The sequence below is a fragment of the Gossypium arboreum genome, chromosome 10 (assembly GCF_025698485.1).
Source record: "Gossypium arboreum isolate Shixiya-1 chromosome 10, ASM2569848v2, whole genome shotgun sequence".
NCBI classification, from domain to species: domain Eukaryota; kingdom Viridiplantae; phylum Streptophyta; class Magnoliopsida; order Malvales; family Malvaceae; genus Gossypium; species Gossypium arboreum.
Window position 1 is genome coordinate 101,620,690 of NC_069079.1, and position 72,089 is coordinate 101,692,778.

The 72,089-nt window shown below is 34.5% G+C and overlaps 2 non-coding genes across 2 annotated transcripts; both read right to left on the bottom strand.

Annotated features, from left to right (window-relative positions):
- Nucleotides 1-21,763: 21,763 nt before the first annotated feature.
- On the bottom strand, nucleotides 21,764-21,869 carry LOC128283350 (small nucleolar RNA R71). Its single transcript, XR_008273692.1, has one exon. It is a non-coding gene; the product is annotated as a small nucleolar RNA R71 (small nucleolar RNA).
- A 24,255-nt stretch (nucleotides 21,870-46,124) lies between these two features.
- LOC128283230 (small nucleolar RNA R71) lies at nucleotides 46,125-46,231 on the bottom strand. Its single transcript, XR_008273572.1, has one exon. It is a non-coding gene; the product is annotated as a small nucleolar RNA R71 (small nucleolar RNA).
- Between the last annotated feature and the right edge of the window lie 25,858 nt (nucleotides 46,232-72,089).

Consider the following 72,089-nt stretch of genomic DNA (forward strand, 5'->3'; position numbering starts at 1 on the left):
ATTTGACTTAAGCTATATACAACCGTCATAACTCACATTTGCAATTCACTATAATTTTGTAATTATAATGAGTATTAATTTTATGCGCGCTCAACGTTTATTTCATTAAAATTTACATTTTACCTTATTGGGTCAAGTGGGAGAATGTGTAGTTCACTATAATTTTGTAATTATGATGAGTGTTATTTTTATTCACGCTCAATGTTTATTTCATTAAATTTTACATTTTATCTCATTGGGTCAAGTGGGAGAATGTGAGATTTTAGTTTAATTATGTGGACCCAATTAAGTCTAAAATAATGTGACTAATTTAATGGAGATAAGAGTTTTGCTTTGAAGAGAAGTTAAATTCTATCCATTCATTTGTAATATTTATCATTATAAATTGATCATCCCTCTAGCTATTAAAGGTTACACACACACAAAACATATAAAAGATTATAGCCTCCATCACTTAGAGTTTATGTAATTAAGGGAAAAAGGTCAAGAGGGAGAAATCAATTTATCCAATGTTTTTCTTCGTGTTCTTTGTCAAGTCTAATGGCCAACTCCTATTTCGCATAAGGTATATCTTAAACTTAAGAAAACCATAATATTCTAAATATTTTAAAATAATTGTTTATGCAATTATAGGGATTTGATTACATACTATTTAGATCTAAAAGATTTTACAATATATCCCTAAGCTTGGCCTTCTTGACAACAAGCTAACCTTCATGAATATCATCCTTAACATAAAAAAAGAGAGTTCTTTTCATTCTTATAATACCAACATACATGGATCATTAACGACATTCATTCCGCTATGTGCCAAATGTGAAGATTTGACAAGTGTGAAACCAAATTTATCTTTCTTGCAACCTTTAGTGATATCAACCCAATCATATTTAAATAAAACAACCTTAAATAAACTAGAATAATTCAATTGAATGATATTGATTAAAGCTCCATAATAATTAACTTCTCATTTTATAGGTTGCTTACCTCTAGCAGTTGCATAACTCAATGTTTTGGTTGTTACAACAACTCCACTATTTTGAGTTTTCAAGTATTTCTTCCTCGTTGTAGTGTGAAACCTAAAACCATTTAAAAGATACCCATTGTATCTTTTTGTTTCTTCTATTGGACCACGAGCAAGCCATTTTACTTATTTTCTGATATTTGCATTTCCTTGTCGATCCAAATGTTCAACCTAGATAAATTTTGGAATTTTAAATGAATAACTTGTATAATAGTATAAATATAAGTTCCACATAAAAAATTTATCATACTTACATGATCATGAAACCATTCATGAAATTTTAACTTTGCAACTTTTGTATGTCATACGGCAGAAACCGTTTAGAGCGATCATGTCTCTTAATGACTTACTCGTGTTGCCTAAAAGTAAGAACGTGATTAAAGACTAAATACTTAGTAGAAAATTAAATTCTCATACCTTGAATATAACCTTTCCAAAGAGAATTCAACTTCCTTTATATATAGAGCAACATTTTTCCAAATTGAATAGCACATATCGATGTGCTCAAGCAATTATTTGCTTATCAAGCAAAGTCTGTGAAACATCTCTATTCTTATTCACAGAAAATCCACATTTTTTTCTCCTTCCTAATGGTCTCCCCATAGTAGAGAGACTGAACATTTTTTCTTCAACCAAGAGAATATTGCCTTTGTTATTCGGCTAGTCAGATTGAAACTAGTCTCAATCTTTTCCAAGTATCATGAACAAAAGGTTAAGCATGCATGTGATAAGTAACCTTTTTCAATCAGACCTTTTAGGTGAGCTATATTACGTACAAAATACTTAAGCACAAAAAGATTACTATTTCAAATAAAGTAAAAGAATATGAGATTTTACCTAAACACTACGTCGATTAAAGTGAAAGGAATGCAATAATTAATGACAATTTACCTTTCAACCGGATACATCCACTGATAAGTGATTGGACCGGTAAGTTTAACTTCATTTGCTAGATGAATTAACAAATGCAATATAATTGTGAAAAAAGCTGGAGGAAAGATAGTATCTAACTCGCACAAAATTGATGAGCTCAAGACTCAAGTCTTTCGAGATCACTTTCTTCAAGAACTTTAATGAGAACCAGGCACACCTTTTCGGGTAAAGATCCTCATATAGCAATGGGAAGAAATTCTTGCATCAAGAGATGACAATCATATATTTTAAGCCCTATTAGTTTATGTTGTCTAAGTTGCACACAACGTAAAACGTTGGAAGAATATTCATCAAGAGTTTCATTTCCTTGAGAACTTTCAAAAAATTAGTTTTCTCATCTAACATCATTCGATAAGATGCTTGGGGAAAGTATAAGGTGTTAGTTACAGGGTTAGTTGTTGGATGAAGAACACTTTTTATGCCCTTTTCTACAAGATCAAGACGTGCTTTATAATTATCTTTTGACTTGCCCTCTTGACCGATCAATGTTTTAAGAATATTATCACAAATTTTTTTCTCAATATGCATCACGTCAATATTGTGGTGCAATAGTTGGTTCTCCCAATAAGGTAAAGAGAATAAAATACTTTTTTTCCTTCCAAGGCCAATTTTCTATGCCAGTGGAAGCTTCTAATTGCTTCAATATAACACTACCAGATGGTGAAAAAGGAGCACTTTTATATTCTTGAGTCCCATCAAAAGAATGTGTATCACTACGAAACCTATAATTAGGTTCTAGCCACCTACGGTAACCCATGTAGCAATATTTTCTACCATGCTTTGACCACTTAGAAGTGGTATCATAACCACGACAAGGATATGCAAACTCCCCCCTTGTACTCCATCCAAATAAGTTGGCGTACACTGGGAAGTCATTAATTTTCCATATTATAGCTGAACGCAATTGACATGTTTGATTTCTTTAGGCATCAAAGGTCTCAACCCCAACTTTCCATAATTTTTGGGCAAGTAACAAGCAGAGAAAGTATAAAGTAAGATTCTTTTATACACATCTAAGGAAGAAAATTATACGGTATTAATATAACGGACTAAGTGCTATGAGTCATGTTGGACAAAACATGTTAGCGAACAAAAATCTATAAATGTAAATATAAAATATTTATATATAAAATAAAATAAATTGAGCGGATATGAAAAACCAATAAATAACATAACAAAAGCCAAAAATCAAAAAGAAGAAACGAGTTTTACTAGATGTTGAGACCTATTTTACACAATTTCCTTAAGATAGATTTAGCCACTCCTACAGTACTTGGAGAAACGTTGGTCGAATGTCTCCTAGGATACAACAATACGATGATCGAAGTAGTAGCACCTCTGCAGTAATCAACGAAACAAACAATGCATTTTTCTATCACTGAAATGTTGGAAAATATGGAGAGGAAAAGAGAAGAATTTTGGAGAGAATATAATCTCGGTGTGAGAGAGTGAGATTGAGCAAATAATTCAGAAGAAGTCTTAGCCTTTTATACACATTCAAAGTGGAGGAATTTTTGGAAATATTCATGTATAAGGAGACAAAATCTGTATTAAAGGGACAATTAAATCAATTTGATCAAAATCAAATCAAATTTATTAGAATCAAATAAAATCAGGATATATGTCATTTTATATAAGATTTTGTATATATCTGTTGAGAAAAAAAATTCGTATTATCCACAAACCAATTTTGGGCTTGACCAATCCAAACATCGCCCTAGTTTTACAGGTGAGCCTGCACCCTCCTTACATGCGAGACAAGTTTCAAACTTAATCATTCAATCATTTTTTAAGTGGGTTCTCATATATATATACACATCTTACACTTGATATTTAACCAATATGGTGTTTAAGCTTTTCTTTTCATCAAAAATATTTCCAAGTAGCTTACTTTGAGTGTCAATTTCTCATTCATCACTGAACCATTTTGAACATATGATATACCGTTGTAAAGGCAGGGGCGAAGCCAAATTTTTTTTTTAAGAGGGGCCGGATGAAATTTTAATTTTTTATAATTTATATCTTTATAATTTGTAAAGGATTAAATCGAATTTTTATAATTTTAGGGGGGGTCAAAGTGAAATTTTACCTTTATTAATTTAATTTTTTTTAAATTAAGGGCCTAAAATGCAATTTTACATTTTAGGGGGCCCGGGGCCCATGCTAGTCCCCTTGGCTACGCCCCTGTGTAAAGGTCTCATGAAGTAGAATATAAAACTATAATTTTATGATTTAACTCTCAACCTTTACCAATTGAGAATATGCCTCAAAGTTTTCATAAATTAAAATTTTTCCAACAAGTCACACTCATATTACTGAATGGATTAAACTCATCGGATGCCAATCCCAAGTGAATGTTACGAGCGTCGAAAGAAAAATTAGGATACCGAGAATCAAATTCTTTCCAAGCAAGAGAATCTGTCGGATGCCTTAAAAGTCCATCTTTGCTACATATCTCTTCATGCCATGTCATCAAAGGTTAAATCTTTGAAAACATAAATAACCTTTGTGTTCTTAGAGTAAGAGGAAACCAACATAGAACCTTTGTGGCTAGTATTTTTCTGTTTTTAGTGACTCTCTATATCCATATCTTTCATACTTTAGTTCTTTCTACCTTGGGGTACCACATTCAAAAAAATCTCTTAATTTGGGGTAGTGCATTGACTCTTTACTTAATTCCCAAAAAATTCTGTCACACATGCAATATGTTTGTCTTCTACTGATAGTGTCTCATGGCTTTTGTGTACATGGACATGCAAACTTACCATTCCCTATATTATTTGTCGAATATAAAGAGACTTATAAAGAGTGTCCATGTTCTTTTTCCAAGTAAATTGCTTACCCTAAAGGGGCTTCGAACATAACCCACAATCTAGGAAGGAACGTACTAATTAATTACGTACATGACATCATCCAAGTACAATTAAAATGAAGTTATCTAATTCATATAATGCAATTATATATATTATCTTTGTATATTATCTAAGAACAATTCAACATGATTATAATAGATGGAAACCATGTTCTGTCAAAGCAAAAGTAATTCCATTAATTATTATTTCTCTTTACCTATGAAGTTGTTAATACTTTTGTAGGCAAACCCATAAATCTTTATCCAGCAAGAATAACACCATTAGTTATAAAAAGAAAAAAAACTTCTTTTATTAGCTTTTATACGTATCCTTCTCTTGATACCTATTACGGACGAATATTCAAATACAATTATATAAGACATGCTTATATACAAAACTTATACTCTTTTCTCAAATATTGAAAAATATATTATTATGTTTTTTAAATTATAGAAGCATATAGGCCTCCACATCGATGCAATAAGTATCCCCTTCATCAAAATACATTAACCCAATTAACCATTCACTATATTTTTTCAACAAGTCTTAAAAAGCCATTCAAACAAGAGTTTGGCTTCACACGCACATATATATATTAGAAAAAAAAATGCATTGTGTCTTGGAATCTGTAGTAAGTATTGTTTCGACCAATTTTGTTCTAATACATCAAAAGGCATTGATGTAGTTAAGTAGATGTTTACCCCAAACATTTATATAAAAATGCTTTCTGAGTCGATGATTCTTTGAAACACTAACCTCGTCGGACAACACTGGAGAGATTACCAAGAGATCTTGAAGGTCTTGATGTTGTCTGACATTGTCTCCTGGAAATTAATCACAAAATTAAAAAAGGAAATTTCTGACTGATGATAATACATCCTTTTGAGTTAAGTATTGTCATCGTCTAACAACGTTTATATTCCTAAAATCCAAAATATTTTTTATTAAAATAAAAATTGTCTGTCAAAATTCCCACCATTTTTTTTTTGGGTTGATCCTATAATAACACACCCAATTATCCGTCAATCTAGGGTATTGCTATATTTGCAGGTTTTGATTACTGTCATTACAAGGTACTCCTATTCTGACGGTGGAGTATAGCCTTCTCTACAATTTTCTCCACTTATTATTCAAAAATAACTAATTAACATAATTAAATCTAATATTAATTAAGCAATAATTAAAATATTTAGAATTTTATTTAAATAGTAATTTTATTTCACATTAATAAAATTAGTATAATTTTTAAAAGAAAATTAACACAACTTCCTTTTTATATCAATATTTCATTAATAATCGTAATTATAATTATTACAATTTTTTAACTAAAAAATTGTAAAATTAAATTATAATTATTTTTAAAATGTATAATGAACACAACTTCTATATATAATTATCGTAACTTCTACAATTATTTATTAAACTTTTATATTTTAAAATGTGAATTTAATAATATAATAAAAAATAAAAGTATTTTCTTCAATTCAAATTTTTTTCTTAATATCTATTATAAATTAGACTCTTACCTTTGACTAAAGTCAAATTTCTCTTCATTAAAGTTATTCAACCAATCAAAATTCACCTTTTAAGATTTAGACCAATTAGAATTCTTCCTAGTTTTTCTCTCTTCTTTCATCATCATTTACTCCTCCCCTCCACCCCGGTGTCTGGCCATTACTTCCTTATCTTACTAGCACCAATCTTATCACCATCATCCACCCATGTCTTGTTATTCCATCGACACCACAACCCAACCCCTATCAGCACTCGAAAGCTGGCCAAGCCAAGTCCTTGTACTGCCCAACATTGCTCTCTCAAGCGGCACAGCCCCTCGCCACCATCCTCCAAGGCCATCGTACCAAACCAACTTGCCTCATCCACAACCCTGGCCATCACCACAACCTGCCATCATCTATTGCTCCGGCGACGTTACCGTAAGGGTAGCTTTGTTTATTTAGTAAAAAAATTATACAAAAGATGAAATTGTTAAAAAATTTCCATCGATTGCACAATGAATATAGCACTGTGAATGTTATTTGCCAAAATATGAACCCAGATCGTAATTAGACATCATCTTTATGATGTTTTTATTTATTCTCACTTGATGTATTAGATGTTTAATTTTGTTTATTATGTTTATTTTTTATCACATCACTTTACGATATTCACTTAAATATGTTTTTCTTCTTTATTGCTTTTTATTATTACTTTTATCGCTATTTCACTTCATTATTGTACCAACCTTCATCTGCCTTGACGATTGGTATGGATAGGAGATGCTATAATAAAACTTCCATAAATTGTAAAAAAATTGACTTTTATAAAAGCATTCACTTCACATCATAGTAAAAAAAATCTTTACAACAAGTGAACAACGTATGAAATGTTTAGACATAATTTGGAATCATTTCGAGTCATTAAATACATATAAGGACATCTCCATAGCACAAATCGAGTTTTCATAGCTCCTTGACTCAAAATATGATATTCTAAAACACATATTTACACTTCAAAAAATTATACTATCATTTTTGAGGTCTTAAAACACATTTCTTATTACTTCTAAGGTTATTACACAAAACTGTGACGATTAGGCATCTTTCAGGGTAGTTTGAGGGCATAAAAACACCAAAATTGATGTACAGGGTACTCTACTTGTTACGGTAGTAATTTAGCTATTGAATTTGCTGTACCGATACAACCAAACCATGTCTCAATACTTGAACACCTAGAGTTGAAAATTTGACTCTAAAACACCTTAAATTATCTCCAAACAGTACCATATGATTTCCATCAATTATAAACCATTTAAAAGGTCAATTAAACTCAAATTCAAGTTATACTCAAGTTCACATCAACATAAAAACAAAAGTTAACTTAAAACTTCCATTTAATAACCAATGTCAAATACATACACAATAAATGGAATCACAAATACTTAAACTAATCTAAGCCTTTATGTACATGCCAAACCACTAATAAGTTAATGCAATTCACCACTAACAACCTTCATAACCTCCTTGATGATGCAATCTTCCAAGGCGCAATATCAAACTTCTTGTAAGAGCTTTTCACCTATATGTTTAAATCACTGGTGCGTAAGTTCAAAGAGTTTAGTAAGTACACTCATATTTCCTATCTTAACTTATTCCATTAGTGATGAGTCTTTTATGAGTGTTAGAGTTGTGTGACCCAAACTCTTGTTACAATAAAATACAAGTGGCAAGATAGGGGGATCTGCGAAGGCGAAGGCCGAAAAGGTGAATTTTCTTCTCCTTTGCCCGTGGTTTTTTTCCCAACTGGGTTTCCTTTGTGATTCCTTGTTATTATTGACGTTCAATTTTCACAATGAGCATAAAGTCAAATTTCAATTTAAGCCAAATACTTATTCATTATGACTTAAGCACTTAAGTATGAGCCATTTACTATTTCAAACCATTTATTAAGGGTGATTCTCATTTGTTATCTTATTAGATCGTCGAATGAGCATTCACATTTATCAAATAATTCTTAATTTATTTTTTGGTCTATATAAAATTTCCATAAACACTCATATTTTTTTTCTAATTCTACAAAGTTTACCATTTCGATCTTTAAGTCCCTATGTTTATTAAGCCAATGGCATCCTAGCATTGATTTCTATTTCATTAACTCATATATGTCACTTATGGTCTATATAATAGAGTTCCAGATCAAGTTTGAGGTGTTATAGTGAGTGGTGTTAGTAGGGAGGAGATGGTGAATGAGGTGTTGTATGGTGATCATAGATGATAGTGGATGTTGGTGAATAAGATGATTACTGGTTGATGAAGGAAGACTATCAAAAATGGGTTAGATTATTTTTCTTAGGAATAATTAGATGTAAAAATTAGACAAAAAGAAGGTCGACCAATGAGGAGCGACGATCCTTAACAAGAAGTGACAGTGAGAAGTAGCAATAGCTTGGTATAAAAAGAAAAAGAAGAAGAATTTAAAAAATATTTACCATTATGTGGAATATAGGTGGTGTTTATGTGGCAAATTTAGTGTGCCACGTCACCTCTCTATTAAGGTTGTAACAACTGTTAATAGATGAATGATCAAAATATTATAATTTGAAATTCGATAATGTTAATGACTAAAATGTAACATTCCATAGTTGAGTAAAAAAAAAAAAAGAAAGTTAGGTGACTATTTTTATAATTTAGCTTAAAGTTTTAGAAGTCACATATACAATGTCAAAGGTTATAAGTTTTTGGTTAGTTGGTTACATTAACATTATGTGTCAATTGCTTCATTTTGTTCCACATATATATTATCTTAGTCTCAAATATAATTGAATAAAATTAGTTTGATTATGATGAGATTAGATTTTGTGTATATTGATGCTAAGGTTATTGATAAAATTTTATGGATTCTAGTTTTACTTTTTTCGGAAATTGGTTTGATGGAAATTTGTTGAAGTTGTTACTATAGATCCATATTCAATTTTTGGTGATTTAATGCAAATTTATGTCTTAAAGAATCTAGTTTTAAGTGTGATTTTATAAAATTTTGTTTGAATTTTATTGCAAAAATTTAATGGTTTCTTGTTTAATTATTAAAAAATAATAAGATATTAAGGTTTTGGTTTCGATGGCGACATTAGATAACATTATTTTGGGTTGTTTAGGAAATTATAACATGATAAAAAAATTTAGTTTTGACTTTTGACTGTTATAAGAATTTTAAATTTGAATATTGTATCTTTATATAATTTTAAAATAACTTAATCGAAGTAATAAGTCACCAAAGTGACCTTTTTGTGAAAATTATTTTGTTTTAAAATATAAAAGGTAGTTGTACATTTAACTTAAGCCATGTTAATATTGATCTGCTTGAAAGAAGGTTAATATTTAACAAAATTTCATGTGCAACTATGGTAACAAATATGTGACGATTATTTGGTTTTACATGTTTAAAGAAAGATTTATTGTTTGACATGTTTTTATTGTTAGTGTTTGTAGTCAGTGTTTGATACTACACCTAGATATCACTTACAAATTAATATTTTTTCCAAAGATGAAATATTAACGGAGTGCTCATTATCTTGAGACGGGGTTTGCTTTTATTCGAATTTATTATTATTTTAGTTTGTATTTGGAGTCTTATGTGAGTTTGTTTTGTTTGATTTAGTTATTTTTATACCTCCCAACATCACTGTTAGCATTAACTCTATTCTTATATTTAAGGGCACCAACTTTAAATTATGGAGAAAGAATCTTATAATTGTTCTCAGAGTCGTGGATCTCGACATTGCATTAAGGATTGATTCTCCTCCACCGCTTACAAACAAGAGTACCTTTGATGAAAGGGGAGAGATCAAATTGCATGTTTATAATGATCATAAAAAGTCTATTGCAAAAACATTTAAATGCACTATGTCTGATAGTATTGTAATGGCTAAGAATTTCGTTGCCAATATTGAAAGAGGTTTGTCAAGAACGAAAAGGCTAAAATTGGTATGCTCTTGAGACATCTAACTTCTATGGGGTATAGAGGAAAATGTAATATTAGGAAGTATATTATGGAAAGGTTGCGTCTAACTTCAAAGTTGAAAGTACTTAAACTAGAACTCTCTAACGAGTTGCTAGTGCATCCAGTTTTTACATCTCTTCCACCATAGGTTGTCCAATTTAAGGTGAGTTGTAACATCCTACACTCAACTTGATCACCGGTTCTGAGCTATAATGTCACAAACGTTGTCGAAGCGACTACAAATAATTTGCAACTACATTATACAATTAATGTGACTAAAATCAAATGAATATACATTCCTTAAACATAATTAACTGAAAACGATTTTTGTTTATATATGTAACTAATAACATACAACCGATCAACCATATATTTATATATATTAGTACTAGACTATGAAGATCAAAGTCTAATTGTAATGTTATTTAATATCGTAGAACCTAACTTGTTAGGTACATGTCAACTATAATTAAAGGTAGAACAACCAACATTTCTGAGACCGAGATTGCGAATGGGATGCTGAGGTCGATGCTCAGAAAATCACCAAGTAGACCTATCCTGCGTACTAATAAAACAAATCACACACTAAGAAAAGTACTCAGTGGTATTTCCAAACTTAAGCATGTAATATTAGTTTAACCAATACTATCTTGAGTAAAAAGGGTATATCTATATCTATATATATATATAGAATACTTAATACTCGAAGTTACCATGCTATACATATTCAACTTGAACATTTTAAGTGCCTAAGACTAATAATAAATCTTCCTCACTTCAATGCATTAGTTGACTATGCTAACTCCCAACTTTAGTACTTTAACATCATTTTAATGAAAGATTAATTTGTTATTTTTAATTTAATCTTTTGACAACCACATCCTAAATATCTCAACTCATAACAATAAACCAAATCTGGACAATGTAAAAATGAAAATTTAAAACCATTAAGGCACCAATTTAGACAACAGCCAACCATATAATACGATTAACAATTAAACGCATTAATTCGGTCATTTCCAAGTCATGCACTTCCGAGCAAAAACTTAATATTGATTCTTAGACAATAATTAAAATGAAAATTTCAAATCACGCTTTAATACATTTATTAGAATCATCCCATTATGCACAAAATGGTTAACCTTGTTTATACATATGGGACAACATTATTATGTCCTAAGCAAACACTATTTCAAACAACCTCGTTATTCACTAAATTTTTAGCCTTAAAATTTCCAATTTGATTTTATTACACACATCACATGATCAACAATAAACCTCATATGGACAGCCAAAAATTGCTCGAACAGACCACATCCTTATGCCAATTCGAGCAGCCTCATTACTCCCTCAAATTGGAAAACATTTGACACCATATGGGCAAAATAAAAATTGCATCAAACAACCTCATTATTCGCATAATATGGACAACATATCATAGAAAGAAATATATGACTTTTAACCATAGAAATACATTTATTTTGTCCAAGATTGGGCAACATATATACAACAAATAAACAGTCCTTAAACAACCTACTAGACTAAAATACACTTGGCATTTATGCCACAACTTGCACTTACAGTGGCTGTTTTGATCAGCAATGAAAGGTGAAAACTCAGAATATTTACAAGCAAATTCCACATTCAGATCATCCCCAAACAGACAACACATACAATGCTAAAAATTGGATAAAATAATAGTGGAAGTTTCCATGCTCAGGGGTTGTTTCGAATGGCTATACCAAGACAGTCAAAACTCTTGTAATAATGTTGTGTTTTAATATGTGTAAAGTTGATCGAACAACAAGATTTGGAAAAATTAAAAATGAGCTTCAATCATGCAATTTCCATTAAAATTTGTTCAAATCATGAAGTTTAACATGTAATTTCATTATCAATTTGGACAGTTTAAATGCTTTTCACACCATCGAACATCAGTCATTTTAGCAATAAAATTGTCAATAAATTGGACAGTTTAAATGCGTTTCACACACCACCGAACAACAACCATTTTAACAATAAAACTGTCAACAATTTGGTAGTTTAAATGCCTCTCACACACCATCAGACAATAGCCATTTTAACAATAAAATTGTCAAATTTCAAACATGTCTGAATGCTTCTAAACGAAAATTTAACAACAACCAATTTAAAATTAATTCATAAAAATTCAGACATCTTAAATGAAGTCAACAACTAGTTTAATTTAAATTTAGAATTAATTAAACAAGATAGAGTGTACATTTCAAGGGAATTTTAATGAAATTTTCACTCCAATGGCTCGTTCACTTACTCAGGACATGCATAATAAAAAATAATCAACATGATAAACATTACATGTGTCACACCCCGAATTTAGGCTTGGAGGAATTAAGGTTTGCAAGTGATGGTAGACTTCTATGTTTTCTTTTGTATTTGAGAGATAATGATGAGCCTAATGGTTCACTAGTTAAGTATAAGTTTTTCTTTAGGTTTCAGGTTCAATTCCTAGTATGCGCTAAGAGGGAATTGTTTTATTTTTGTTTTTGGTTTCAATTCTCAAAATTTTGATAGGTTAAAGTTTTATTAAAATCTTATTTTATTGTATTTTGTTTTTGTTTTAATTTTTGAAAATGGGAAATTCCCAAAATTCTCTCATGTTCCTCACTCTCTCTCTCTCGTCAATCTTCCTCTTTTCCAAAAAAAAAATTCAGATTTTGGTTTTCTTTCTCTTTGTCTATCATTTTTCCTCACCCTCTTTGTGGTTTCAATATAATTGTTAATTGCTGCTCTTTAAATTTGTTCTTTGTTCAGTCAAGTGTTGAATTGGATAAATGTAAGTGTTGTTGTTGTGGGTTTTACATTAGTTCTTCGATTCTTCTATGATTGGTTTCAATCAAAATACTTATAGATTCTTGTGTGCTCTCGCATTAAGTCTTAGATCGTTAAATTGGGGCGCATTAGTCGGTTGTTGTTGCTTTGAAGTCACTTTTCTAGGTGTGTTTGTTAAACTTATGTAATTTAGGGGTCGATTTGGTGTTGAAATTTGTTAATTATAGTACTTTTGGAGTGGTCTATGGACCACAAAGGCATGTGCCACACATGGGCGATCCACATGGCCATATGTTGTTTAAAAATTAGGTTATTTTGGTGTCACGTGGCTTGGGGTCGATCACACGGCCTAGCTACACGACCGTATCTCCCCTGTGTCTTGCAAGTCAGTGAGTTACATAGCCTGCTCATACGACCGTGTATCTTAGTCACACAGGTATGTTCCTTGGCCACAAGGGTGTGTGCCTTAGCTACGCAAGCGTGTCTCTTCTGCTACTGAATTTGACAGTGAGTTACACGGCCGTGTACCCCAATCACATGGGCATGTCCCTCTTTCAGATGGTTGTGTACCTCTGTAACACAGTCTAGACCCTCCTACACGTCCTGGCCACGTGGCCATGTGGTTCTGTTTTTGCAATTTTCCCACAGTGTTTACTAAGTGATTCGTTTTGGTCCCTGAGTGTTCTTTCGCATGTTCAAGCCTCTGTAGGATTGTTTGAGACACTAATGCTGGTTGCGATAGGTCTACGAAAGGCATATTATTGTTAGAATAATTATATATATATGTGATTCCAATATATGATTTCAGACTACTTATTTAAGTTAAATATATGTTATTATGTATAATATTCTGATATATGGAAATGTTTGGTTATGGTGATTAAAAATTTTACTTTTCGTGGATTCTGTTATTTTGTAATTGAATGTGAGAAAAAATGATATGATATACGTATTTTTTCTGTGAGTTTTGCATGAGCATTTGCATATATGATTAGGATACAATTATGAAAAGAAGGGATATTGATTTAGCAGTTTTAACTGCATTACTAAATTTTAGCGGCAAACCCGCAATAATATTAGCAGCTTGATTGCTTAATAAATCAAGTGGGAAATGACTATATTAAGGTGTGTTGGGTTGGATGGGTCCACCATAACCTAAATATTGGTGTGTAGAGGTTGGAAAGGGCCTACTATGCCATTATTGGTGTGTGTTGGGTTACGAAGTTGGTATGTAGAGGTTGGATAGGTGAGGATTTGAAATTCTGCATTTGTTTAAGTTTTGTGCCTCTGTTTATTGTTAATGTAACTCAATGTGTTAACCAGATGTGGAATCTGATATTTGGAGCCGGTTATTTTGTGTTTGAGTAACCTCACATGAATACGTTTTATATATTCATTATGTGATATTAGTATGATTCACTCATCTGATAGGATATTTGTTAGTGATTGTTCAATTCTGCTTAATTATATTTGTTTAGACTCACACTGAGCTTTCATAGCTCACTCCTCTAGTTTTCCTCCTTTCATGTAATTGGCAAAATTAGGAGATAGACTCTGCCAACTGGAGGTCTCGAAGTTTTCATTTTGGTTTGGTTTAATAAGTTTCTCCAAAGATTCAACAAATTTATTCCCAATTGGTTTGTAAGTAAGATTATAAAAACTGTGGTATGAGTTTTGATTTTGGAGTCATAAATTCGTAGGATTTTGGTTTTAAATTATTACTGTTATTTCATGCATGATTTTTTCCAACTGCACTATTATTCATTCGTTAGCAATAGTTCAGTTTTCAAGTGTTAATTAATGGATTTCAAGAAAAAGAAAAATATCATTTTTTTCGTCGCCATTCAGTTTTGTTGAAATTTCGATTATTTACAAATTTTTAATCCGTTTTGATTGAAAAATTAATTTGTAAGATGTGAATTTGGCCTTAAACTAATTATAAGCGATAAATGAGTTTAAATTCTGCAAAGTTAAAATAAAAATTAGAGAGAGAGAGAGAGAGAGAGAGAGAGAGAGAGAGAGAGAGGGAGAGAGAGAGAGAGAGAGAGAGAGAGAGGAAGAGAGAGGGAGAGAGGGAGAGAGGGAGGAGAGAGAGAGAGAGGGAGGAGGAGGAGAGAGAGAGAGAGAGAGAGAGAGAGAGAGAGAGAGAGAGAGAGAGAGGGGAGAGGGAGAGAGGGAGAGAGGGAGAGAGAGAAAGAGGGAGAGAGGGAGGGAGAGAGGGAGGGAGAGGGAGAGAGGGAGAGAGGGAGGGAGAGAGGAGGGAGAGAGAGAGAGAGAGAGAGAGAGAGAGAGAGAGAGAGAGAGAGAGAGAGAGAGAGAGAGTGTGTGTGTGTGTGTGTGTGTGTGTGTGTGTGTGTGTGTGTGTTTGTGTGTGTGAAAACAACGGTGGTGATGAGATTAGATATTATAGTAGTATTGTCATGTGAGACAAAAAGTAAGCTAAACACACCGCACCACACTCCACTGCCCATCCAAACCCACCCTTAGCCAATTGGCCTTGTTGGTTAAGCTAAAGTACGCCTAATTATTATCTCACGGTGATGTGATGCTTATATCAATTAATAATATCACATGAGAATTATGTGATCCTTATTTAATAAGGTAACTCTAGTATTGACTTGTATGGAGCAATGGTTAAGGTTTTTGTTAGACACCTATTTGACACGGATTCAAACTGTGTGACCACATTCCCTACCTGATATTGTATAAAAAATTACCCAACATAAATAATAAACTAACCTAAATAAAAACATGTAGTACGAAAAATATTTATCTATTTAGTTTTGGCCCAAAAATAATACTTAGGCTAATCCATGTATCTTTTTTCTTATCGTCCTCGTGCATGGCTTCATGAGTTTCAAGATTCGGCCCAATTTGGCCATCAATGAAGGCTTGCATGAATCCTTGTAAAATGGTCCTTATTTATTCATGTTTGAGGTGGGTTATATTTTTATTCGCTCCTTTTTTTTATTGGCCTGTTAATTGTATAATCCATGAATACTTCTTTTTCTCCTTAAAATTTTATTCAAAAGATGCTGCTCTACAGTTATACATGCTTTTGGAATTTTTCAAATCGTTTTTAGTTGACGCAAGAGGGATGGGACTTCATCTCTTTATGGGCCTCATTCAATTTACTTCAACTTTACACTTTTTTTTTAAAATTTGTATCTAACCTTATCATATCTTATCTTTTATTTCAATATACTAAGTGTTATCTTTTTTATAAGGTAGTAAAAATAATTAATTATATAATCAATATATGATAAATAACATGATTTTTTTTTAAATGTTCAATTATTTTTAATTCAATTATTTTATGTTATTTTAATGTTTTAAATTTAACATAAATAATTTCTTTTATTTACGGTTTTAAGACTTTTCTTTCTTCTTCAATATTCATTCATTAAGCATAGCTCAAAACACAATTTTTTTAATATGGATTTCCTCTAATACTAATGATATTTTTGTGGAAGTGAGGGCATTGTGAAGACCAGTCCATACTTTAAGCATACGGTCCCTCTTGAATCATTCATGCTATTAACAATCAAAGTAATCTCAACCCTTATAAAAAGTAAAATTTGAGCATATTGTTTAATAAAACAAAGGAAACTCCAAATAAATGTAATCATACTGCCATTAAATTTCATGTCTGTAATAACCCGTTTTTAGTCAAATCAGAATAGTAGTTTTGGGACCACAAATTTGAGGTCAAAATAATTATTTTATTATTAAATTGAGGTCTATAGCATGATAGAATGATTTTGTGAAAATTTCGTTAAGAAATTTTATCGTTTGAATGCTTAATTTAATAAAAAGGACTAAATCACGTAAAGTGCAAAACCTGAGTTCTTTTAGCTAAAGGTGTCTAATAGCTATAAAACCTTAAAGTGAAGGTCCTTATGTGGTAATTAGCCCTTTAATTAGATAGTGGATGATATTGTCTTGGCATTATGGAAATTTTGATTAAGTTTTAAGTTAATTAAGTAAATTAGCAATTAATGTTAATTAAAATAAAACAAAAATGATCAACATCTTCCATTATGTATTTTCCAACCGAAATTAACATGAGAAGAAGTCATTTTTAGGGTTCTTCAGTCGTCTATCTTCAATTCTTTCAATTAGGTATGATTTTCATCCCGTTTTTAATGATTTCTATGTTTTTGAGATCGTTGCAGCTTAATCTAGCTAGCCCAGCGACTAATTTGCACAATTTTTAAAGGTTTAGAGTTTTTCCATTGATGAATACACATGTATTTTTATGTTTGTTGAAAGAAAAATGTATGCTTGTTGTTAGATAAACAACATTTGTAAAGTGATTTTTGGTAAAATTATCAATTAGGGATTAAATTTAGAAATATGGAAATTTTGTGGTATAAATGTGCAATAAATGAAAAATATGGGTTGCTTTGGTAATAAGAGAAATTCGGCTAGCATGTGTAGAGATTTAATTGCATGAATTTGTATTTTTATGAGCTAAGGACTAAATTGTAAAGATGTTGAAATATTAGGGGAAAAATTGTAAAGTTGCCTTAATATACATTTTGGGCTAAATTGAATAGAATGATAATTGAATAAGTTAATTTTGGTTACATATAGATCAGGAAAAGTGAAGTTCGGATATAGATCAGTAAAGAATAAAGTTTTAGACTAGTCGATCCATTTCATCGTTTTTGCAATCGAGGTAAGTTCGTATGTTAATAAGAATTATTATAATTATGTTTTAAATACTCTATTATTGAATTAATTGTGTATATGACCTTACGGATATGTTCGACGAAGATTCGGTAATGTGAAATCCCGGTTGAACTTTAGGAATAGATTAGGATACAAATGACATGTCATTAGGGGTTATGTGATTTGGGTGTTGGTCCGTACATCCTACAGGTGGCTGAGTTATCTGGCATGTGTTTCAGACTCTCGTCAGCTTGTGTGAGTAGTATTGTGTAGCTACGTCACGACCATCAGCTTGTGTGAGCAGACCCGTTGATAGCTCGAGAGTGAGCATTATATGATATATGAGATTGATATAGCTTTAGCTATTTATTAGCACTTAAGGTGCGATATTCCCGAGTATCCGATAGTATTTCAAATGGTTCAACGGGTATATCAAAGATATGAAATGGTGAGAAATAGATACGTGTTAGTACAAGTATGTACGAAAACTATATGAGCATTGAACCTATGAAAGTTGTGAGTTCATGATTACTTATGTGATTGAATATATGTTAACCTTATAATTTAATGATTTTGTAGTATATTATGTTCATACTACTTGATTTGTGAATGAATGGTGAGCTTTATTTATTAACTATACGAGCTTACTAAGCTTTATAGCTTACTTTGTTTGCTTTTCCGTGTTTTATAGTGTTATCAAAGCTTGCTCGAGTTTGGGAGTCATCAGAGATCTCATCACACTATCAAGCTATCACTCTAGTACTTTTGGAACTTATGTATTTGGTATATGACATGTATATGAGTTATGGTCATTTTGGTATATGTTAGTAATGGATTTAGCCATTTGAGTTGGCTTGTAAATGATGAATGGTTTGTTATGTATATAGCCATGTGATGTGGCTTACTTTGGCATGTATGTATATATGTGAAAAAGGCCTTTTAATATGTTGTGTATAATTATCATTTATATGCTTGTTGTGAATTGTCATTATTGATGCCAAATGGTTGAAATTTGAAGTTGATATGCTTGTGGTTTTAGGCAAGATAATGCACGTATGAAATTAATCATTTAGGTAAAATTGTGAATGTGAAAATTGGTATGTTTTGCATAGGCAAGTTATAATTTTATGAACATTATAGTTCTTGGTATGGAATTAGCATGAATTAGACTTGATTGAGATTAGTTGAAATGGCTATTTATGCAATGTTATATGCCATTTGGTTTGTGTAGGTGATTGAAGGTTTGGGTGAGAAAAATGGCTTGGCAAATAGCTTATTTTTGTCCACATGGGTAGAGACATGGGCGTGTGTCTCAACTGTGTGTGACACACGGTCAGGTGACACAGTCGTGTACCCCCTAATGTTTAAATTAGAAATCAAGTCAGTATGCCCCACACGGCCCAGCACATGGGCGTGTAACTTGGCCATGTGGCATAAGTCAGTATACCCTATAGGTTTGGCACGGCTTAGCACACAGCCTGGCACACTAGCATGTGTGGCCATTTTAAAGGGCACACGGGCTAGTCACATGGGCGTGTGGTTGGCTGTGTGACCCAGGTCAGGAGTTATATAGGGTCGGACATAGGTTGGGACACGACCATGTGATCCCATTTCGAATGTCCACATGACCTATGACATGGGCGTTTGTCCCTTGTATTTTGTGAAATTTTCTAAGTGTTCCAAAAATTTCTTGAGATATCAGTTTAGTCCTGAACCACTTCTAAAACATGTTTTGGGCCTCGTAGGCTCGTATTAGGGACATTATGAATGTTTGTGAATGTTTTATATTTGGAATTGGAAAATGTATGTGAAATGTATGATTGATTATGAAATAAGTCTGGTAATACTCTATAACCCTATTCCGGTGACAGATACGAGTTAAGGGTGTTACAATGTCATATACTGCATGTCGGTCATACATTAGCTATTTCTCTCCACTCATAAAAAAAGTAATATTGTTAGTGTTTTGAGATAATTTGTATAACATTTGACAAGTTTAGGTAAAAACTAGGAAATCGTACCAAGTTTAGTGATAAGTGCTAAAAGTAACATATTTTAACTTCATTCTTAATGCATTTTTGGGTGATTATTCAATGTTAATGGTGAATTTTATACTTTTAATCCTTTAAATTCATGTTTTTATGCTTAATAGAGCATTTGGTAGAAAAAGGCGCGAAAATTAGAGCAAGTTAGAAGAGCCATATAGGCTGACCTAGTACACACAGCCAAGTGACCCACACGGCCTTGTGGTAGGGCATGTTGATCTTGCAAATTTGCATTCTGAACTATGGAAAATCGTGATTTTTAAGTTTTTCGAGCATTCTAAAACGTACATATGACAAAATAAGAAGATAGGAGAGAGACGTCATAGAATATTCAAGAACATAACTCGAAAAGCACTATTGAAACCGATTCTGAAGCAGATTTCCGTCAAGATTGAAAATTCCCAATTGGTTTCTTAGGAGATTATCATGAGATTTTTATTTTTATTTTTATTTCTTTTGGTTATATTGTATCTTGGATGTTTTTATTTTCAAGCATGAACTAATTTTCTAAATACCTAGGGGAGATAAACCCTATGATGGATTCTGTTGTCTGATTTTTATTTTACGCAATAAATACTTAGTTTTTTTATTCTCAATTATGTGTGCTTAACTATTGGTTTAATATTTCTAAATTATTGATCCATATTTGATGTGCTTAAACTGGAGGTTGAACAGACCCTGTTTAAGATAAGATCTTGCGTAATTTAGTGGAGTTGCATGCAATCTTAGAAATAGGACGACATAAATCTACTCTATTAGAGTTAAATCTAATAGGGGAATCCATAGAACAAGTTAATGCGATAATAGGGGTTTTAATTAGAATGGAATTTCAATTAATCAACCTAGAGTTAGTTGCTCTTATTCTCGAAAGAGATATTAGCATAATTTAGGAATTTCTACGGATCAAGATACTAAGTAAAAAAATTGTGTAATTTAGATTGATAGTGACAGATGAAACCTAGGTGAATTCTTTCTTGGGTATTGTTTCACTTATTGGTTGCTAATTGATTATTGAATTATTTTTTGTTGTGTTCATTCATTAGTTAATTAATTTAATTAATTTTAGTTTTGAAATCAATCACACGAATTATTTGATTAAATAATAGAAATATAATAATTACTAATACTTTTAGTCTTTGTGGGAACAATAGCTTTGCTCACCGTAGCTCTACTATTTCTTGATATGTGCACTTGCCTTAGTCAAATTTTTAGTTAGTTCACGATGCATCAAGTTTTTGGCGTCATTTTCGGGGATTAGAATATTAGTAAAACTTTATTTCCATTAATTTAGTCCTTTTTATTTTTATTTTTATTTTTAGTTTAATTTTTAATTTTTCTTTTTTTTGACTCTTACAGGTTCCCTTGGTTTATGGCTAGAGGCAACCCGTTGTAACTGTTAATTTTTGACAGTGAGATCGAAAAAACTGGTCGTAGAAATCGGAAGGAAGTTAGAGAAAGAAGGTAAGGTTAACAGATTTTAATAGACGTTCAACAGCAAAAAGACATTACTATTGAGATGGATAATAATCCTGGTAATCGGCAACCTCTTGCACCTCCTGCTCCTTAAACTATGTATGACTATGCTAAGCCCACTCTGATTGGGGTTGAACCGAGTATTGTCAAACCGACTATTACTGCAGACAATTTTGAGATTAAGTCGAACACAATTTAGATAGTGCAACAATATTTTCAGTTTGATAGGTTGCAAGATGATGATCCGAATGCTTATTTAGGTAACTTTTCTGGAGATCTACAACACATTTAAGATTAATGGCGTTACCGATGATGCCATACGCTTACGGTTATTCCCATTCTCTTTGAAGAGCAAAGCAAAACAGTGGTTGAATTCACTTCTACGGGGTTTCATCACGATTTGGGCTTAGATGATTGAGAAGTTTCTGTTTATATATTTTCCACCAGCCAAAATAGCTAAGTTGAGGAATGAAATCTTTTCTTTTGCTCAACTCGAGCTTAAGACATTGTATGATACATGGGAGAGATTTAAGGGTCTTTTGAGAAGGTGGCCTCATCATGCGTAACCTTTGTGGCTTCAAGTCCAAACATTTTACAATGATTTGAATCCCTCGACTAGATAGATAATTGATGTAGCAACTGGTGGAACACTGAATAATAATACACCTAAGGTAGCCCAAGATTTTTTAAAGGGATGGCACTGAATAACTATCAGTGGCAAGTTATGAAAATAAAGTCTACTAAGACAGCCGATGTTTTTAATATAGATGCAGTTACTATGTTGGCATGTTAAGTGGAAGCGTCAAGTAAGAAAATTGATGATTTAAGTATGGCTAAGTAGATGAATCCGATAATTAAATGTGATGCGATTGGAGTGGGGATGATAAACTCAGAATGTTTACCCTTCAGCTATGACATGGAGTATGAGAAATTCGATTTTATGGGTAATAATTCTAGACCCCAAAATAACCCTTATATCAATAATTATAATCCAGGATGGAGGAATTATCTGAATTTCTCTTGGGTAGTCAAAAAAATAAAAGGATACAACCCCTTCGGGCATTTCAGCAACCTTATCAGCAGGAAAAGAAGCTGAATCTAAAAGAGATGTTAATGAAATTTATTTAAGTGTCAGAAACTAGATTTTAGAACACTAAGATAGCTTTGAGGAATCAACAAACATCTATTTAGGGATTCGAGAATCAGATTAGTCAGCTTGCTAAATTGGTTTCAGAGAGACAACAAGGCAGTTTATCCAACCCAAAAGAACATGTCTATGCAACCACTTTATGAAGTAGGAAAATGTTAGTCGAGCCTGGAAAAAAGCTGAATCTAGAAGTTCTGAAAAATGATGGGGTTGAGGAATGCAAGAAAGAGCATAAGCTAGTATTAGAGAATACAAATCGTCAATTTCATATCTGATAAACGTGAAGAAAGATCGCATGAATGAACTATATGGTAAATTTCTTGAAATTTTTTAAAAAATGCATATTAACTTACCTTTTTGTTGAATCCCTTTCGAAAATGCCAAGTATACAAAATTTCTAAAGGAATCGTTAATAAATAAAAGGGAGTTAGACGAACTGTCCACTGTGGAGCTCAATGAGGAGTGCTCAGACATTTTCCAAAACAAACTATCCACCAAGCTTAAAGATCTAGGGAGTTTTACTATCCCTTATTTTATTGGTAGCTTAAATGTTGAAAAGGTTTTGGCTAATTTGGGTGCTAGTATAAGTCTGATGCCTTATAAAATGTTCAAACAACTTGGTCTTGAGGAACCAAAACCCACTAGGATGAGTATTCAATTAGCTGAAAAATCAATTAAGTATTCTAGAGGCATTATTGAAGATGTACTTGTTAAAGCCGATAAATTTATATTCTATATTGATTTTGTTATATTGGACATAGATGAGGATATTGAGGTACCCATGATCTTAGGTTGACCTTTTTTAGCCACAGTTAGAATTGTTATTGATGTGGATAATAGTGAACTTGTGTTGAGGGTAGGTGATGAAGAGGTTACTCTTCAAGCACGTAATTTTTTGAGAGTTTCTAGTGAACAAGATGATACTCATTATTCTGATAATGTTAGTAATCGAGCGACTCAACATTCTTTGTAGGAAATCACTCATGAAAATGTGTTAGGACCATATCATGTTCAAGGTGATAAAATCAAGGATTAAGTGAAGAACGAATGGTGCAACTTGGTGAATTAAATGAATGGCGACCAAAGGCTTGTGAGAAACCGAGAATGTTCAAAGAAGTAACAAAGCAACACCATGGTGTCCATTTAAAGAGGACAAATCAATTCAAAGTTGGAGACAAAGTGCTGCTAGATAATTTCGATCCACGAATGTTCCTTAAAGAGCTTAAATCAGGTAGAATCCATTTGTAGTACAGAACATATTCGTATACGAAATCTTTGAGGTAACACACCCTGATTACGACACATTCAAGGTAAACAGTCATCAGCTCAAACTTTATTTTGGTGGTAGTACTAATAACAATAGAGAGGAGCTCCGGCTCCGAAATCTGAATTAACTGTGAGCGTGAAAGGGAAAGTCGAGCTTAGACTCTACATAAGTACTTTTCGAAAGGCAACCCGAGTGTTGATTTTATTTATTTATTTATTTATTTTAATTTTGTGGCACGTCTAATATGTCTTTAAAAAAATTCAAAAAATAAAGAAAATTCAAAAAAATTTAAAAAAGAGGGTCCACACAGCTTGAGAGCACTACACGCCCTAGCGACACGACCGTGTGGGATACACGGTTTAGGCACATGGGCGTGTCACAGACTGTGTGAATACTAGAGCCAATTTTTTCAATTTTATTTTAACACACACGGTCATAGAGAGTTGCACGGCCAGGTACATGACCGTGTGACCCATATGCCCATGCACGAGGTTGTGGGAGAAGCGAACAAAATCATCATCCAGGTTAAGATAGACCACACAGCCTAGACACGCGAGCGTTTTCTAAGCCATGTAAATACTAGGGCTAATTTTTAAATTTTTCGAGTGGCACATGACCTTAGAAGACTTACACGGTCTCGAGACACAACCGTGTAGCCTAATATGGGCTATATACATGACTATGCCCCCATTAAACCTAAACCCTAATTTTTTTCCTTTCCATTCCTTCTCACGTCATTATTCCGAGTACCGCCCCCCTTAAGTCATCACATGCCTTCTTCATTACAGCCATGTGTGACATCCCAAAATTGACCCTAGTCGGGATGTGGTTTCGGGACCACAAAACCGAGACACAAAATTAATTAATTACTATTTTCTATGTTTATTGTGCATGAATATACATATGTGAAAATTTAGCGCCTTAATTTCGTCATTTGTAGGTGAAATTTATTAGAAAGGACTTATGTGAGGAAATTGAGAAATGTGCTAGGCTAATGTAAGGTGGCCTATTAATACATGTGGGAAAATGGTTGTCCTTGCATGTCAAATAACCCACTTCCTAAGGTGAGTGGCGGCCATGACAAGATTATGGGCAGGGAACATGTTTCCAACATGTTTAGTTAGTGGATTATGTAAGGAGAATAAAGAAATGGAAAAAAAAGAAAATGATGAAAAAAAATGTGTGTGGATGCTCTTTGCCGTGAGAAACTAAGAAAAAAGGGAAGAAAATTTGTTGCTCATCCTTGGGTGCCTTGGCGAATAGAAGAAAGGAAATTGAAAAAAAAAATTATTGGTGTTCATCTTCTACCTTAAGAGCCGAAAGTTAAAGAAGGAAGGGGATATGGCATTCGGTCATCTTAAGCTCAAAAACAAGGTTAGTAATTCATGTTAGATTTTGGGGATTTTAGCTTAACTTAAGTTAGTTACTAAGTTCTTCAATTAGCCCATGCTAAAATTTGGATTTGGGTGGTGAATGAAGCATTCGACCATGGTTGATAGTGAAGAAATTTGATTACCTTCTTCATGTTTGAATGAGTAATTGTGGGTGGGTGAAGTATGAGTTAGCTAAATGTTCATATAGGTGGTTTGGGTGGTAGGAAAAGAAATCGGCTTGTGTGTGTATGTGTAGCTCGAATTTGAACTAGGAAGTTATTGAGTAATGTTTGTATTTTAAGTGATAGAATAGAGTGAATGCTTGGAATGTGATGTAAATGAATTATAAGTTGGATTAAAGGCTGTTATATTGTCTTATCATTTAGGGAATGTGCTTTGTCAAAGAAATTGAGGGTTGATGTTTAAGTAATGTAAGTATAGGTATATTAAACTTGTAGTTTTATAAATGTGATATGAGTGTTAAGTCCGAATGATGTTTAAGTACGAATGTATTTGGATGGATGTGTTTATGAGTATGACTTGAGATAAAACGATATTAGTCATTATAAATAACCATAATTGTAGAATGTGTTAAATATATATATATTCGCCTTAACATAGATATGCATATATCTATAAAGTTGTTAATGCCCAAGTAAGATGTTGGGTTGTGCATGACTAGAGAATATATGTATATATGCGTATGGTGTTTGATAGTTAACCAATAAGTCATATGTACCTCAACCCTATAATATACATGTGTTATATTAAATCGTCTATTTGAATTGGGATTAAATGAATTCAATTGTTCTTAAACAAGCTCAAGAGCTTAAAGGATCGAAGTTGGATAAGGGAAAGAAAAGTAATTGAATAGCCGTTGAAGACGTTCGACAACATCCGAGGTTAGTCACTAAGCATGTATTTGGTATTGATTTAAATAGACATAATGTCTATGTAATTATGCCGAAAGGAATGATAAATTTATATACATGTATGTATGTGGTGATGAAAGTATTGAATGAAAAGAAAAGAGGTGTGATGTATTGAGTTGTTGATTTCGGCACTAAGTGTGCGAGAAGTAAATGTGTACGGTGGCGAGATTGGCACCGAGTGTGCGAGCTTGAAATGTATGGCACTAAGTGTGCGAGTTTGGACTATATGGCACTATGTGTGCGGGCTTAAATCACATGGCACTAAGTGTGCGTGATCGAGTATTAAGCACTATGTGTGCGAACTCTATATATATATTTCGATTGAATATTAATACGGAAGGGTGACTTTATCGAGTTGAGTACGGACAGCGGAAAAAGTAAGTACCTTGAGTTCATGGCTAATAGATGCTATGTTCATACTCGGGGTTGAGTTGGTAAGTTTTAAATCTATGTGATGATTTCAATTGCATTCCGTAAATAAAGTATCGTGGAATAGACGAAAGTTCATTTGATTGTATGATTATTGCGGAAATGAGATGATGTATGGAAATGCCTCTATTATTCTATTGAACAGTATATAAAATGTCATTGGGTGAATTGGTATGAGAATGAACCGAAAGGTCCGAGGAACCATGGTATATTTTCGATATGGATGGAGTACCTAGCCTCGTACATTATTTCATGTTGTGATAATTTTATTGATGGATGATTGTCGAATGCTTAGGACTTACTGAGTTGTAAACTCACTCGTGTTTTCTTGTCACCCATTTTAGGTCTCTTGGACTCGTATCGTTTATGTGTTTCGGAACCGTCGTTGAAGTCATCACACCGGCTGGAAATCTTTTGGTATTGTCTTGAAGTTGAACTAGGAGAACATTTGGCATGTATAGGGTATTTTGTTTTGTTGAATTGTGGGTTGTAAACTTTCAGCCATGTGAAAATGGCCTATGTGGTCGCCGAGTGGGATGCTAGAACCTATAGCCACGAGTCTTAGAAATTTTAACTTTGATAAGGTGGCCATAATTTGTGTCATGTATGATGGATGATTAGTAAGGCCAAGGAAAGATTCACGAAATTGGCATAGTCTACTGCAGTAACTGTTGCGGGCAGCAGCAGTGAGATGAGATTGAAAAATCACTAAAAATAGTAGAAGTAGAATTAAATAGTGAATAAATTATGAAATTGAACCTTGATCAATCTATTTTTATATGGACAAAACGAAATGACCATATGAGCAGTATACTGAGAGATATTAAAGTTCTCGTGAGACAGGGCCAGAACGGTTTCTGGGTCCCCTGTCTCAACTTTGAAAATTTACCATAAATTATCCAGAATGAATTAGAAGTCGTGCCTTATATGTGCAGATTCCCCTTTGAGTCTAGTTTCATTAGAAACAAACGGCATGAGTATTAAAGCTCTGTACGAGAAGATATTCAGGTCGTAATGCGCGAAGGTCAGTGTAGTCAACCCCTGTAACATGGGCGACTTTAACTAATAAACTGTACCAATTGGCCCGACAAAAAATTCTAGAAATAAATCCATGGATGGACTTATGAGTCTAAATTCAGGGAAAATTTACAGAATCAGTTTCCGAGTTTTGAAACTCGAGATATGATTTTTAAGGCGACAGTGATGCAGTTAGCTAGCCTGCCTGGAACAGCAATCAATATTACAAAGAGAGAAATAAGGGATGTGAGCCCGGTAACACCACGTGTTCAAATCCGGTGACGATCTCGGGTTTGGGGTGTTACATTTCATTGGTATCAGAGCCAGGTTTAGTCGGTTCTAGGACTACCATAGCGCGTGTGAGTCTAGCTATACATGCCAAATTGTTAGTGCTTAAAAATGTGATGACTTCTGACGGTTGAAGTTTTTGTTTTGATTAACAAATGGAACCCGAGGTAGAGAGACCCTTGGCGGATGACGTTGAAACTGTAGCGGCTGCTCCCGCGCAAGGGACACCGCCTGTTGAGCCTCAGTCATTCGCGAATAATCAAAATGAATGGGCGAAACAAGCCTTCTTCACCATGATGAATGAGTGGGTCGCGCAATATGCCCGAACCAATCCGGCTGTCCAACCATTCCCAAATTTAAATACTCCACCCCAAAGCCCGCAATGCCTCCGATTCATCGATCCTGTGAGGTTGAGTAAACCACCGTGGACTTGATTAGGAAGCGCAGGTCGAGGAGTTCAAGGCCATAGTTACTTGATGATGCCGAAAGGGCCGAATTCGCTCGATAACACCATTCGGTGTTTGATGAACTATCATGCACACCGATGAATGTCTTAAGTGTGCTATATCCTTGTTGCGGGACTCACCTACTATTGGTGGAGGACTTTGATTTCCATAGTCCCCAAAGGAACAAGTTACTTGGGATTTCTTTCAAACGAATTTGAAAGAAATATATTAGTCAACAGTTCATCGATCAGAAGCGTAAGGAATTCTTGGAGCTCAAGCAAGGCCGTATGACAGTATCTGAATACGAACATGAGTTCGTAAGACTTAGTCGGTATGCTCGGGAATGTGTGGCTGATGAGGTTGCTATGTGCAAAAGATTTGAAGAAGGATTGAATGAAGAGTTAAAGCTATTGGTGGGTATTTTGGAGATAAAAGAATTTGTAACACTAGTTGAATGAGCCTGCAAGGCGGAAGAACTCGGAAAGGAGAAGAAGAAGGCTGAATTTGAAGCTAGAGATTATCGTAAAAGATCGACGGGCAAAGCTCCGTTCTCGTGATAAAGAAGTTCGGGAGGACACAAATAAGTCGAGGCGATGCGGAATTTCCATCGAGCCCGACCATTGACGGACTCCGAGCTACTTGTAGCTAGTGTGGGCAATAATCATCAAGAGAAACCCGAATGCCCCAATGTGGAAGACGACACCTAGGTGAATGTTGGGGTAAGTCATTAATAGGGCTCATTACGGATGTGGTTGAAGGACCACTTTATTAGAGATTGCACGGAGCTAGATGAGGAGAATAAGATGCAAGGTGCAAGATCTAGTGGGACGACGGCTAGAGGTAGACCCCGAGGATTTCAGGAGGTAGGGGTGGTAATCGAGAGGAGCCTCGTCACGGTGTTCGATCCGAGACCGTGCTCTGCTAGAGCATATGCCATCCGCGCACGAGAGGAGGCATCCTCCCCGACGTTATCTTTGGTACTTTTACTCTCTTTGATACCAGTGTGATTGCATTGATTGACCCCGGCTCTACTCATTCATATGTATGTGAAACATACTTTGCGTATGTGTTTGAAAGTAAAGAGATAGAAAGGAAACTCGAATCGGTACTAGTGGTTTGTGAGTATTCGGATGTTTTTCCTGAGGAGTTACCGGGATTGCCACCGGTTCAAGAAGTGGAATTCGGCATCGAAGTTGTACCGGGTACTACGCCGATTTCAATAGCCCCGTATCGTATGGCATTAATGGAATTAAAGGAATTGAAGGTTCAATTGCAAGAATTGACGGATAGAGGTTTCACTCGACCGAGTTTTTCTCCATGGGGCGTACCAGTATTGTTTGTGAAGAAGAAGGATGGAACTATGAGATTGTGCATCGACTATCGTCAGTTGAATAAAGTGACGATAAAGAATAAATATCCGTTGCCACGAATTGACGATTGGTTTGATCAATTAAAGGGAGCCTCAGTGTTTTCAAAGATAGATTTGAGGTCGGGGTACTATCGGTTGAGGGTCCGAGAATCGGACATACCCAAAACCGCTTTTAGAACGAGGTACGGTCACTACGAATTCTTGGTGATGACGTTTGGGCTCACTAATGCCCCTGCGGTATTTATGGATTTAATGAATCGGATTTTCGAACCATATTTGGATCGGTTCGTAGTTGTGTTCATTGATGACATTTTGGTCTATTCGAAAAAATGAGACCGAACATGCTGAACACCTGAGGTTAGTGTTGTAAATTTTACGAGATAAGCAGTTATATGCTAAGTTCAGCAAGTGTGAGTTCTAGTTGAGGGAGGTTAGCTTCTTGGGTCATGTGGTATCTGCATCGGGTATTCGAGTACACCCGAACAAAATTTCAGCCATACTTAACTGGAAGCCTCCGAGGAATATTATGAGGTTCGAGCTTTTGGGACTTGTCGGTTATTCTTGACGATTTGTAAAAGGTTTCTCGACGATAGCCACACCAATGACGAAGCTACTCCAAAAGGATGTTAGGTTCGAATGGACGGAGAAATGTCAGAAAAGCTTCGATCAACTGAAAACTTATTTGACTGAAGCCCCAATTCTAGTGCAACCCTAATCGGCAAAGAGTTTGTCATCTATAGCGACGCCTCCTACTTGGGTTAGGTTGCGTATTGATGCAAGAAGGTCAAGTTGTGGCCGATCGTCGAGACAATTAAAGCCACATGAGAAAAATTATCCGACCCATGATCTCGAATTGGCTGCCATCGTATTCGCCTTAAAGATATGGCGACATTACTTATTTGGTGAGAAGTGCCATGTGTATTCGGATCACAAAAGTCTCAAATATTTGATGACTCAAAGAGACTTAAATCTCGACAAAGGCGTTGGCTCGACTTGTTAAAGATTTATGAGCTTGTCATTGATTATCACCGGAAAGGCTAATGTGGTTGCGGACGCCTTAAGCCGAAAATCACTGTTTGCTTTACGAGCTATGAATGTACACTTGTCTATTCTACCCGACAATGTGTTAATAGCCGAATTAAAGGCCAAACCATTATTGACTCATCAAATTCGTGAAGCTCAGAAAGTTGACGATGAGTTGGTTGCAAAACGGGCTGAGTGTGTTCCGAACAAGGAATCGGAGTTTCAAATCGATGATAACGATTGTTTGAGGTTCAGAAGTCGTCTGTGTGTTCCAAAGAATTCGGAACTTATTTCGATTATTCTGAACGAAGCCCATTGTAGCCGAATGGCAATCCACCCGGGGAGTACGAAGATGTACAACGATTCGAAATGTCGGTTTTGGGTGGCATGGTATGAAACGAGACATCTCCAACCTTGTTTCGAGATGTTTAATATGTCAACAAGTGAAAGTGGAACATCAAGTGCCTTTAGGATTACTTCAGCCGATCACGATACCCGAATGGAAATGGGATCGAGTCACAATGGACTTTGTATCCGGACTGCCATTGTCAGCGAGTAAGAAGGATGCGATTTGGGTCGTTGTAGATAGATTGACTAAGTCGGCTCACTTTATCCCCGTACGCACGGATTTTTCAATGGACAAACTAGCTGAATTATACGTTTCTCAGATTGTGAGATTGCACGGGGTGCCTATTACCATCGTGTCGGATAGAGATTCGAGATTTACCTCTCGATTTTGGAAGAAGTTGCAAGAAGCTTTGGGTACCAAGTTGCATTTCAGCACCGCCTTTCACCCCCAAACCGATGGTCAATCCGAACGGATAATTCAAATACTCGAGGATATGTTGAGATGTTGCATCCTTGAGTCTAGTGGTTCATAGGAACGGTATTTGCCTTTGATTGAATTCGCTCACAACAATAGCTTTCAATCAAGTATTAAGATGGCGCCTTACGAGGCTTTATACAGTCGTAAATACCGTACCCCATTATCCTGGACTGAACTTAGTGAAGGTAAATTCTTGAGGTTGATTTGGTTAAGGATGCCGAGCAAAAGTTCGAGTAATTCGTGAAAGTTTGAAAGTCGCCGGATCGCCAAAAGTCGTATGCGGATTTGAAAAGAAAAGATATTGAAAATCAGGTTGGAGACAAGGTCTTTCTCAAAGTTTCACCTTGGAAGAAGGTGCTTAGATTTGGTCGTAAGGGCAAATTGAGTCCGAGGTTCATCGGGCCATATGAAGTATTCGAACAAGTTGGGCCAGTCGCATATCGATTAATTTTGCCCCCTGAGCTCGAAAAGATTCACAACATTTTTCATGTCTCGATGCTTGACGATATAGGTCGATCCATCGCACGTAATCGCTCCATCTCGAGATTGAGATTCACCTAATTTGAGCTATGAAGAGGAACGGTTCGCATTATGAGGCGTGAAGTAAAAGAGTTGCGCGATAGGAAAATCCCGCTAGTGAAGGTGTTGTGGCATAAACACGGAATGGAAGAAGCCACTTGGGAACTTGAGGACTCTATGAAAGAGCGATACCGAGCCTATTTACGGTAAGATTTTCGGGACGAAAATTTCCTAAGTGGGGAGAGTTGTGACATCCCAAAATTGACCCTAGTCGGGATGTGGTTTCGGGACCACAAAACCGAGACACAAAATTAATTAATTACTATTTTCTATGTTTATTGTGCATGAATATACATATGTGAAAATTTAGTGCCTTAATTTCGTCATTTGTAGGTGAAATTTATTAGAAAGGACTTATGTGAGGAAATTGAGAAATGTGCTAGGCTAATGTAAGGTGGCCTATTAATACATGTGGGAAAATGGTTGTCCTTGCATGTCAAATAACCCACTTCCTAAGGTGAGTGGCCGGCCATGACAAGATTATGGGCAAGGAACATGTTTCCAACATGTTTAGTTAGTGGATTATGTAAGGAGAATAAAGAAATGGAAAAAAAAGAAAATGATGAAAAAAAAATGTGTGGATGCTCTTTTGCCGTGAGAAACTAAGAAAAAAAGGGGAAGAAAATTTGTTGCTCATCCTTGGGTGCCTTGGCCGAATAGAAGAAAGGAAATTGAAAAAAAAAATTATTGGTGTTCATCTTCTACCTTAAGAGCCGAAAGTTAAAGAAGGAAGGGGGATATGGCATTCGGTCATCTTAAGCTCAAAAACAAGGTTAGTAATTCATGTTAGATTTTGGGGATTTTAGCTTAACTTAAGTTAGTTACTAAGTTCTTCAATTAGCCCATGCTAAAATTTGGATTTGGGTGGTGAATGAAGCATTCGACCATGGTTGATAGTGAAGAAATTTGATTACCTTCTTCATGTTTGAATGAGTAATTGTGGGTGGGTGAAGTATGAGTTAGCTAAATGTTCATATAGGTGGTTTGGGTGGTAGGAAAAGAAATCGGCTTGTGTGTGTATGTGTAACTGCCGAATTTGAACTAGGAAGTTATTGAGTAATGTTTGTATTTTAAGTGATAGAATAGAGTGAATGCTTGGAATGTGATGTAAATGAATTATAAGTTGGATTAAAGGCTGTTATATTGTCTTATCATTTCCGGGAATGTGCTTTGTCAAAGAAATTGAGGGTTGATGTTTAAGTAATGTAAGTATAGGTATATTCGGCTTGTAGTTTTATAAATGTGATATGAGTGTTAAGTCCGAATGATGTTTAAGTACGAATGTATTTGGATGGATGTGTTTATGAGTATGACTTGAGATAAAACGATATTAGTCATTATAAATAACCATAATTGTAGAATGTGTTAAATATATATATATTCGGCCTTAACATAGATATGCATATATCTATAAAGTTGTTAATGCCCAAGTAAGATGTTGGGTTGTGCATGACTAGAGAATATATGTATATATGCGTATGGTGTTTGATAGTTAACCAATAAGTCATATGTACCTCAACCCTATAATATACATGTGTTATATTAAATCGTCTATTTGAATTGGGATTAAATGAATTCAATTGTTCTTAAACAAGCTCAAGAGCTTAAAGGATCGAAGTTGGATAAGGGAAAGAAAAGTAATTGAATAGCCGTTGAAGACGTTCGACAACATCCGAGGTTAGTCACTAAGCATGTATTTGGTATTGATTTAAATAAACATAATGTCTATGTAATTATGCGAAAGGAATGATAAATTTATATACATGTATGTATGTGGTGATGAAAGTATTGAATGAAAAGAAAAGAGATGTGATGTATTGAGTTGTTGATTTGGCACTAAGTGTGCGAGAAGTAAATGTGTACGGTGGCGAGATTGGCAATTGAGTGTGCGAGCTTGAAATGTATGGCACTAAGTGTGCGAGTTTGGACTATATGGCACTATGTGTGCGGGCTTAAATCACATGGCACTAAGTGTGCGTGATCGAGTATTAAGCACTATGTGTGCGAACTCTATATATATATTTCGATTGAATATTAATACGGAAGGGTGACTTTATCGAGTTGAGTACGGACAGCGGAAAAAGTAAGTACCTTGAGTTCATGGCTAATAGATGCTATGTTCATACTCGGGGTTGAGTTGGTAAGTTTTAAATCTATGTGATGATTTCAATTGCATTCCGTAAATAAAGTATCGTGGAATAGACGAAAGTTCATTTGATTGTATGATTATTGCGGAAATGAAATGATGTATGGAAATGCCTCTATTATTCTATTGAACAGTATATAAAATGTCATTGGGTGAATTGGTATGAGAATGAACCGAAAGGTCCGAGGAACCATGGTATATTTTCGATATGGATGGAGTACCTAGCCTCGTACATTATTTCATGTTGTGATAATTTTATTGATGGATGATTGTCGAATGCTTAGGACTTACTGAGTTGTAAACTCACTCTGTTTTCTTGTCACCCATTTTAGGTCTCTTGGACTCGTATCGTTTATGTGCTCGGAACCGTCGTTGAAGTCATCACACCGGCTGGAAATCTTTTGGTATTGTCTTGAAGTTGAACTAGGAGAACATTTGGCATGTATAGGGTATTTTGTTTTGTTGAATTGTGGGTTGTAAACTTTCAGCCATGTGAAAATGGCCTATGTGGTCGCCGAGTGGGATGCTAGAACCTATAGCCACGAGTCTTAGAAATTTTAACTTTGATAAGGTGGCCATAATTTGTGTCATGTATGATGGATGATTAGTAAGGCCAAGGAAAGATTCACGAAATTGGCATAGTCTACTGCAGTAACTGCTGCGGGCAGCAGCAGTGAGATGAGATTGAAAAATCACTAAAAATAGTAGAAGTAGAATTAAATAGTGAATAAATTATGAAATTGAACCTTGATCAATCTATTTTTATATGGACAAAACGAAATGACCATATGAGCAGTATACTGAGAGATATTAAAGTTCTCGTGAGACAGGGCCAGAACGGTTTCTGGGTCCCTGTCTCAACTTTGAAAATTACCATAAATTATCCAGAATGAATTAGAAGTCGTGCCTTATATGTGCAGATTCCCTTTGAGTCTAGTTTCATTAGAAACAAACGGCATGAGTATTAAAGCTCTGTACGAGAAGATATTCAGGTCGTAATGCGCGAAGGTCAGTGTAGTCAACCCCTGTAACATGGGCGACTTTAACTAATAAACTGTACCAATTGGCCCGACAAAAAATTCTAGAAATAAATCCATGGATGGACTTATGAGTCTAAATTCAGGGAAAATTTACAGAATCAGTTTCCGAGTTTTGAAACTCGAGATATGATTTTTAAGGCGACAGTGACGCAGTTAGCTAGCCTGCCTGGAACAGCAATCAATATTACAAAGAGAGAAATAAGGGAAGTGAGCCCGGTAACACCACGTGTTCAAATCCGGTGACGATCTCGGGTTTGGGGTGTTACACCATGCATCCACAGATCTCCCTTCAGCCTCGACTCCGTTCGCCATCCTTATCCCGCTACTTATTCAAATCCTCTATTACTCTAACGCCATCCTTTTCTCTTCTTTGCCTTTCACCTTAGATCCCTACAGTCATTTCCAAATCCCCTAGAGCCACCATCTTTCCTTTCCTATTTTTTTGCATACGCCGTTGTTCGCCCCCACCCTGCCATCCCTACCTTTTTCTTCAATCCTCTCCACGTCCCTACTCCCATGTCTATTCATCATCTTTCATCCCGTACAATCATTTCCTCCCTCAACCCTTTTAACCAACCACAGTTATCACCACGTCACACATATTCAGCACTATTTGATCTACCCACTTCGAACCGTCGACCGTTCCTTCCACCATCATTGCACAAACCATCATCGTCGTTGTTCACCTAGACTACTGTTTGTCCCAGTTATCCCTTTTTTGTTTTTATTTCTTATTAATTTATAATTTTATTATTATATTTGTTTTATTATTACTATTATTGTGTTTCTTATTAGTCTCATAGCTATTTGTATTAGATAATTAGTTTAGTTTAGTTAATTTTTGTCTATTTAACATTAGTTTTAGTTTTTGTATTAGGACTAGCTTTTAGTTATAATAGTTATGCGATACGGCTTTTTTTAATAGGTGGTTTGCTGGCCTGTTTGTTTTAATTTGCATGCTAATTTGTTTATCTGCTAGTTTGTTATTGGTGGTGCTAATCTTTCTGGGTTTTCTGATATTTGGTTGTTATCCTTTATTTCATGTACATATTGAAAAATACGAAAGGTAAAACCAAGGTTATTGTCTCCGCATTTAAAATGTGAAAGACGCCGGGTGCCACTTTGTCTTCGGCCCCGACTACAGTCATGAGACATCCGTGTCTCTAATTCCCTCCGAGTCCACATAAGAGCCAAGATCAACATCTTAAGGAGTGACCTTTAGGGTTGGTTCGTTGCATTGATTGGGAGGCCTTGCAAGTGGTCAATTTAGCTACCAAGGTTCGGGTACTGATCGACACGCAATCGTGGGATCAATTTCTCACCATCGTAGAGCCCACATATACAAAACCCACACTAGAGTCCTGTTCGACTTTCTTTCTACAGCTGGTGATTTCACATTGGGATGAGCCGGTTATTTGCTTCAAACTTGAGGGTACGACACGTTACTTGATCGTCCTGGGCTTTGGATTTGCCCTTGGACTTTATTTCGAGGAGTTCATGCGTACCCTAAGTTCTCAACACTACCCTGGCACATTCATCGATTGACTCTACTCTGTTGGTCTGAGATTGCCGAGGCGGAGGCAAAGTACAACTCGAGTCAGTCAAAGGCGACTTTTTTACCTCTGACCCTGCACTATATTCACGTCATTGTAGCCCATAGATTAACCGGTCAAAGGAAAAGCATGGGTGTTGTCGGTACATTGGATGTTTATTATTTGTGGGGTATGGAGGCGGGCCACCCTATTAATGTCTTCTATATTGTCTCTCTATTGTCGCCACCTATCCGATCAGAAGAGGAAGGGCACTATCTATATGGGTCTCTACGTGACTCAGTTGACAAGGCATTTCGAGCTGCTCGACACTCTGAAACAGATTTCATCCTTCACCTTAGTCAGATAGATGATCCCGTAGGGATTATCTATTATGAGCCACGTGAGGATGATACAACGTCAACATGGACTGTGCCCACACTGATGTACATTGTTTCATCCGGACCCATAGGATAAGCACGAGAAGCTCCCAGATGATGATCCTCCTCAACATACGGACTCAGTTCAATCCTCTCTTCCTCTAAGTCACTTCATTGCTACATATTTGGCCACACTCGACATCATCTATCACATACAACAACAATACTCTGATCGAATAGATCGCATTGAGCAGCAACAGACAGAGTGGATAGATTGCCTTGAATAGCAACAGACAGTGTGGATAGATCGCCTTAAGCAGTTACATTTGGAGCACTTCAACCAGCTTCAATGCCATCAGAATCACCAGGAGGCATACCTATAGTAGATGTACCAGCACTTCTATAATTCTTCAGACGATCCTTCTACTGCACCTTACGATCCTGACATCTCACACGATGTTAATCATTGATTCTATTTAGTTTTATGCTTTATTTTTTTTCTTTTTATTTTCAGTTGTACTTTTATTTTTATTGTTAGTTGTTTTTAGTTTATCTTTGAGATTTATATGTTTTATTTGAGTTTATTATGTACTCAATTTTTATTATTTTTTTGGTTGTTTTTTTCTATTTTGTTATTTCTTTATCTTATTTATTTTGGTTTATCTTCTTATTAGTGTGATCGGAACATGTGTTTCATTTAGAATCTCATACGATTCTAGATTTCTCTATTCCGACTAAATCATCCAATTCAAGGCAGTTTCAGTTCTCTCCCTTCCTTATGATATCGTGCTTATTTTATTTATCTTTGTTTGTACATTGAAGGTAATGTATATCTTAAATGTGGGGAGGATATTAATGTTATGTGATATAGTCCCTGAATTATTGTTTTTGTTTAGTCATTTTCTCACACCTGCCATTAAAGTTACTTTTTTTATTTGGAGTTTTTATTGATTTTGTTTGGGAATAATTTGTGGATTTTTGTACATTATTTTATTTATACTTTAAGATACGAGAAAGTCAAGCATGATAAGTTGTTTTGTAAAAATTATTATTTTAGGCTATTTCCCTGAATTGAAGCATTATCTTGAAATTTTAGGTTTACAAGTTTGATATCAAAACCATAATTGTGAGTTTTTGAGCCTATAGAGCATACATTTTTTATTTCTTGCTCTTTTTATTTTTGATTGTGAGTATGTCAATTTGATTTATTATTCTAGAACTTGCTTCAGTTATATATGTCGAGACCACAATATTGAGTTGGTATACTGAGATGATAAAGGCACTTAGGTTTGAACCCACTTAACCTTTAACTAGCTTACCTGTTGAACTAACCTCGAGTAAACCTTGTTGATCCTAACACACTTTTTTCTTTCTAACTTGATAATGTTAGCTCGTAACCTACATTAACGTTGCAAATCATTTTTTTCTTATTGACTTCAATTTTTTCGAGATGTGATTTGGTTAATTGTCTGACTATATTTCCTCTACTCTTATTGCATAATTTTACTCTACTCTTAAAAAAAATGAAAAAAAAAAATTTGATTGAGCTTGAATCATTAGTCTCATTTTTGGTATAAAAGCTCATTTTCATTCTTTATTTCTTGTTGATGTAAATTCTTTTGATTCAACAACTGATTTTTTTTCTAGTTTGGTAACTTTTTTACTCGATTTTTGATTGTAACCAAATTTTTTGACATTTTTTCATACCCTTAACCTAAACCCCATTACAACCTTGTAAAGACCTCTTGATTGGTGTGTCATCTCATTTATATAGCGGTGGAAATTTGATTTCCAAGCAAGGATATGGTAATAATATTTCTCGTTTGACTGTTGAGTGCACATTACTTAAACCTTAAATAGTTTGAGTGCTTCGAGTAAATCCTAGTGAGGGTGTTAATTCTTGTTGAGTTTGGATTTCAATTAATTATTTAGATAGGGGAGACACCTATGTTTTTTATGTTTTAATTTTTTTTTTTGCTTAGATTGCTTTTATTCTTCAGTTATTTTAGTATGAATCTCCAATGCATGATTATTTATGGATTATCCGAAGACATGATCGATGAAAATAATAAATTGAGGAAAGTTGAATGTGAGTTGATAATTTTGCTTGAGGACAAGCAAATGCTTAAGTGTTGGGATATTTGATAAGTGCTAAAAGTAACATATTTTAACCTCATTCCTAATATGTTTTTCGGTGATTATTCGATGTTAATGGTGAATTTTATGTTCCTAATCCTTTAAATTCATGTTTTTAAGCTTAATAGAGCACTTGGGAGCAAAAGGAACAAAAACCAAAAAATTGGAGAAAGCTACAAGAGCCACACGGGCTGACCCATTCCATATGGTCATGTGGTAGACCATGTCGGTTCCACAAATTTACACTCTGAACTATGGGAAATGATAATTTTTAAGTTTTTCGGGCATTATAAGACACACACACACACATATATATATATATATATGACAAAAATAAGAAGATAGGAGAGAGGCGTCATAGAATATTCAAGAAAACAACTTAAAAACCACCATTGAAGCCGATTATGAAGTAGGTTATCGTCAAGATTGAAGATTCCCCGTTACTTTCTTAGGAGATTATCATAAGTTTCTTTATTTGTTTCGGTTATACTGTATCTTGGATGTTTTTATTTTCAAGCATGAATTAATTTTCTAAATACCTAGGGAAGATGAACCCTATGATGGATTATGTTGTTTGTTTTTTATTTTACACAATAAATACTTAGTTTCTTGTTCTCAATTATGTCTCCTTAATTCTTGGTTTAATATTTCTAAACTATCGATCCATATTTGATGTGCTTAAATCGGAGGTTGAATAGACCATGTTTAAGATAAGATCTTGCGTAATTGAGTGGAGTTGCATGCAATCCTAGAAATAGAATGACATAAATCTACTGAATTAGAGTCAAATCTAATAGGGGAATCCATAGCACAAGTTAATGTGATAATAGGGGTTTTAATTAGAATGAAATTTCAATTAATCAATCTAGAGTTAGTTGTTCTTATTCTCGAAAGAGATATTAGCATAATTTAGGGATTTCTACGGATTAATATACTAAGTAAAGAAATTGCATAATTTAGATTGATAGTGACAGATGAAATCTAGGTAAATTCTTTCCTGGGTATTGTTTCGCTTCTTGATTGTTAATTGATTATTTTCTAAATTGTACTTTGTCGTGCTTGTTAGTTAATTAATTTAATTAATTTTAGTTTTTAAATCAACCACTCGAATTATTTGGTTAAATAATAGAAAGATAGTAATTACTAGTACTTTTAGTTTTCGTAAGAACATCTTTACTCACCGTAGCTATACTATTAATTTATAGGTGCACTTACCTTAGGCAAACTTTTAGTTAGTTCACGACACATCATTTAGGTATCAGATTCGAAAAAATAAAGTTTAAGTATTAAATTAAGAAAAATTACAAATTCATATACAAAATTTGACAAACAAAAACTTTAAGTATTAAATTAAGAAAAAATCAAGTTTACATATTAAATATTATATTATACATACTTATATTTATATCTAATATTTATATTTAAATTCGTATGATTATATTTCTTATTTGAACTTTAAATTTTCTTAAAATATTTGTATTGTACACACATATTAGATACAAGTATGAAAATATTGTAAAACATACGTGATAAGCCATAAAAGTAAAATGTTTTTAACCCCATTCTTGATGCGTTTTTGGATATTTACTAAATCAGTGAATTTGACACTTCTAATCCTTTAAATTAATGTTTCTATACTTAGGTGAGCATAGGGGAGCGAAAGGATAAACAAACAAGCCAAAATTGAGCAAAACGAGTTGTTTTTAGCATCCACATGGCCTAAGCATTTCCACACGGTCTGGCCACACGCCCGTGTGAGCCACACGGGTTGGCCACACACTAATGTGCCAACCCGTGTCAATTCCGCACCCTATTTCCCAAACACACAGAAAATGTAACAGCCCGATTTAGACCCTAATCGGAATGGTGGTTTGGGACCACGAATCCGAGCCAAAAAAATATTTTAAAATTATTTTCTGTGTTTATTTTGTGTGAATTTATATTTGTGAAATTTTTGTGAATTAACTTCGTCGTTTAGGTGTCCGATTATATAAAAGGACTTAAATTGCTTAAATTGAAAATTTGGTAGTTTAATTTATAAAGGGCCAAATTGTTAGTGGCTTTTAAGGATGAGGGATTTATGTTGTAAATAACCTATAAAGATATTAGTGGGACTATTAAAGACTTATAATATGTGGTTTTTGATATTAAATTATTAAGGTTATAAAAGTAAGTTAATTATTAAAGTATATATATGATATAATATTATAAAATAAACTATGTTTTTCATTTTCTCTTACACCGAATATAAACAAAAAGAAAAAGAAAGAAAACAAGACTAGGTTCGGCCATCTTCCAAGCAAAAATCAAGGTTCGTTCTTTGTCGGTTTTTGATAATTTCTACGTTTTTGAGATCGTTGCTTCGAGTACTGCAAAACCCATGCTTGAATTTTTTATTTTGATGGATATTTTGATTTGTGCCATTGTTGATAACTTTTGATATTTGTTGTTTGGTGATGAAAAATGAAAGATATGTTTTAGATTAACATATTTTGTATTGGAGTTTTTGATGATTTTGAGTAATTAGGAGTTAATTGCAAAAATAATAATTTGGGGGACTAAAATGGGAAATTAATGAATTATAAGGGCTTTTATGGACATGGGTAATATTCGGCCTAGCTTGGGTGTAGAGAAATTTGATGTATTTTTTGTTTTGTGCAATAGGGACTAAATTGTAAAAATTATAAATGTCAGGGGTAAAATGTAATTTACCTATTTATGTGTTTTTGGACTAAATTGAATGAAAATATGTTTTAAGGAGCTTAATTTGAATATGTTTAGATCAAGAACCAAATAAATCAGATTTGGATTGGGGAAAAACGAAAATTGTCGACTAGCAGCCCCGTCCCGTTTTACGACGTCCGAGGTAAGTTTATAAGCAAATAGACATGTTTATTGGTAACTTAATGTTATATTTACTTGCTGTTTTGAAATGTTAGAAACTAAATATATTATGGCTGAATGTGATTGAATGTGGCTATTACACTTCCGAGTTCGATTCGACCGTGTTACGACGTCCGAAAGCCCCGTATGAACCTTAGGAATAGCTAGGATACATATGTCATGACATAGGATTCCGATATATGAGTGCGAGTAAGTCTATGGCATCAATTTGTGATTTCGATATGTGTTTACGAGTAAGACCCTGTCTGGGACAGTGGTATCGATATGTGGCTATATGTAAGACCACGTCTGGGACGTTGGCATTGTACGATATATGTATGAATTATCCGAGTGTCCTACCCAATTCTGAGTGGTTCATCGGGCAAAGGAAAACATAATCAGATGTGTTGGAAGAGCAAAAGCGGACAGGTATGATTTAGTTTATGGGTTATCAATGATAAGGTAAGTATGTGACTTATTGATAAAATGTGTTATGGATGATATAAAGGATAAACTTCCTTGGTTCAAATATGTGTTTTCGGCCTTGAACGAATGGTGTATTTATTACAGAAATGATTCTTTAATTGCATTTATATGTGCCTATGAATATTCCGTTATGAAAGTAAATTATGTACATGATCATATAACCGGATCTTTGAGCTTATATAAATGTGTATAGTTGACTTGTGAATGAGTAGTAAATATACTATGAATAGCTCTTGTGTATATATGTATGAGTGATAATGTATATATGCGGTTATATGGTTAACTTATGTAGTAAAATTTTATTAAATATAAGAGTTTTGCATTTTGTGTAGGGGAACTAAGTGTAATAGGAATATTTGGCTTTGGTGGTTAAATAATACTATGTTGGTTTTGACTATTTATACATTCGGTTAAATGGAATTATAAAAGGAAATAATTATATATGCTTAAAATACTGCATATGAATGTACCTATAAATGATTGGATTTAAATGTACAATGATAAAATATTCTGATTAGTTTTGCTAATTCTGTTAATATCATTGAGTTATTTATTCGCTTATAACTTACTAAGTTGAAATAGCTTATTGTGTGAATATTTGTTTCTGTTTTATAGATTTTGGAAAATCAAGTTACAAGCTCGGGGATCGTCTACGAAGCTCATCACACTATCCACTATTTTGGGTACTTTTATAAGTTGAATTAAAAATTATGGCATGTATAAGCTAAAGTATGTTTTGGAAATGTTAATTTGGGGGTTGTATATAAAGCCATGTGAAAATGGTTAAGCAATTATCCTTAAAAATTATCTGTGTTAAGCTAGATCTTTGTCCACTCTGCCTTATAATTATGTGACATGTTTGCATGAACTTGTGTTAGGTATTGCGTGTGCTGAAATATGGATATTGCCATGTTCCTATTCGGTTTATGCAAATGGTATTGAATGTTCACTAAGTTTGATTGATGATAAATAGTGTATAGATATTTTATGGACAATTGATGTGTTTAAAAGTTATATACTTTATGTTAAGTAAAGTCTCTAATGCGGGTAAGACACATATATTTTATGTGTACCTTGTTTTATTTGTTTGGTTTTGATATTTTGTATGGGATTATATATATATATGAGAATGTCATTTAGATAAATTAATATGTTTGCATGCATATTATGTGTATTTATGAGGTTCCGTATGGGTTAAATCAACCTTAGTATTAGGTAGTTAAAAATTTAAGTTAGTTGGATATTATAAATGGATATATGTAACTGAGTATTTGATCATGACATACGGATGGATCCTTATATGTCTTGTTACATATATTTATAGATGTTTGTATTATGATTGGGTTGCAAACATGCATGATTATATTGATTCGCTGATTTTTTTTGTAAAGCTACGAAATTATGCAATTTAGCTTGTGATAGGCGAATAGCTAAAGAATGGAACATATTTTCTTTGTATATTCCTAAATGTTTGACTTTAGTTTGTGTAATTATATAATACATGCAAAGTTCATAAAAATTTAGGAATAAAAGCCGCACCAATGATTTAATATGGATGCATAAAATGATCAACATAATTTAGGTAATTTAGTGGTTTAAGTACAATTTTTCTTGTCTCATTTATTTTAGGTGTTCAAAATGTTTCGAACTTTGATAGGGATAATTGTATGTAAAGTTTATACTATCGTATGAAATGTTCCCGATTTATTAATGAAGTCGGTATAGACATTTATATTAATAAATATTCGTATAAGTAATTTGTATGATCGGTAATGTCTCGTAACCCTAGTTTAGCGATGGATACGGGTTAGGGGTGTTACAGAAAAACCCAATTTTTAGGCTTTCTGAGCATTCTAAAGTCTATAAATAACAATTAGAAAAAGACTTAAGGGAGCACACAAAGAAGATTAAAGAAATTACTCGGAAAACACCATCGGAGTCAACTCAGAAGCGGATCTCCTTCAAGATTGAAGATCTCCTTTTAACTTCTTTCGAAGCTTATTTGAATTTCTTTATGTCTTTTAGTTTTTCTAACTTCGAGATATTTTCTTTTTAGATTATGAACTAAATTCCCTAGATACCTAGGGATGATAAAACCTATGATGAATCTTATTATTTGATTTTTGAATTACATGATAAATATTTGATTCTTGTTCTCAATTATGTATGCTTATTTCATGCTTTAATATTCTAGGGATTAATTCATGTTTAATGTTCTTATTTCAGTAGAGCAAAAGTTCCTGTTTAAGATTAGATCTAGCATAATCGAGTGAAGTTGCATGCAATCCTAGAAATAGGACAACATAAATCTACCAGATTAGAGTCAAATCTAATAGGAGAATCCATAGATTGAGTTAATGCAACAATAGGGGTTTTAATTAGAAAGAGATTTCGATTAATCAACCTAGAGTCAGTTGTTCTTACTCTCGAAAAAGATATTAACATAATTTATGGATTTTTACGGATCAAGACACAAGTGAATAAATTCTTTAATTCAGATTCGGAATAAGAATGTAAAGTTTAAGTGGATTCTTTCCTAGGTATTGTCTTTCTCTTTGGTTATCTTCAAATATGTTCCTAATTCATTCTCTATCGCGTTCTTAGTTAATTTAGGTTAGTAAATTTAGATCAAAACAATCATCGTAATTTATCGGCTAAATAATTGAAAAATAGTAATTACTAGTACTTTTAGTCTTCGTGGATACGATATTCCCTACTCACCATAGCTATACTATTGTTCGATATGCGCGCTTGCTTTTGTCATAATTATAGTTAGTTTAGTGACCATCAAGTTTTTGACGTCATTGCTGGGGACTAAAATATTAGGAACACTTGATTTATATTAATTTAGCCATTTATTTTTATTGCATTTTATTTTTGTTTATAGTTTAATTTTTATTTTTTAAATTTTCTTTTATTTGCTTCTTGTAGGTTCCTTTAGTTTATGACTAGAAGAAACTCGTTGAGACCGTTAGTATTTGATAGTGAAATTGAAAGTACAGCTCGCAGAAACCTTAGAGAAGCAAGGCAGAGTCGACAGAATATAGTGGAAGAGCAAGAGAACCTTATTATTATTACTGAAGAGATGACTGATAATCAGAATAATCAGCTCCTTCCTATGGTTGCTGCAAATCCTGCAAATCTAAATCCTACTCCTCGTACTATGTACGATTATGCCAAGCTCACTCTAATTGGGGCTGAATCGAGTATTGTAAGACCCACTATTGCTACGAATAACTTCGAACTGAAGCTGAACACTATTCAGATAATTCAACTATTTGTTCAGTTCAATGGTTTGCAAGACGAAGATCTAAATACTCATTTGGCTAATTTTCTGGAAGTCTGTGATACTTTCAAGATAAATGGCATTTCTAATGACGCCATTCACCTACGGTTGTTACCCTCCTCGTCGAGGAATAAAGAAAAACAGTGGTTGAATTCTTTACCATGAGGTTTTATCACTACATGGGATCAAATGACCGAGTAATTCCTATTGAAGTACTTCCCACCGGCTAAAACAACTAAGCTGAGGAATGATATCTCTTCCTTCGTGCAGATAGACTTAGAGACTCTATATGATGCGTGGGAGAGGTATAAGGATATATTGAGAAGGTTCCCTTACCATGGGTTACCTCTATGGCTACAGGTTCAAACCTTCTACAACAGTTTGCATCCCTCAACTAGGCAATTAATCGATGCATCAGCCGATGGTACCTTGAACAATAAAACACCTCAAGTGGCTTATGAATTTATAGAGGAGATGCCACTAAATAATTATCAGTGGCAAGTCATGAGTTCGAAGCCTAATAGAGCAGCCAATGTTTTCAATCTAAATACAATCACCATGTTATCAAATCAGGTAGAACACGTAACACCCCTTACCCGTATTTGACGTCGAAACAGGGTACGAGGCATTACCGGACGTAAACTCAAACAAACATTCAAAACCGAGACATGAATTTCCACTCAAATTTAAAACTTTTCATAAACATTCATTTCGTCCCTAAAACGAGACTATGAGGCTCAAAACATACATTCAAAGTGGTTCGGAACTAAATCGAGAACTTTAGAAAATTTTACAACGCTTACAAAACTTTTCACCAAAACAGGGGTCACACCCCCATGTAGGCAGGCCATGTGGTCACACACACCTGTGTCCCTAACCCGTGCAATTCTCTGTTTATGACATCATCAAAAAATTGAAGTAACACGACCAAGGCACACATCCGTGTGATTAGGCCGTGTGGTCGAATAAATTTTCATAATTTTTGATAAAATAGGTGTAGACTTCACATGGCCAGGACACACGCCCATGTTCAAGGTCGTGCCGTCCACATGGCTAAGACACATGCCCGTGTCTCTGCCCGTGTGCTCGATATTGAGCATTTTGTTTTGCAACAATTAAGGTTAGGGGACACACGCCAATGAGGCAAGCCATGTGTCATATACGGCCTAGACACACGCCCGTGTGTCTATCCATGTGGACAAAAATAAGGCTATTTACCAAGCCTTTTTGTCACCCTTCCATGTACAACCTACACAACAACATGTAATACCATTCTAAGTATAAACATACAACCAATTCAACCACAACCAGGGGATCCACACATCATCATATGCATATAAACTTAAACCAATGTTAGCTAATTTCAATGGTCATTTACAAAATGTATCATCAACCATACTTGACACTTAAGAATTTGGACATACGTTAACATCATATATGCACTACTTGAACATCCTTAGCCATTCCATCATACATGCACTACTTGAACATCCTTAGCCATTCCAATGGCTAAGTCACAATATATTACTTACAAGCCTTCATCAATACCAAATAGCTTGTACATGCCATTATACCAAAATGAGTCATTTAGCTATACCAAAAAGGAGATTTTTGGATAGTGTGATCTTGATCCGACCGAATCTCCAACCTTTGCGAGCTTTACGAGCACTATAAAACAAGGAAAAGTAAAACGGGTTAAGCATTTTCATGCTTAGTAAGTTCACATAATAGAAAGAAAATTTACCAGTCATAATTACTCAAATAAGCATGAATACGCATTCATTCCATAAATAATTTTGACAAGTTACCTAAATACACGTCATACACGTCATGAAGTATTCAAACTGACATAGATGAGCTCACCATAATATAAACTTTCATATCATTTCACAATTTTCATTTTTCAAGATTTCTTTTCATTGAACTATTTTAAATCTCGATAGAGACTCGGGTAGTATACTCGAGGTATATATGTCAATCATCCGTCTATTTACATCCAGAGTGCTCCTTGAGCACATATTCATAGAGAACACTCTCAAGCCATATTTATGTAACAGGATTACCAGTCCAAGCTAAATCTCATCTTTAGCATTCGCTCTTAAGAGCTTATTCAGGATTATCAGTCTAGGCCAAATCCCTTCGATAACGTTAGCTCTAGTGAGCCTACTATGGATTACCCGTCCGGGCTAAATCCATCTCATAACATTTGATTAAAAGAGTGTAGCTCAGGATTACCCGACTGGGCTAAATCCTTTTTATATTTTTTTTGTTCAGTTTAAGGAAATTATTATAATCCATCGAAATACAATGCTCAACCGGGACAATGACATTTTATTCATGTTTTCCATCTTATGATTATTTCATAGTGTGTATCATTACGTATATATTATATCAATCACACAATTCAATTACAACATAATAACATACCAAATTAAGTTACATAGACTTACCTTGAGAATGGTTTGTATTTGAACTCAACTATTCTGAGACCTTTTGTTTTCCTCGATCTAGTTCCGTAATCGGTTGTTCTAGGTTTATATAAGCAAATTTGACTATCAATTCACCATTTTACACATACATTTGCATTAATTTGCATTCTAGACAAAATTACCATTTTGTCCCTAATTTTTTAACATTTTACATTTTTGTCCCTAGGCTCGTAAAATGAAATGTGTTCAATTTCTTGGTAACCCAAGCCTAGCCGAACCATATACAAGCTCATATCAGCCCACATTTTCCATTAAATCAGATTTTTACTACCCATTTTACAACTTTTTACAAATAGGTCATTTTACACATTTCCATAAAAAATCACCTAGTAAAAGTTTTTTATTATACATCAAACTTTCATTTTCTACCATAAAACATCACAACACATGCATGTCATGCATGGGTAAAATTTTAAACATGAACCCTACTTCAAAATAATGGTAGAAATAGAAAGATTGGGTGAATACGACTTCAAAAACATAAAGAGCATTAAAAACGAGGCTAGGATATACTTACAATCAAGCTTGAAAGTTGAACGAACCCTAGCTATGGAGAGCTTGAAAATTTCAGCTATGGTGAAGAAGATAGACAAAATTTTGGCTTTATTTTGGCTTTATTTTCCCTTTTTAATTCATTTGATAACCAAATGACCAAAATGCCTTTAATGTCTTACTTTAAAATTTCACCTAATCATGTCCATTTTTGTCCATAAACTTAACTAATGGTTTAATTATCATATAAAGACCTCTAATTTAAAATCTCATAGCAATTGAACGCCTTTAACATCTAGAATTCAAGTTTTTCACTTTTTATAATTTAGTCCTTAAAACTAAATTGAGTGCCAAACGCCGAAATTTTCGAACAAGATTCTCACAGAATAGTTCGATAAAAATGTAAACCATAAAAATATAATAAAAATAAATTGTACTGCGTCAGATTTGTGGTCCTGAAACCACTGTTCTGACTAGACCCAAAATCAGGTTGTTATAGAACAATTAAATAAGAAAATTGATGGTTTATGTGTTTCTATGCAGGTACATCCGTTGATGCAATGCGATCCAAATTGAAGAGGAATGAACAATCTAGAATATTTTCCTTACGGTCCTAGCACAGAGAACAAACAAATCAACTATATGGGCAATAATTCTAGGCCTCAAAATAATCTTTATAGTAATACATATAATGCAGGTTGGAAAAACCATCCCAATTTCTCTTGGGGTGGTCAAGGAAACCAGAGACCACAGTCTCATCTAGGCTTTCAACAACCTTACCAACAAGAGAAGAAGTCGAACCTTGAGGAGGTGTTGATGAAATTTATCTCGGTTTTAGAAACCCACTTCCAAAACATCGAGACAACACTTAAAAATCAACAAGCGTCGATCCAAGGGCTCGAGAACTAAATAAGCCAGCTTGTTAAGGTAATCTCAGAAAGGCCACAAGGTAGCTTGCCTAGTAATACCGAAACTAACCCAATAGAGAAACTTCATGCAATTACTATGTGAGAAAAAGAAGGGTTAGTTGAATCTGAATCAGAATCGAGGTAAGAAAGTGCGGTAAGTAAAGGTAAGGTTAAGGTAAGCCAAAATGAGCAAACATCAGTTGGTAAGGAATATAAACCTCGTGTGCCATATCCTAAGGCGACGAAGAAAGACCAAACTAACGAACAATTTGGTAAATTTATTAAACTTTTGAAAAATTTGCATATTAAATTATCGTTTATTGAAGCTCTTTCACAGATGCCCAATTCCGTTAAATTTTTAAAGGAGCTTTTGGCAAACAAACAAAAGTTAGATGATTTGTTGCATATAGAGCTAAATACAGTGTGCTCGGCTATTTTTCAAAATAAAGTACCCAAAAAATTGAAAGACCTAGGGAGTTTTACTATTCCTTGTTTAATTGGTAGTTTAAATGTTAATAATGCTTTGGCTGATTTAGGGGATAGTATTAATGTCATGCCCTATAAAATGTTTACGCAAATAGATCTTGGGAAACCCAAACAAACTAGGATTAGTATTTAATTAGCAAATAGAACCATTAGATTTCCTAGGGGTATTATTAAAGACGTACTTGTGAAAATTGATAAGTTCGTATTCCCAGTTGATTACGTTGTTTTAGACATGGATGAGGATAGTGATGTACCTCTGATTCTAGGTTGGCCCTTTTTAGCAATTGCTAGAACCATTATTGATGTTGGTACAGGTGAAATACTTTGTGTAGGTGATGACACGATTACACTCCAGGCTCGAAATTCTGTTAAGACATCTAGAAATCGAGATGTTTATATGAGTTCTATCAATATGAGTAACCTTGTGGCTCAAACTTCTTTGCAGGGAACCCCTTGAAAAATGCGATGGAGCCATGTTTCAGTCCATGCAACAAAAATAGAATGACTCGTGAAGAACGAATGCTACAGATCGATAAACTAGACGAATGGCAGAAACATGTCAAGGAGAAATCAAGAATACACGATACAGAACAAAAATGACCTCATGATGAGCATGTGGATGGAACAAACCCAGTTAAGGTTGGGGACAAGGTACTATTAGATAAAAACAGATCCATGTATTGCCATTTCAAAGCTTAATACAAGCGGATCAACTCTTTTTATGGTGCTGAATGTCTTTCCAAATGGTACAGTCAAGGTAACTCATTCTAAATTCGACACTTTTAAGGTAAATATTACTCGACACAAACCCTATTTTGATAATAGAATTGACAGTGAGAAAGAAGAGTTTCGACTCCGCGAACCACCATGACTGTGAATACAAGGTAACTCGAGCTTAAACTTTAAATAAGTGCTTCTCGGGAGGTAACCTGAGTGTTAACACTGCTAATTTTCTTAATTTTTATTTCATGATGCTTTTAAAATTAATTAATTTAAAAAAATGTTTTTAACCCACACGGCTTGGACACACGGGTGTGTCCTTGGCTGTGTGGATCCTAAGACTTAGTTTTAAAATTTTAAGAAAATCGACAGTGAGTTAGATAGCCTCGTGACACGACCGTGTAACCCACACAACCTGGACACATGAGTATGTCCTTGGCTGGGTGGATCCTGGGACTTAATTTTTACAAAAAATCGACAGAGACACGGCCTAAAATAATCCACACGGGCATGTGACATGGTCATGTGGACCACATAGCCTTGACTCACGGGCGTTTCCTAGGCCGTATGAAACCTGGAGCTAATTTGTTTTCATTTTTAAATCAAGTAGGCACACAGGCATGTGGGCTGTCACACAGGCATGGGAGAAGTAAAGGAGGTTGCACATGGCCATGTGACACGGCTGTATGTGAAACAAGGCCTGGACACATGGGCGTGTCCGAGGCCGTGTGAAGATTGGGTTGATTTGTTTAAATCGCACACGGGCTGGGGAGAGCCACACGGTCATGTAACCTAACACAGACCTTTACATGACTATGTCACCTTTAAAAATCCCTAACCCTAATTTATTTTTTCTAAGTTTGTCTTCTTCCTCCCCTCTTCAACCCTAGGTGCCGACTTCCCTTGACCTAAATCCACCCGTTTTTTTGGCCATCGTTCCTCCTCTTTTTCATTATCCCCTTTGTTGTCGTCAGCCGACCCTTCCAACGCTCACGCCCCCTCACTTTTTTTTGACCACAACCCTAAAAATCGCTAAATCTGACCCCTTTCCCTTTCTTTCCCCTCTCTTCCATGACCGACCACCTTCACCATCCCTTCACCCCCGTCGCATACCATGACCAACCACCCTTACCCCCTATTTTCTTGCCTTTTCTCATGCAAACCCCCACCTAAGCTCGACCCCTCACAGTCCCGCCTCTTCTCACTCCATCATCCCTCCTTCCCCTTTCCTCCTTCCAAACCCCAATGCAGACACCCCACAAGCCACATTTCTCTCTGATCTCCCCCTTACACAACTGAACCCAACCCACCACCATCCTCGTCGTCTGTTCTTCCAACCGTTGACTGCCGCACCCCGACCCACCATCATCACTATCGGTTTCCTTTTATATTTTCCCCATTTTCTATATTTTATTTTATTTTATTTTGCTTTATTTCTCTTATTATTAATTTTTGTTCGTTATTTTATATTTTCTATTTGTTCTTAAAATTATTATTTTCTTTAGTTTCTTTTTAGTTTATTTTATTATTTAGCTTTTTTTTGTGTGTTTCTTAGTTTAGTTTATTTTATTCCATTTCATTATTTTTATTTGTATAGTTTGCTTTTATTTTATTATTCTTCTCAATTACTCTTGTTAATTTTTTATTACAAGTATGTCATGATTTGTCTTTTAGTTCTATTTTCATTATTATTCTTTATTGTTTTCATCATTGTAGTACATAAGAGCTTCACTGTATAGGTTTTGCATGCTTGGGTCCTTATCCATTCTATTTTACGCGTAATTTGCTTTTTGGACTACTTGGATCCTACATTTTTTCCCTTTTTTGCATAATTGGTGTTGCTTTATTTATTGATGACTTATTTTATTTTTTAGGCACACCATGACAAACATACGCGATAAGTCTAAGGTCGTCGTCCCCGCTTCAAAAAAGCAGAAGACCTCTAGTGCGACCTCCTCCTTGAGTGCCTCCACCGAGGTCTGCTACCCTTATCTCTGATTTTCGGTGGGTCCTTAGGAGGATTTATTTTAGCTCCTTCAATAGTGCCCACTCTACCTAGGCCGATATATTGATTAGGCCGTGTTGGAGCAGGTCCATCTAGCTACTCACGTTCGTGGCTTTATTACTACAGCCCCATGGTACCGATTTTTCTCCATCATCGAGCCCATATGCATAGAGCTTACTTTGGAGTTTTGTTCTACGTTTACTCTCCAGCATGCGATGACAACTCATGACGAGCCAAGCACCATCACTTTTTGACTCAGTGGCTTGGTGCTTCATATGAGTGTTCCCAAGTTCGGCGATACTATGGGACTCTACATTGAGGAGTTTATGATTGCCATGAACTTCCTCCGCCTACATCGGCCCATCCATTACTCGCCATCATGTTGTTGGTCAGAGCTTACGGTGAGTAGGACATTTTATGACGCGAGTCACTCGAAAGCAACTTCTCTCTCTCTGGCCTTACGGTATCTTTATGCCCTTTTAGCTCAAATTTGACCGGTAAGAGAGAGAGCACCAGATTTGTTAGTACTACTAATGCTTATTATCTATAGAGCATGGCCACCGGCCTATCTTGGATTTGGCATACTTCATTGCCTTAGCCTTCCGCCATTAAACTGATCGTGACATGAAGGGTCCCATTTATTTAAGCCTTTATGTGACTATACTTGCTCGACACTTCGATCTCCTCAACACACCGGAATAGTCCTCTACACTTACATTCATCAGCTAGATGTCTCCATAGGGAATCTCGAGCATGATCCATATAAGGATGATTGAGATGCGTCGTAGGGTGGATCCTCCTCAATATCGATTATTTCATTCTGACACTCATAATGAACCTAAGGACTTCACTAATGATGTTCTTCTCCATCACGAGGACCCACCTCAGCCTTCAGCTTTAAGTTATCGTCCTGTTTCTTCTACTGCTACTTTAGTGGACCTTTCTGAGCAGTTCACTCATTTTGAACAGCATTGCTTTTAGAGGTTCGACAGTATTGACGCGACATTGCAGCAGATCTGTCAGCATCTCCATATCTTATCCTCAACGCTGACGACTCACAACACTGACGCGTGTGATGATGAGGACCATTGAGTCCATTTGTTTTATTTTATTTTTATTTTCTTAGACTTATTTCTTTTTTATATGTTGAACAATATTTTTATTTTTATGTTTGTTCCTAATCGGGTTTTAATCCCTTAATCTTTTTCACTGTTTGCGTTTATTTTCTTATTAGTTTGCTCAAAATTGTGCTCTACATTTAGATTTGACTACAATTCCGCTTTTCACTATTTTGGGGATTTTATCCAATATTTGGGGCAGTTTCAGTTTTCTCCCTCTCTTATGATATTCTGTTTATACTGTGATTAGTTATGTTTGTACATTGAGGATAATGTACATCTTAACTGTGGGGAGGTTATTTATATAATTATTAGAAAATCCTGAATTTTGTCTTGTGTTTAAGTAATTTTCTCATACTACTATTAGAATGAATTTTTATCAATTTGTGATTTTTATTGATGTGTTTTAGATTAAATTCATATATAATTGCGCATTGGTTATTTTAAACTTTAAGACATAAGAGGATCAAGCATGATAAGTCTATTTTCAAAATTAAAAAATTTTCGGTTGTTTTTCTGAATTGAGGTATTACCTTAAAGTTTGATATTTGCAAGATTGACATCAAAAACCATAATTTTTTGTGAGATTTTGAGCCTTTAAAGCATACATTTTTCCTGATCATTTTATTATTGGTTATGAGTGTGTCAATTTGATTTGTTATTCTAAAACTTGATTCGATTGTGCATATCGAGACCACACCTTTTATTTAATATACTGAGATGATAAAGGCACTTAGGTTTTAACTCACTTATCCCATAAAAAGGCTATCTAGATAATTAACCCTTAGTGAACCCTTTTGAGCCTAACACACCGTTTCTTGATTCACCCATTAATTTTAACCCATAACTCATTTTTTGCTCATTAAAAATTTTTCCTATTTTATTAACTCCATTTTTATCGAGATTTGGTTTGGTTAATTGCCTAATTAAGTATTTTGTTTAAGTTGATGAATTATTTCTTCTTGTTCTCAGTAAAAAAAAAAAACATATATATTGGTTATTATTTAGTTCTATGTTAATTGAGCTTGAACAGTTAAATTCATATTTTGAGAAGAAGCTCTTGTTATTCTTGAATAGTTTTTGATTGATGTAATTGTTTTCTATTCAACATTTTTTTTATTTTTCTAGTTTGGTAATTTATCAATTCAATCTCAATTTTAACCAAATTTTTCAGCCTTTCTCCACACCCTTTAACCTAAGCCCCATTACAACCTCTTAAATACCTTTTGATTTGTGTATCATCTCATTTTATAGTAGTGGAGATTTGATTTTCATGCGGCTTATGGTAATGACTTTTCATGTTTGACTATTGAGTGTTTATTTTTGGACTTTAAACACTTTGAGTGATTTGAGTGAATCTTTAGTGAGGATGTTGGTTCTTGTCGATTTTGAATTAAAGGTAGTTACTTATATAAGGGGAAATACCTATGTTTTTATGCTTTAAAAAATGTTCGACTTTGATTGTTTGAATCTTTAGTGCTCTTTTAGTTGAATTATCAATGTATGATTATTTGTGAATTATAACGAAACATCATTGATGAGAATTATGAGTTGAGAAAGATTAATTTTAATTGTGAGTTCAGGATTTTGCTTGAGGACAAGCAAATGCCTAAGTGTGGGGATATTTGATAAGCCATAAAAGTAACATGTTTTTAAGCTCATTCTTGATGCGTGTTTGGATGATTTATTATGTAAATCAGTGAATTTGATGCTCCTACTCCTTTAAATTAATTTTTCTATACTTAGATGAGCATAGGGGAGCGGAAGGAGCGAAAAACAAGCCAAAATCGAGCAAAAAGAGCTGTTTCCCAAACACGCCAAGGCTGGCCACACGCCCATGTGCCAATCCGTGTTTATTTCACACCCTGTTTCCCAAACACGCGGAAACACTCATTTTTTAGGCTTTCTGACCATTATAAAGTCTATAAATAACAATTAGAAGATGACCTAAGGGAGCATGCAGAGAAGATTGAAGAAATTACTCGAAGAACACCATCGAAGCCAACTAAAAAGTGGATCTCCTTTAAGATTGAAGATTTCCTTTTAACTTCTTTCGAAGCTTATTTGAATTTCTTTATGTCTTGTAGTTTTTTTAACTTCGAGATATTTTCTTTTCAGATTATGAACGAAATTCCCTAGATACCTAGAGAAGATGAAACCTATGATGAATCTTATTATTTGATTTCTGAATTACTATAAATACTTAATTCTTGTTCTCAATTATGTATGCTTAATTCATGTTTAATGTTCTTATTTTAGTAGAGAAAAAGTCCCTGTTTAAGAGTAGATCTAGCATAATTGAGTGGAGTTGCATGCAATCTTAGAAATAGGACAACATAAATCTACTGGATAAGAGTCAAATCTGATAAGAGAATCCATAGATCGAACGCGATAATAAGGGTTTAAATTAGAAAGAGATTTCGATTAATCAACCTAGAGTCAGTTGTTCTTACTCTTGAAAGAGATATTAACATAATTTAGGGATTTCTACGGATCAAGACACAAGTGAATAAATTATTTAATTCAGATTCAGAATAGGAAAGTGAAGTCTAAGTGGATTCTTTCCTGGGTATTGACTTTCCTTTTGGTTATCTTCAAATATTTTCCTAATTCATTTTCTATCGAGTTCTTAGTTAATTTAGATTAGTAAATATAGATTAAAAGAATCATCCTAATTTATCGGCTAAATAATAGAAAAATAGTAATTACTAGTACTTTTAGTCCTCGTGGATATGATATTCCCTACTCACCATTGTTATACTATTGTTCGATAGGTGCGCTTGCTCTTGTCATAATGATAGTTAGTTTAGTGACCATTAATACTAGAGTTTTTTTTAGTAAAATACCCAGACTTTATTATTAAAAAGCCAAACAAAAAACCAAAGCCCAACTACATGTGTCAGTTATATAACATCTTTGGTAAACACAAAAACAGCTGGAAACCATAAATAAAGCATAAAAATCAACAAAACCAGTAAACAAAAAAGTCTTGGTGCCTTGATGCAATGAAAAGACTTTTCTTTTTGTTTAACCCTTCACCTATCAATGGTTTAACACCAACTTCACTACTCTGTCCGTCACCCTTCTTGCAAGTGCTGTTGAAGCCTTCAGTGAGCGTTACCCCGAGAGTCGTTTATCCCAATTCGCAGCTTCTTTAAGTACTTACTCAATTTAAAAATAGTTATCAGTGAGATTAAAACCTGTTTTGGCCATTATATGAGCTACTCTATGTAACACTCCTAACCCGTATCCGTCACCGGAATAGGGTTACAGAGTATTACTGGAACTTTCAGAATATTTACAAATAAATCATGTCAATCATTATTCTTTTTCTAAGATTATTCATTACGTCCCTTAAATGGACCCTCAAGGCCTAATACAAGCATTAGAATCAAGTTGAGACTTAATCGGAGACACTAAGTATTTTTCGTGAAATTTCAAAAATTTTCCAAGATGCAGGGCTCACACACCTGTGTGGTCCAAGGGGTACGCCCGTGTGACCCTAGAACACGCCCATGCTACAGGCCTTGTTCGACCCCGTGTAACTCTATGACTTATGCACATAGCCATGTCACACGCCCGTGTGCTAGGCCGTGTTGTTAATTAAATTCTTTCGAAATTAGGTGCAAGTTTCACACGGCCAAGACATACTGTAACATCTCGAAATAGGGCTTAGTCGGAACAGTGGCTTTGGAATCACAAATATTAGGTCAAGAAATTATTTTAATATTATTTTATGTGTTATAGCATGATTATATAAGTGCATGAAAATTTTGGTGAATTAATTTTGGCGTTTGAGTGCTTAATCGTGAAAAATGACTAAATCGCATAAAGGGAAAAAGTTTTGTTTTAATAGTCAAAGGTGTCAAATTGCTAAAGAACTTAATTGGGGGTCTTTAAAGTGAAATTAGGCCATTAAATAAGTGATGGCCGGCCATAGGGGGAGCAAAAAAGTTGAAAAGTCAAAATTTAGTATTGTTGGTATTTGATGACATAAGCAAACACTAATAAAATAAAACAAAAGTAGCCACCCTTCTTCTCCATATTTCTTCACCGAAAATACCAGCAAAAATAAGGGTTTGGAAGCTTGAAATTTCAGCAAACTCTTCACCCTCGCAAGTAAGTGAATTAGATGCTTATTTTTTTATAATTTTTGTACTTTTGGAACCCTCGTAACCTAATCTAGCTAATGAGGGGACTATTTTGCAAAGTGGTTGAAAGTATAGGGTTTTAACATGAGAATATTCATGTTTTTTGCTGCATTTTTATGGAAGAAAATGAATCTTAGTTGTGAAATAAATAACTTTTGTGAAAGGTGTTAGCATGAAAACACCTAAAAGTATCATTTTATAAAGTTTGTAAAATAGAGAGTAAATGTGTGTAATAATTGAAATCTTGAGTTGATATAGTTATGAAAATGGTTCGGCTAGGCTTAAAGATTAAGAAAATTAAATAAAAATCATTTTACGAGCCTAAGGCCAAAAGCGTAATTTTGGTAAAGTTTAGGGGCAAAATTGTAAATTTTCAAAAATATGATTTTTGGGTCAATTTTAATAATGTGAGTCTTAAATGGGCTATATTTGAAATGATAGATCAAGAAAATCAAGAATCGGGCTTAAATCGAGAAAAATACAAGGTTATAGACTAATGGTAAAATTGTCGTTTTCGTATTCGAGGTAAGTTCGTATGAATAAATAAGTATGTTATCCATGTTATTGTTAATATACTTGAATCTATCTTGCTTCGGTTATATTGAATTATATGTTGATGATATTGAGTATGATGACAGTGATGCCAAAAGTTAATAACATTCACGTGATGGTAGAATACATTAGAAATTCAATGGAATATGATATCCCATAGAAACGAGTAGGTCGTATGTAAATAATATAACTACATCGTTATTACACGTATTTGAATAGATATATCATAAATTTCTTGATTGTGGAAAGGCTTATGTATGATGAGAATTGACGTAGAGGAACCTCCCGGTTGAATCTTAGGAATAAACGGATATTCATGCCATGACATTTGGGCGATATGTGTGTGCTAGTGTAACACATGTCTGGGACATGCATCGGCCATATTATGAAATGCCAGTGTAAGACATGTCTGGGACATGCATCAGCATTGAGACGAAAGCTAGTGTAACACCCATCGCCCGTATCCCTCGCCGGAACAGGGTTCGAGGTGTTACCCGACTTAAACTCAGTCAATCACACAAAAACCGTGTTGAAAAATTTCAATCAATTTAAAATTTTTCTTTTCACATGCAATCTGTCCCATATATGGGCTTACGAGGTCCAAAACATTAAAACCCTATACATGCCATAGACTCGAAATACTAGGATTTACTTACACCATTAGCGTGAGCTCGACAGTGTGATAATATCTCCGGCAAACTCCAACCCGAGCAAGTAACTAGAGCCAACAATCTATAAAATAGAGGAATGTAACAACGGAGTAAGCTTTCATAAGCTTAGTAAGTTTTAAGCAATGCAAACAAACAAACGCAATTATACTTCGATTATTCAATTTCTCAAAAGGTCATTTTCTAGATATATTACCATTTGGCCGAATATACACAAGCACATACTGCACATTCAGCATTCTTATAATATTTAATCTGAATTCATATAACATAAATAAATCAAATGCTCTCACTTACTTTCACACCTTGACCGAATGTATCATGGTCATAGATATAATTATAACATTTATTCACATATGTATCACATATTACACTTGTGATTCCATTCAAATCGAACTCACATATGAGTACATAGTGCGTACCTGGCTCACTTAATGTATTGAATGTATTCATTTTTCAATCTAATACGAGGTGCCTTAACCTTAGACTTTTATTCATTCACCGGCATTTCGCCTGTTAGGCTCGAGGCCCGATATCGAAAGCCCGAATAGTATCTCACCGGCATTATAGCATGCTAGGCACGAAGGCCCGACTACACATCACCGGCACGAAGCCTGCTAGGCACGAAGTGTAACACCCCGTACCCGAGTCCGTTACCGGAATCGAACACAAGGTGCACACAGACTTAACTATTTTCACAGTCCATTTAGAAATTTCCAGACAAGCTGGTTACTGCATCACTGTCGCCTTAAAAATCATATCTTGAGTTTCAAAGCTCGAAAATTAATTCCGTAATTTTTCCCTGAAACTAGACTCATATGTCCATCTACAGATTTTTTTCTAGAATTTTTGGTCAAGCCAATTAGTACAGTTTATTAGTTAAAGTCTCCCCTGTTGCAGGGATCGACTACACTGACCTTCGTGTGTTACGAATTGGATATCTCCCTGTACAGGGCTTCAATACTGATTCCATTTATTTCTATAGAAACTAGACTCAGAGAGGAATCTATACATATATGGCATGACTCCTAATTATCTCTGGTTAATTTACAATGAATTTCTAAAGTCGGAACAGGGGATCCAGAAACCGTTCTGGCCCTGTTTCACGAGAACTTTAATATCTCTTAACATATAACTCATATGACCGTTTCGTTTCTTCCATATGAAAGTAGATTCATCAAAGTTCATTTACATAATTTATTCACTATTTAATACCATTCCTACTATTTTTAGTGATTTTTCACATCCACATCACTGCTGCTGTCAGCATCTGCCTTTAAGGTAGGCCCTACCTATTTCATGATTTTCATGGTTCAATTGGCCCTTTTACATACATAGCACAAGGTGTGATCATGATTAACCATTCCAATGGCTAATCATTTCAAAACAATTCCATACCTCATAATGATCAACATACAAACGATTATAGTACTATGCTAAAACGTATATAAGCCATTTTCGCATGGCTATCCAAGTTTACACAAAACCGAAAGGTACATGACCTACAACAAAAGGGTAGTCCTATACATTAACCATGATATCCTCTCACTACTAGTCTATTCTATACATGCCATAAGATATTCCAAAACATAGCAGTACCAAACAGTGGATAGTGATAGTGTGACTAGTTCTTTGCGATCCCGAGCACAGTAGCTTCGCAATGAGACCTATAAGGCAGAGGAAACAGAGTAAACAGAGTAAGCACTACAATGCTTAGTAAGTTTTAAGCGGTGTCAACAGATAACAACCAAATTATAACATAGTTGTTCGTATTTTATTTCACTCTTCCTTCGGGCATACCATCCCTTTACCGAATATGCACATCTCTTCATATACAACAGTGAGATAAACTCTCACATGAAAGTGAGCTCATGTGACATAGATATATCGTATGATTTCACATACCCTCTCCCACTAATCCGATGTCACATAATCATAGGAATAGTCCCATAGATTGCTCTCGTATGCATCATATATAAACTTGGAGTACATACTGTTTAACCTTTAGCATTGCGTATATTTATAAGCAATTCTTATTTAAGTCTTACCCGGACATAATCTCCACACGTAGTCATCGGGTCTCACCCGGAACATATTTCCAAGTTTCATGTACACTTAATCACATGTTACAACATTCACATTAGCCATTCGGCTTTACCACATATATATATACACTTTCACATTCATCACGTCGGCCATTAGGCCTTATCACATATATACACACTTTCACATTCATCACATCGGCCATTAGGCCTTATCACATATACATACACTTTCACATTCATCACATCGGCCATTAGGCCTTATCACATATATACACACTTTCACATTCATCACATCGGCCATTAAGCCTTATCACATATATACACACTTTCACATTCATCACATCGGCCATTAGGCCTTATCACATATACATACACTTTCACATTCATCACATTGGCCATTAGGCCTTATCACATATATACACACTTTCACATTCATCACATCGGCCATTAGGCCTTATCACATATATACACACTTTCACATTCATCACATCGGCCATTAGGCCTTATCACATATACATACACTTTCACATTCATCACATTGGCCATTAGGCCTTATCACATATATACACACTTTCACATTCATCACATCGGCCATTAGGCCTTATCACATATACATACACTTTCACATTCATCACATTGGCCATTAGGCCTTATCACATATACACACTTTCACATTCATCACATCGGCCATTAGGCCTTATCACATATACATACACTTTCACATTCATCACATTGGCCATTAGGCCTTATCACATATATACACACTTTCACATTCATCACATCGCCATTAGGCCTTATCACATATATACACACTTTCACATTCATCACATCGCCATTACGCCTTATCACATATACATACACTTTCACATTCATCACATTGGCCATTAGGCCTTATCACATATATACACACTTTCACATTCATCACATCGGCCATTAGGCCTTATCACATATATACACACTTTCACATTCATCACATCGGCCATTAGGCCTTATCACATATACATACACTTTCACATTCACCACATCGGCCATTAGGCCTTATCACATATATATACACTTTCACAAATTTTAATATCAAGAATCCATCAAATACTCATATATCATTTTACAATATCACGATTTAGAATTCAAGTATGGGTTCAATCAATAGCTTATGAGCAACTAAAACAAGTTTTATCCATGTTTGCAACAAAATCACATATTCGCTGCGAGCTGTTTTCCTGAACAATGGTCACTAAATTATTTATAACCGGAGCTACCAGACTCCAAATCACTTGCCGTTAATTTTCTCTAAATATAGACTCATACATCTTTCATACATAAAATTTTCAGAATTTTAGGTGTGGCCAATCAATACCAGATTTTTCTTAAAGTTTCCCTGTTTCACTGTTTGACTAACCTGACCAGTCTTCACTACGAGTCAAAATTCTCATTGTACAGAATTCAAAGTATGTTCTACTTGATTTCATTTGAAACTAGACTCATTAAGGAGTCCAAGCATATAAATTTTATCTTGTAACCATTTTTGTACAATTTATAGTGATTTTCTTAACACCAAACAGGGATTTCGAGTCATTCTGACACCGTCTCACACAACTTTAAATATCTCTTTATAGGAAATTTCCTTACTTACACGGTCTCTTTTATAAGAAACTAGACTAATTAAGCTTTGATTTCATATTTTATTCAGCCTATAATTCCACACCAAACATTTATAGTGATTTTCTAAAATCACGTTACTGCCGCTGTCTTGAGCAAATTATTACAATTTGCTCTTAAATTTCCAAGTCCAAACACTTAGGAACTTACCATTTGAGTTTAAGACATATCATGGCCACATCATATCTTATTAAATCAACTCATTATGTCCTATTATGATTGAATTTACTCAACATTTAATCACTTAAAACTTACCTCGGAAGTTGCCGAACGATTACGATCGCTATTCGATCACCTCTTTCTTTCCCTTATCCAACTTTGATCCTCTAGGCTCTGAGCTAGATCAAACAATTTACTTCCCAAATTAAACATAGTCATACGACATCCATATACATTTTATACTAGCCGAAATGTACCATCAAGATATACTTTACTCAAATAATTTACATTAGCCGATCATGTATAATGTTTTGTAACTTAATAAACTTATCATACATTATGTATTCATAATATTTGTGCAGCCAATTATCCATGGTCATACACACACAATCAAAAATAAATACCAAATTTTCATATCCTCTAGGCCCTAAGTCGAATACACTTGTCATGTTCACCTACATTTTTCAAGTACAACATTCTCATTTTCGCATTAGTATCAAGCATAATAGCTAATTCTTCCCACCACTTCATCAATGGAATCATACCATCACAAATCAACTTAAAATAACCATATCTAATAATCAAATACCTATAGCATTGCACATTTCTCACATAGCAAGTACAACTAAATTCATTATTAATATATATATATATATCTAAACACTTAACTACAAGATTTAATCACCATTTTCAAATCATAAAACAGCTTATAACCATCATCTATATTTACTTCACATAAACCGAAATAACCATTACATCATCTTTAAAACACTTGGCATTTTACCCATTTAATCAAGCCAACTCTCAAGACCATTCCATCACACAAATTATACCATAAATCATACTTACAATTTCAGTTAATGCATGACGAAACTCACCATCATCAACATCATTATCAAACCAAAACCAAAACACATCTATGGGATGAGTAGAGTTTGAACTAATCATCTCAAACATGCATAGATTTTCAAGAATCATTCAATACATACCTCATTCTAGCCATCTTCTAAGCCAAAAATCAAAGCAACCAAACTTTCCTCTCCCTCCCTTTAGGCTACGGCAATAGAGGACAAAGATCAACCAATTTTGATTCAATTTTCTCTATGACCCAATGCACATACCTTGGATTTTAGCTTGCTATCTTGCTGAAATTCTCAAAGCATATTTCTTCTTTCTTTCTCCAACATTAAGCAAGAACAAGGTGGGAATGTATGGCTTTCTTTTTTTTTTTTTCTTCTAATACTTATTTCCTATTATAAAACCATGTAGTCATTATAATATTAACACAAAATGCATGTTTTTTTGTATCCCATACCATCATGGCCGGCCACTTCCTCTAGAGTGGGGAATTTGACATGCAAGTACAATTATTTTGCAACATGCATAAATAGGCCACTTACATTTGCCTAGCACATTTTTAAATTCTTTCACATAAGTCCTATTTAATAAAATTCACTCACAATTAACAAAATTCAAACATGAAATATTCACACATACAAATTCCACATACAATAAGCACAGAATATAACATCTAATTATTTTTGTGACTCGGTTTTGTGGTCCCAAACCACTTTCCGACTAGGGTCACATTAGGGTGTCACAACTCTCCCCCTTTATGGATTTTCGTCCTCGAAAATTTCTACCGATGTATAGTTTAGGATAACATCCTATTATTGAATTATATCCATATAGGCATTAGCTCATCGATAGCAATCGTAGTTCATTATTGATTTTGCATCGATCTATAAAATCATTTCCTTCTCTTAAAACAAATACATAAACATTTCTACAAGTATGCACATATATCTCATTTCCTTGATTTCATAAGCAATAATCACTTAATTTAATTCACAATTGCATTTCAAACACATATCAAGCACATACTAACATGTATAATTCACATCATCAACCCACATATTTGTAACCCATATTTTCATCCATGTATAAGTCAGAATCGGCCGAAAATACACATATACTCAAACATCCCAATAAATATCCTTTATAACTCCATCGTATCTCAATATTCAACTTCCACACACCTGAACATTTAATTCATTCAGCACATACGAACATACCTCATTGCTGGAATTTTTGCAAGCGTATTAACTGAAATTTTACAGCAAGATTGCTCATCTCCGAATCACGCACCTTTGGATTTAACCGGATATAGCGACTTCGCTTCGATTGTCTTGGGACATAGTCCGGTTATAGTGATTCGCACAATTGCCTTCGAATTAGCCCGGATTTAGTCACTTAGCACAAAAGCCTTGAGACTTAGCCGGATACCATTGAATAACCAAGCACATATATCAACAAATCAATACACATTCTTATTACATTCTCATTACCAAAGCTCAAACACAAGACACTTATCATATTTACAATTTCGCTCAATAGCCACACACCAAGAGCATGATTTCGATTTGCTTAAAACATGATCTAATCAAATTATAATTTAAGCTCTATTTACTCAAGAACTTACTTCACATTACCAACCCTTATGTTCATACACAAAGATCAACTTAGCCAAAGGCCGGTAGCTTGTTTATCAACCTGAGCGAATACTTACTTGTAAGGGCTCAACTAATTCAAGCACATATAGCTTTTACAATGCCATATCCTAGATATGGTCTTACATATTCTCACATATCGAGCCGATGCCATGTCCCGACATGGTCTTACACACTATCTCAAATCAATGCCTTCGTCCCAGCATTTAGGTCTTACTTGAATTCCATTTCACACACTTAGTTCCCATCGACCGATCTCGCACTCATAGTGCTCGGTTAAAGGATTTACACACACAAGTGCCTCCAATCATTCACACACATAGTACTCTTATTCATTCGTTATTACACATTGAAATGACCTAACCAAGTCGATAAACATCATGTATGTACACTTTTAAACATATCATCTCATTTAAATTTGAATTCAGTATAGTAATGAACACTTAAAATTTGCTCAAATTACCAAGACGAAGCCTACTAGGCACGCGTCCGAATACCGCCACCAACATGATTGCTCTTGGGACCTAGCCGGATACATCACTAGCACGAATGCTCTTGAACTTAGTCCGGACACGCCACTAGCACTAATGCTCTTGAACTTAGTCCGGATCGTCACTAGCACGAATGCTCTTGAACTTAGTCCGGATACGTCACTAGCACGAATGCTCTTGAACTTAGTCGGATACGTCACTAGCACGAATGCTCTTGAACTTAGTCCGGATACATCACTAGCACGAATGCTCTTGAACTTAGTCCGGATACATCACTAGCACGAATGCTCTTGAACTTAGTCCGGATACATCACTAGCACGAATGCTCTTGAACTTAGTCCGGATACATCACTAGCACGAATGCTCTTGAACTTAGTCCGGATACATCACTAGCACGAATGCTCTTCGGAACTTAGTCCGGATACATCACTAGCACGAATGCTCTTCGGAACTTAGTCCGGATATATCACTCTCAATTCTCATGGTCATATACACATATAGCAATACACATTAGTATATCATTTACATTACTTGAATACAAACACAACATGCTTATCGACCATTCAACTTCCAGCCCACGACCACATACAAAGAATCACATTTATAGTCATAACACTCTTTCAAAATTGCATCACTCATACCCTTAATTCAATCCAAATCGAAATTCAAATACGAGTACATGATACGTACCTAATCAACTTAATAATTTAGGCATATCTAAGTGAAGTTATATCGCAAATTCTCATAGTCAGAAGCTTGCTACTGCTCGATCGGGATCAAGATTCATTACAATACAAAGAACCACCTTTTAATAGTCAAAATCATCACACTATCATTTTATCACTTTATGGCATGTATAAATAGACTCACGCGTACACGTTAGTCCTAGAATCGACTAAACCGTAGCTCTGATACCAATAAAATTGTAACACCCGTGCACCGAGTCCGTTATCGAATCGAACACAAGGTGCACACAGACTTAACTATTTTCACAAATCCATTTAGAAATTTCCAGACAAGCTGGTTACTGCATCACTGTCGCCTTAAAAATCATATCTTGAGTTTCAAAGCTCGAAAATTAATTCCGTAATTTTTCCTGAAACTAGACTCATATTTCCATCTACAGATTTTTTCTAGAATTTTGGTCAAGCCAATTAGTACAGTTTATTAGTTAAAGTCTCCCTGTTGCAGGGATCGACTACACTGACCTTCGTGTGTTACGAATTGGATATCTCCTGTACAGGGCTTCAATACTGATTCCATTTATTTCTATAGAAACTAGACTCAGAGAGGAATCTATACATATATGGCATGACTCCTAATTATCTCTGGTTAATTTACAATGAATTTCTAAAGTCGGAACAGGGGATCCAGAAACCGTTCTGGCCCTGTTTCACGAGAACTTTAATATCTCTTAACATATAACTCATATGACCGTTTCGTTTCTTCCATATGAAAGTAGATTCATCAAAGTTCATTTACATAATTTATTCACTATTTAATACCATTCCTACTATTTTTAGTGATTTTTCACATCCACATCACTGCTGCTGTCAGCATCTGCCTTTAAGGTAGGCCTTACCTATTTCATGATTTTCATGGTTCAATTGGCCCTTTTTACATACATAGCACAAGGTGTGATCATGATTAACCATTCCAATGGCTAATCATTTCAAAACAATTCCATACCTCATAATGATCAACATACAAACGATTATAGTACTATGCTAAAACGATATAAGCCATTTTCGCATGGCTATCCAAGTTTACACAAAACCGAAAGGTACATGACCTACAACAAAAGGGTAGTCCTATACATTAACCATGATATCCTCTCACTACTAGTCTATTCTATACATGCCATAAGATATTCCAAAACATAGCAGTACCAAACAGTGGATAGTGATAGTGTGACTAGTTCTTTGACGATCCCCGAGCTCAGTAGCTTCGCAATGAGACCTATAAGGCAGAGGAAACAGAGTAAACGGAGTAAGCACTACAATGCTTAGTAAGTTTTAAGCAGTGTCAACAGATAACAACCAAATTATAACATAGTTGTTCGTATTTTTATTTCACTCTTCCTTCGGGCATACCATCCCTTTACCGAATATGCACATCTCTTCATATACAACAGGCAGATAAACTCTCACATGAAAGTGAGCTCATGTGACATAGATATATCGTATGATTTCACATACCTCTCCCACTAATCCGATGTCACATAATCATAGGAATAGTCCCATAGATTGCTCTCGTATGCATCATATATAAACTTGGAGTACATACTGTTTAACCTTTAGCATTATGTATATTTATAAGCAATTCTTATTTGCAAGTCTTACCGGACATAATCTCCACACGTAGTCATCGGGTCTCACCCGGAACATATTTCCAAGTTTCATGTACACTTAATCACATGTTACAACATTCACATTAGCCATTCGGCTTTACCACATATATATATACACTTTCACATTCATCACGTCGGCCATTAGGCCTTATCACATATATACACACTTTCACATTCATCACATCGGCCATTAGGCCTTATCACATATACATACACTTTCACATTCATCACATCGGCCATTAGGCCTTATCACATATATACACACTTTCACATTCATCACATCGGCCATTAAGCCTTATCACATATATACACACTTTCACATTCATCACATCGGCCATTAGGCCTTATCACATATACATACACTTTCACATTCATCACATTGGCCATTAGGCCTTATCACATATATACACACTTTCACATTCATCACATCGCCATTAGGCCTTATCACATATATACACACTTTCACATTCATCACATCGGCCATTAGGCCTTATCACATATACATACACTTTCACATTCATCACATTGGCCATTAGGCCTTATCACATATATACACACTTTCACATTCATCACATCGGCCATTAGGCCTTATCACATATACATACACTTTCACATTCATCACATTGGCCATTAGGCCTTATCACATATATACACACTTTCACATTCATCACATCGGCCATTAGGCCTTATCACATATATACACACTTTCACATTCATCACATCGGCCATTAGGCCTTATCACATATACATACACTTTCACATTCATCACATTGGCCATTAGGCCTTATCACATATATACACACTTTCACATTCATCACATCGGCCATTAGGCCTTATCACATATATACACACTTTCACATTCATCACATCGGCCATTACGCCTTATCACATATACATACACTTTCACATTCATCACATTGGCCATTAGGCCTTATCACATATATACACACTTTCACATTCATCACATCGGCCATTAGGCCTTATCACATATATACACACTTTCACATTCATCACATCGGCCATTAGGCCTTATCACATATACATACACTTTCACATTCACCACATCGGCCATTAGGCCTTATCACATATATATACACTTTCACAAATTTTAATATCAAGAATCCATCAAATACTCATATATCATTTTACAATATCACGATTTAGAATTCAAGTATGGGTTCAATCAATAGCTTATGAGCAACTAAAACAAGTTTTATCCATGTTTGCAACAAAATCACATATTCGCAAGTAGCTGTTTTCCTGAACAATGGTCACTAAATTATTTATAACCGGAGCTACCAGACTCCAAATCACTTGCCGTTAATTTTCTCTAAATATAGACTCATACATCTTTCATACATAAAATTTTCAGAATTTTAGGTGTGGCCAATCAATACCAGATTTTTCTTAAAGTTTCCCTGTTTCACTGTTTGACTAACCTGACCAGTCTTCACTACGAGTCAAAATTCTCATTGTACAGAATTCAAAGTATGTTCTACTTGATTTCATTTGAAACTAGACTCATTAAGGAGTCCAAGCATATAAATTTTATCTTGTAACCATTTTTGTACAATTTATAGTGATTTTCTTAACACCAAACAGGGATTTCGGAGTCATTCTGACACCGTCTCACACAACTTTAAATATCTCTTTATAGGAAATTTCCTTACTTACACGGTCTCTTTTATAAGAAACTAGACTAATTAAGCTTTGATTTCATATTTTATTCAGCCTATAATTCCACACCAAACATTTATAGTGATTTTCTAAAATCACGTTACTGCCGCTGTCTTGAGCAAATTATTACAATTTGCTCTTAAATTTCCAAGTCCAAACACTTAGGAACTTACCATTTGAGTTTAAGACATATCATGGCCACATCATATCTTATTAAATCAACTCATTATGTCCTATTATGATTGAATTTACTCAACATTTAATCACTTAAAACTTACCTCGGAAGTTGCCGAACGATTACGACTGCTATTCGATCACCTCTTTCTTTCCCTTATCCAACTTTGATCCTCTAGGCTCCTGAGCTAGATCAAACAATTTACTTCCCAAATTAAACATAGTCATACGACATCCATATACATTTTATACTAGCCGAAATGTACCATCAAGATATACTTTACTCAAATAATTTACATTAGCCGATCATGTATAATGTTTTGTAACTTAATAAACTTATCATACATTATGTATTCATAATATTTGTGCAGCCAATTATCCATGGTCATACACACACAATCAAAAATAAATACCAAATTTTCATATCCTCTAGGCCCTAAGTCGAATACACTTGTCATGTTCACCTACATTTTCAAGTACAACATTCTCATTTTCGCATTAGTATCAAGCATAATAGCTAATTCTTCCCACCACTTCATCAATGGAATCATACCATCACAAATCAACTTAAAATAACCATATCTAATAATCAAATACCTATAGCATTGCACATTTCTCACATAGCAAGTACAACTAAATTCATTATTAATATATATATATATATCTAAACACTTAACTACAAGATTTAATCACCATTTTCAAATCATAAAACAGCTTATAACCATCATCTATATTTACTTCACATAAACCGAAATAACCATTACATCATCTTTAAAACACTTGGCATTTTACCCATTTAATCAAGCCAACTCTCAAGACCATTCCATCACACAAATTATACCATAAATCATACTTACAATTTCAGTTAATGCATGACCGAAACTCACCATCATCAACATCATTATCAAACCAAAACCAAAACACATCTATGGGATGAGTAGAGTTTGAACTAATCATCTCAAACATGCATAGATTTTCAAGAATCATTCAATACATACCTCATTCTAGCCATCTTCTAAGCCAAAAATCAAAGCAACCAAACTTTCCTCTCCCTCCCTTTAGGCTACGGCAATAGAGGACAAAGATCAACCAATTTTTGATTCAATTTTCTATGACCCAATGCACATACCTTGGATTTTTAGCTTGCTATCTTGCTGAAATTCTCAAAGCATATTTCTTCTTTCTTTCTCCAACATTCGGCAAGAACAAGGTGGGAATGTATGGCTTTCTTTTATTTTTTTTTCTTCTAATACTTATTTCCTATTATAAAACCATGTAGTCATTATAATATTAACACAAAATGCATGTTTTTTTGTATCCCATACCATCATGGCCGGCCACTTCCTCTAGAGTGGGGAATTTGACATGCAAGTACAATTATTTTGCAACATGCATAAATAGGCCACTTACATTTGCCTAGCACATTTTTAAATTCTTTCACATAAGTCCTATTTAATAAAATTCACTCACAATTAACAAAATTCAAACATGAAATATTCACACATACAAATTCCACATACAATAAGCATGAATATAACATCTAATTAT